This window comes from Miscanthus floridulus, chromosome 14 (genome assembly GCF_019320115.1).
Source record: "Miscanthus floridulus cultivar M001 chromosome 14, ASM1932011v1, whole genome shotgun sequence".
Taxonomy (NCBI): domain Eukaryota; kingdom Viridiplantae; phylum Streptophyta; class Magnoliopsida; order Poales; family Poaceae; genus Miscanthus; species Miscanthus floridulus.
Window position 1 is genome coordinate 92,542,210 of NC_089593.1, and position 72,089 is coordinate 92,614,298.

Genomic DNA, 72,089 nt, shown 5'->3' on the forward strand with positions numbered 1-72,089 from the left:
AAAAATAAAATTCATATTTTTAACAAAATAATTTTATGCCTTTTATTTAATTTACTATGTATTTAATAAAAACTATTGCATTTTTATTGTATTTAACAAGACTATTGCTTAAAACAGGCGGGAAACGAAACTGCAGGCCACCTTTACTCCCGGTGGGAAGCCCACCCGGGAGTAAAGGTGGGCTGCAGTTTCATGGCCCGCCCAAAAAAAGCCTTTACTCCCGGTGCGTGTTACCAACCGGGAGTAAAGGTATACCTTTACTCCCGGTTGGTAACACGCACCGGGAGTAAAGGCACCTTTACTCCCGGTTGGTAATACGCACCGGGAGTAAAGGGTTTTTACTCCCGGTTGGTGGCTGGCACCGGGAGTAATTCTCCTCTGCTATATAACCTCCAGCGCCTGGCAGATCGATCTGCTCGTCTTCTTCCTCGTCGAACACCGCCGCCCTCTTCTTCCTCGCGCCGCGTCCGTTCGCCTTCCGTGACACCGGCGCCGCCGTCTTCTTCCTCGTGCGGCCTCCACCGCGCGCGCCCGTGCCCCTCCTCCGCGCTTGCCCGTGGCCCTCCACCGCGCCCTCCTCCGCGCCCGAGGCCCTTCCACCGCGCGTTGCCCCACCGCGCCGGCCCGAGGCCCTCCAGTACGTACACTGCCGAGCTTCGAGGTGATATATTCGTCGATCTCTTTGTACATTCGTCCGAGCCCTCCACTGCCGAGTTATAGATCACGTCGAAAACTACAACTTTGGTGTAAGCCATGTGTCAACGGTCGAGGTCGATTGAAAATTCCAAATTTTGAATCACAAAATCTATAGAAACTAAAAATGAATATTTGGAACTCTAAATGATTTTAAATAAAAACATATCTTAAGGCAAGTTTTGAATATTTGGAACTCTAAATGACAAGTATAATTAAGGATCACCAATGAAATTACTTTAGAAATTAATTAGATCGATGTAAATCCATGGCTTGTATAATAAACACGCTATATATTATTTGGAAACAACGCTACGAACCATCCGCTAATGATCCAGCCCATCAACCGCCATATATTCATCACTATATGATATGCCATTATTTCAAGATGCAGTTTCAATAGAAGAATTTTTTCTATCTTCATAGATCAATGTTTGTTAACGAAATTTTATCCAAATATATTCATGTAGGGTCTTTTTTTTTGAAGGATTTGTTGTAGGATATATAATGGTCAAATAGGAACTCAATTTTGATACCCAGTTTATAAACTAAGCGTTTTTTAGTTTATCAAAAATATCACATGTTTCTTCATTTGTGAACTTTGAATATACAGATATAATATATTAATGTTGCTAAAGTAATATGAGCATTACATATTTTTTTCCGGGAAGACTATCTTCAAACTTTATATCATAGCATCAGAGATCGCCTGTAGAAGAAGAAAATAAATTCTTATCATTTCGGAAATAGTAATGGTTATATGAGCAATAAGACACATATACTTACATTTCATAATGACTTATACTTATATTATTAACATAGAATTTTCTCATATGATGAATGACTACATGGTTGATCACATGGTACATAGGATCACAACATCACGCACCGACACCGCCCCGGCCCGCCTCACGTCGTCGTCGTCGTCAGCACGCCGGCCCGCCTCACGTCATCGTCGTCAGCACACCGGCCACCGCGCCGACACGTATATATACGTCATTTGTATTCATATGCATTTCGTCCATGCGTTTCTATGTATACGGCGGAGCACCGCCGCCCTCGTTCACCCATGTGTACAGACATATATACGGCGGAGTGGAGCACCGCCACTCTTGTCACACCGCCCTTTCTCGTGCCCTAATTCGCCCTAGTACCGACGTAGTTCGTCCTAGTGTGGCGAATTGCGTCCGTGATCGAGGGGCAAGATTTAATAATGCATATTGTTTGTAGATTTTACGCATGTAATAAGCAAAGATTTGACGTACTATATATTGGTTTTGTTTTTTGAAGCTAGATGGCCGACCCGAGAAATATGGATGAGGAGGAGTTGATGATGAATTTGATCAACACTGGCACTCAAGTTGCCGGCGATGATGGTGCTAAAAATAACGTGCAAGAGGATGTAGATGACGGGAGTCAGTACTTAGCTCTTGAACAAAATGAGCAACAACATATTGGCCAAGTATATATTTTTTATTATTAGCTATATATATATTATCATATGTCTTATGTGTGCTCATGACATTAAAAATAATGTTTATGTTTTGTAGCCCTCTGGATCGACATCAACAACTACAACGAAGAGTAAAAATGTTCGAGGTCCCAAAAAGCCATTGGAGGGTCGCTTCATCATCTCGGAGTTCAATGTGGATACAGGAGAACCGGGGGGGCCGAATAAAATGAAATTTGTGCACCACTGTGGTTACCTTGTACGGGACCGGCTCCCGATTAGTACCCGTGAATGGAAGAAGAAGACCAATGCTCCTCATATCAGTTTTGTCTCCGATCGTGACAAGGCGTTAATTTGGAATGATGTCTTGGTACATTTCACGCTCCAAACAGATGATTATGATGATATAATAGATGGTGATGAATTTCATCAACTATGCCACCTGACCTCTCTGGACAAAGTTATCATTAGCTGCTATTGCCTGTAAGTAATAATTCTTTCGATCTATTATTAAACTCATCATATGTGTGTATATGCATATAAATTATCCTAACAAGTACTATATATATGCAGATTTACAATGACAGAGCTCAGAAAGGAAGGCTGCAATGAAATTGGTTTTGTTGATCCCCATATAGTATTCAAAGACCCAATTACTCCAATGACTAATTGGAAGTCTGAGTCAGAGAGTAACCTCATGAACTTCTTAGTGAACCAACGCCACAAGAAGGATATACTCTTTCCCTATAACTTCAAGTGAGTGTTAATCATGTCGATCATAGCCTTAATGGCTCATATGTTGATTCTAGTTAATTAATGAGTGTTATGCGTTATATCCTATAAACACATGCAGCAATCACTGGATATTGATGGACATCGATCTGGTGAAAAGTCACTTGATAATCTATGACTCGATGAGAAAACCACAACAAGACTACCAAGATATGATAGATATTATCCAGAGGTAATTTCGGGATCTCTAGCAACTATATATACACACAAACATGATGATTAACTATATCTGATGACGTGGCAAATTTTTTATTGGGCAGTGTTTGGAAAACCTTTATTGAGAAGCAACACATGGAAAAATGCAAAGCGCCACTGAATGTAATCCCATTGAAAGTAAGTCCCCTGAATCGCATCATCTTTATTAATTAAACATATAGCTTTCACCGGATCACCAGATTGGATGACAAATCTTTTTCTCGTAAAGTGGTGTCTGAGGCAGGAACAGGGGAACAACTACTGTGGTTACTATGTTTGCAAGTTTATCAAGGTGCTCTCCCAAAGAACTCCTACAGAGAGACTCAAAGTACGTTAAAAATACACTATATATTCATTTAATTATTATTATTGATTGTGTTACTATGTCTTTATATATATATATGTACATATATTAATTTATTTTCCTTTAATTCAAACCTGTAGACTCGATGGTTGGAGGAAAAGGTCATACGGCAAGACCAAATCAAAGCAATTCAAGAGTCTATAGCCAGATTTTTTAATGAGCAGGTCATCGATTCCAAGGGCGAGTTCTACTTCGACCCAACACTGCCATTGAAGCCAAGCTAGAGGATGAGAAGAAACTTGTTATGTCACAACAACTATAATGCAATCTTTTGTAATATATGCACATGAAATAATATAATGTAAAATACACATATGCATGCATGCATGTAAATATATATATATGATGCATGCATATATATATATATATATATATATATATATATATATATATATATATATATATATATATATATATATATATATATATATATATATATATTTCTATGCTTGAATTGTGTGATTTAATACGTTCATTGTGCTTGAACCGAAACATACTATATGCGCGTATAAATGTATAATTAGCAGCGTACAATACGACTTCGAAAACCTATTTTGAAAAGAAAACAAAAAATGAAAAGAATAGAAAAAAGAAAAAATCCTTTAGTCCCGGTTCGTATTACCAACCGGGACTAAAGGTGCCGGCCATCGTGGCATGTCAGGAGGCACCTTTAGTCCCGGTTGGTGTTACCCACCGGGACAGACCTTTAGTCCCGGTTCCTGACCCGGGACTAAAGGACCCCCTTTAGTCCCGGATGCTTGCTCCCGGGTGGGGAACCGGGACTAGAGGGGGTTCCCCACCGGGAGTAAAGCTCTGTTCTCTACCAGTGAGAAAAATAGAAGGTACCTAATTGAAGGTACAGGAGATATCGAATATGTGGAGATAGTACCAAACTAGGTGGGGCAGTACCAAATAGATCTATTTTTATTTTATATTTTATTTTCGAATAAGGGTGAATCAGTCATTTTATAGTATGAATACATGTATTTCTTTTTCTTTTTTTTTGCGGAAAGTATACATGTATTTCTGGTTTTATTTTCTATGGGAAAAATGGACTTATGACGTCGTCGTTTTATAACATAAGAAGGCAAAACAGAGCACAGCTCGGCCACACGCGATGTCGTGCGGGCGTCGCATGCGTTCGCGCGTGCACTGGGAGGGAGCACAGCTCGTCCACGACGCGCCTAGCCAGGCTCGGACACGGCGTTGCCTGGGCTAGAAGGCGTCGGCGCCTGCATGAGGAGCGAGGCGAGCTGGGCGGCGCCGCTGGCGCGACAGCGGCGGCCCCGGGTCGTAGCACGCGGTACGCGTCGCGGAGCCACGATGTCTCGTCTAGCCAGACCGCGCTCCCAGGGAGATGGAGCGACGTGACGAGGCGGGCCACACCCGCGTGCTTGGCGTGGAGCAGCGCCAGCGCGGACCGCAGCGTCGGCAGCGACCGGAACGCCGACGAGAACAACACCGCTGCCAGGCTCCTGGCCCGGAAGTCGAAGGCGCACACGTGCCGCTCCGGGTACCGGTGCACGCCGAAGAAGGTGGCGCCGCGGCGGCACGTGAACCCCGTCAGGCCCACGCTCTTCCGGCAGTTAGCAAGAAGCTGAGCACCTCGACGGTAGCTGGCGAGGACACCGGATGCTCAAGATCGATGGAAAAGTGCAACTGAGCGGCGGGGTCAGAAGCGCCATATTTAGGCCCCGTTTGGTACCGTTCCGTGGTGCTTCGGCTCTCTCACTGTTCATGCTGTAGCGTGTCGGAAGAAGCAAGAAGTTCGAGCTTCACCGGCTCCGTGAACAGTAACCGCGCTACAGTGAGAGGGCAAAGCGGCGGGAGGAAAACAGCTACGATGCTACAGTACTGCTACAGTGTTATTATGCTCCTGAAATTTCGCATTATTTTTTTGAGTATCTTAACGTTATCAAATGAAAAAACTCAAAACTATAATGTTGTAGATCTCATCGAGAGCTACAATTTTTATATAAATTTTATCTTCATCCGACATCATATCAAAGAGTTATGATTTTTCAAAGATTCAATCTTGTCGTACAGCTCCAGGTACTCTCACGCTTTGGGAGTGGCGTGTCAAGGTATTCCACGTCAAAAACGCTATCTAACGTGGCAGATGTTGCCACACCAATGCATCTAGCGCGACAATGTTATTTGGTCGTGCTAGTGGCACTGGCGCGACCAAAAAGGTCAGATCTGCAAAAAAAAAATTAGAGGTGATTATTATTAAAATATTGAATAAAAAAGCATTAAAAAATAAAAAAAACTCCCCTATTGGACTACTTCTCCGCCATGAATAACTTTTCTTTTTGAGGAAAAAGTGGGGCTCAGGAGCCCGTACGTACTGAAAATTTATTAAACGCAACCTAGAGGGTTACAGAGAAGATAAACTTCGTTGGGTGGAAAATATACATGGGTGTGCTTGTCTTCAGCTTTTTAATTATTTGCTTGATGCGTTCAACCACCATTGATGTTTTATCTGGGTTGACTTCAGGTCAGCACAAGTTCTCAAATTATATTTCAGTTTTGACACCAATTTAAATTAGTAAAGTTCATATGTATACATCTAATTAATACAAAGAGTGGTCACATGAAAATTAATCTGACTATTGCATTATTAGCATAGATTTACCAAACAATGTTATTAAATTATTCAATCCTCTCGGAATAACTAACTAGTTAACTATATTTGGTACAAAATGTTCTAGCTTTACATGAAAATGTTCTAAGATACATGTAAAATGTTCTATGATCCATACACTACTGGAAACCGGCACTTTGCCAAGTGTCTGCGGCACTCGGCAAAGCCCGAAATACACTCGGCAAAGGATTTGCCGAGTGCCGCACTCGGCAAAGGGCACTCGACAAAGAAGCCTTTGCTGAGTGCTTTTTGTCGGGCACTCGGCAAAGCCTTTGCCGAGTGCCGGAAAAGCACTCGGCAAAGATTTACACTCGGCAAAATGAAAATGCCAAAAAAACCCAAAAATAATAGCAAAAAAAATTTTCGGGGAAGGCCGCCACCGGCCAGCGCCACCGGCCATAGAAGTCGCTGCATTTTTTACGCAAAATTCGCGACTAACGCGGCCGGTGGGATTCGAACTCACGACCTCTCCCTCGCGTGTCTGCTGCTCTACCACTACCACTGCACTACACTGTCACTTGTGTCTAAATTCCGTTATCTATCCTCATATATTATACTAAACCGAGAGTAAATTACTTGTTTGAGGCCCTAAACAAATTCAAATCAAAAAGTGGTCAACTATAAAGTTTCATAACTTTTCGAGATCTACAATTTTCATTTAGGAAGTTTTTCCATCCGAGGTCGTTTGAAAAATTTGAATTTTAAATTTGAGAGATTCAAACGTAGTTTTGCATGATAAGATGATTTCAAATCAAAAAGTTGTCAACTACATAGTTTCATAACTTTTGGAGATCTGCAATTTTCGTTTAGGAAGTTTTTCCATCCGAGGTCTTTTGAAAAATTCAAATTTTAAAATTTTCAAATTCAATCGCCGTTTTTGCATGACAAGATGATTTCAAATCAAAATGTTGCCAACTACAAAATTTCATAACTTCTCAAGATCTACAAAGTTTATTTTGGTCATTTGTTCATCCGACATAGTGGTAATAACATTATTCACAAATCTTATATATCCCTCTTCTACTTTCATGAAACTAATATGAGACACATGAGAGAGATGTAGATTTTATGAACAACGTTATTGTCGTTTTGTCAAATGAAGAAATGACCAAAATAAACTTTGTAGATCTTGAGAAGTTATGCGACTTTGTAGTTGAAAAGTTTTTCTTTTGAATTCATTTCGGGCCTCAAAAATTGCTTTGAAAAAATAATTTGCCGAGGGTAAAAAAAAATGCACACGGCAAGTTTTTCATTTGAATTCATTTCGGGCCTCAAAAATTGCTTTGAAAAAATAATTTGCCGAGGGTCAAAAAAATGCACACGGCAAAATGCCTCTTTGCCGAGTGCCAAAAAAAGGCACTCGGCAAAGACGCATTTTGCCGAGTGCCAAAAAATGGCACTCGGAAAAATGCCTCTTTGCCGAGTGCCAAAAAAAGACACTCGGCAAAGACGCATTTTGCCGAGTGCCGAAAAATGGCACTCGGCAAAATACATCTTTGCCGTGTGCCAAAAAAACACTCGGCAAAGCCATCTTTGTCAAGTGCCGAAAAAAACACTCGGTAAAGCCGTCTTTGCCGAGTGCCCGATAAAATACACTCGGCAAATCTTCCGGCACTCGGCAAAGTGCCGGTTTCCGGTAGTGATACTGGGAACATAATATTCCATTTCAGTGCACGTGGGCCCTATGGTCACTACTAGAGAACAGACTTTAGAACGATGTCCTAATTTGGCATTAGCCTCGGCATTTTTTGCCCCCGGGACTAAAGGTCTCTGCCCAACGGTCGTCCGCGGGGCAGGGATCTTTAGTCCCGGCTGGTATTACCAATCGGGACTAAAGGTTTACCTTTAGTCCCGGTTGGTAATACTAACCGGGACTAAAGCTTTTAGTCCCGGTTTGGGTGATGCCCCGGGAATAAAGATTAATCTTTAGTCCCGGTTTGGCCCCCTAACCGGGACTAATTATCCCGGCCTATAATTCTGCTCATTTCTTCCTCCCCGAGCCCAGCCATTCCATTCAAACTCACTGCCTCTATTCTTCAGCTTGCTGTTGTTCTTGCTCTCTCCCCCTCCATTGGTGTTGCTCTTCGATTTTGGAGGTAACAAACTTAATCCTCTTATGTTTTATCAGTAGCTTATCTCATTTTGCGATGTAGATGCATGTGTAACTTTATATGTTGGACTTTATTATGATTTTATATGTCATTTTTAGCTCAAAATCACATGATGATTTGCATATATGTTTGATAAACAAAAGTTAAATTAGTTCATCAAAATCACGCCTCGCTCGTCCTCGCTGGAGCACGCGCCATCCTCGTCCCCGGTGGCTTACGTGATCTTAGAATTAATTTTTCCATGAAATGAAAAACTTAGAAAATTGTAGAAAATCCGTACTAGTTGAACTTGCGGACCGTGTTCAGCTTGGCAAGCATGTTCTCTGCCGAGCGGTAACGGACGTCAAGGAGGAGCTTTGATTCTACGAGGGAGAGCGGCAACGGTCGTGGAAGACCGTGTTCCCTTTCTCGTAGAATCGGAGCTCTTCCTTGGCCAAGTACGGTGCCGTCCGGTGGAGAAATGTTCGTCGAGATGATCACGTAAGCAAGGTCAACTAGTACGGATGGTTATTTATTGAAACATGTTTTTGAGCTATAATTTGATGGATATTTGATAACTTTATACCTACAAATGTCATCTACAAATGTTACTATCCTCGGCAACCTAAACGCCCGCAAGCTCGCCGATATCGAGCAGGTCACTTAGAATTATTTTTTCCATGAAATGAAATACTTAGAAATCATGCCTTTTATTTTTTAGAATTAAATTTTCCATGAAATGAAAAACTTAGAAAATTGTTAGAAAATTGTAGAAAATCCGTACTAGTTAAACTTGCGGACCGTGTTCAGGTCGGCGAGCATGTTCTCTGCCGAGCGGTAATGGACGTCAAGGAGGAGCTTTGATTCTACGAGGGAGAGCGGCAACAGTCGTGGAAGGCCGTGTTCCCTTTCTCGTAGAATCGGAGCTCTTCCTTGGCCAAGTACGGTGCCGTCCGGTGGAGAAATGCTCACCGAGATGATCACGTAAGCAAGGTCAACTAGTACGGATGGTTATTTATTGAAACATGTTTTTGAGCTATAATTTGATGGATATTTGATAACTTCAGACCTACAAATGTCATCTACAAATGTTACTATCCTCGGCAACCTAAACGTCCGCGAGCTCACCGATATCGAACAGGTCACTTAGAATTATTTTTTCCATGAAATGAACTACATAGAAATCATGCCTTTTATTTTTTAGAATTAAATTTTCCATGAAATGAAAAACTTAGTAAATAGTTAGAAAATTATAGAAAATCCGTACTAGTTGAACTTGCGGACCGTGTTCAGCTCGGCCAACATGTTCTCTGCCGAGCGGTAACGGACGTCAAGGAGGAACTTTGATTCTATGAGGGAGAGCGACAACGGTCGTGGAAGACCGTGTTCCCTTTCTTGTAGAATCGGAGCTCTTCCTTAGCCAAGTACGGTGCCGTCCGATGGAGAAATGCTGGCCGAGATGATCACGTAAGCAAGGTCAACTAGTACGGATGGTTATTTCTTGAAACATGTGAAATCCGTACTAGTTTTGTTTAAATATATCATTTTAGAAAATATGAAATTTACACTAGTTTGCAAAAATAAGTATAGAAAGTAGATGACAACTGGTACCGGATCCTCGACCTCTCGTTCGGTTGCGAAACGACTGAGGCCAGAACTCCCTCTCATTATCTGCGGCAAGTGTAAGCAGAAGATTGTGATGGAGTACCGAGTCAAGAGACAGGGACCCAACAAGGGTCGTGTTTTCTACAAGTGCCCGGATCACGATGTGAGTTTCTTACGCATTTTATAATTATGGCTAATTGACCTGCTTTTCTTGAATATTTTTGACTAAATATTTTTTGGCTTTAATTTCAGTGGGAGGGCAATGGATGCGATGGTTGGTACTGGGAGGAAGATTATGCTACATACGTGCAGAATTTGGGTGCGCTTGAGGTAGCGGTTGCTGATGATGAGACAGTGAGCCAACAGGAGAAGCTTATTGATATTCAACAGAAGAATGATTTGTCTGTTTTAGTTGCGTACGATCACGAAATAATTATGTTACTGAAGTGCATTGTAGTTTTAGTTTGTTTAGTGATAGTTGGGATTGCTTACGTTGTAGCCAGGCTTAGTTAATTAATCAACCGTGTGTGTGTCATCTATGTTGTGTAATAAAATACTTAATTATGTTCAAGGTTTTCATAATTTATCGTGTAATGCAGATTATGTCACGCCATTGGATGTATAATGCCGATCGCCGCTCCCAAGACTTTATTGAGGGCGTGCACTATTTCTTAGGTGTGGCCAAGGCAAATAAGCGGGATGGTTTCATGTGCTGTCCATGTGCCATATGTAAGAATTTAAAGGAATATTCAAGCTCAATGAGTCTTCATTCACATTTGCTTAAGTCAGGTTTCATGTCAAACTATATATGTTGGACTAAGCATGGAGAAAGCGGGGTCATGATGGAAGAAGGTGAAGGAGAAGATTTAGACATTGATGACATTATTGCTCAGTATGCTGCCTTTGATGATACTACAATGGGGAGAGATGAAGAAGAGGTAGTGGCAGAAGATGATCTCGGTGATGCTCTTGGCGATGCCATTTGTGATGCACAACAAGAATGCGAAAGTGAAAAAGAGAAAGTTAAGTTTGAGCGCATGCTTGAGGATCATAGGAAGTTGCTATACCCGACGGCCGAAGAGGGGCAAAAAAGTTGGGTACAACACTGGAATTGCTACAGTGGAAGGCAAAGAATGGTATATCCGACAAGGCATTTAGGAATTTATTGAACCTCATAAAGAAGATGCTTCCGAAGCCAAATGAATTGCCCACCACTACGTACGAAGCAAAAAAGGTTGTCTGCCCTTTGGGATTAAAAATCCAGAAGATACATGCTTGTCCTAATGACTGCATCCTCTACCATGGCAATGAATACGAGAATTTGGATGAATGCCCGGTATGTAAAGCAGCGCGGTATAAGATCAGGCGCGATGATCCTGGTGACGTCGAGGGTGAACAACGTCCTAGAAAGAAAATCCCTGCCAAGGTTATGTGGTATGCTCCTATAATACCACGCTTAAAACGTTTGTTTAGAAATAAAGACCATGCAAAGTTGTTGCGGTGGCATAAAGAAGACCATAAGGTAGACAATATGCTGAGACACCTAGCTGATGGGTCCCAGTGGAGAGCGATAGACAGGGAATTTCCAGAGTTTGCAAATGAGGCTAGAAACTTAAGGTTTGCCTTAAGTACAGATGGTATGAATCCTTTTGGGGAGCAGAGCACTAGTCATAGCACTTGGCCAGTTACTCTATGTATCTACAACCTTCCTCCATGGTTATGCATGAAGCGGAAGTTCATTATGATGCCGATCCTCATCCAAGGTCCGAGGCAATCTGGCAACGACATTGATGTCTATCTGAAGCCATTAGTTGAAGAACTTCTAGTTTTATGGAACAAACCAGGTGTACGTGTCTGGGATGAGTACAAACAAGAACACTTTGACCTACGAGCAATGTTGTTCGTAATAATCAATGATTGACCTGCTTTAAGTAATCTTTTAGGTCAGACAAACAAAGGATATAATGCATGCACACATTGTTTTGATGACCTTGATAGTATATATTTGAAAAGATGTCGAAAGGTCATGTACCTTGGCCATCGTCGATTCCTTCCTTTGAATCACCAAGTAAGAAAGAAAGGTAAGCATTTTAAAGGTAAGCCAGGCCACCGGAAGAAGCCTCATAACCGAACCGGAGAAGATGTACTCGCAATGGTCAAGGATATGAAAGTAGTATTTAGAAAGGGACAAGGCAGCGAATCTGTTCCCAAAGATGCTAAGGGACACGTACCCATGTGGAAGAAGAAGTCCATCTTTTGGGAGCTACCCTATTGGCAAGTCCTAGAGGTCCGCAACGCAATCGACGTGATGCACCTGATAAAGAATCTTTGTGTGAACCTGTTAGGATTCATGGGTGTGTACGGGAAGCCAAAGGATTCACTTGAAGCATGCCAGGACTTGCAGGGCATGAAAGACTGAGACAACCTTCATCCAGAGAAGACAGATGATGGACGTCATTACTTAAGTCCTGCTAGCTACACGCTTAGCAAAGAAGAGAGGGACAGCATGTTCGAATGTCTAAGCAGCATCAAGGTCCCATTGGGATTCTCCTCCAATATAAAGGGTATAATAAATGTGCCAGAGAAGAAATTCCTAAACTTAAAGTCCCACGACTGCCATGTGCTTATGACGCAATTGCTTCCAGTTGCTTTAAGAGGAATTCTACCTCCATATGTACGTCTAGCCACCGTGAAGCTATGTGCATTCCTCAATGCAATTTCTCAGAAGGCAATCAATCCAGTGGAACTAGCTACTCTACAGAATGATGTGGTTCAATGTCTTGTCAGCTTTGAGTTGGTGTTCCCTCCATCCTTCTTTAATATCATGACACACCTCCTAGTTCATTTGGTGAGGGAGATTAGTATTCTTGGACCTGTGTTCTTACATAACATGTTCCCCTTCGAGAGGTTTATGGGAGTCTTGAAGAAATATGTAAAAGTCCGTTCTAAGCCTGAAGGAAGCATCACCCAGGGCTATGGAACAGAGGAGGTCATTGAGTTCTATGTTGACTTTATTCCTGACCTTGCCCCGATTGGCGTTCCCGAATCGCGACACGAGGGGAGACTTAGTGGTAAAGGAACTTTAGGGAAGAAAACATATATTGGCATGGAAGACGATTATTTCAATAAAGCATACTACACAGTTCTTCAGAACTCATCATTGGTGCATCCATACATCGAGATACATAAGGAGTTCTTACGATCCAAGTTTCCAGGGAAGACTGAAGAACTGTGTATATGAGAATCAAGGATTTGTGACTAGTGTTTGATAAAACTTTCTCAAATGGAAAAATGAGTTATGTAACAATTGTAGATCTTGCTGAGATGATCAAACTTGGTATTCAGAGATTTTTCATCTGAGGTCATTTAGTGTCTCATTTGAGCAAGTTTGACCAAGTCAAATTTGGTCAAATGAAAAAACAACACTTTGACTCTAGTATTCTGAACTCTAAATGACTTCAAATTGAAAAGTTTTGAGTACCAAGTTTGTTAAAATCATCAAGATCTACAATTGTTGTTTTGGTCAACTTTCCATTTGAGATAGTTTGGACGGTTCAAATTTGTGATTTTTAAATTTTGACGCCTACAAACTAGTTTTCGGAACCCTAGATTGTCTCCAATTGAAAAGTTTTGAATACCAAGTTTGTTCATCTCATCAAGATATACAATCCTTATATAGGCCATTTTTCATTTGAGAAAGTTTGAACAAAATGTAGTTCAAATTTCACAAGTGTGTGACATAGTTTTAGAAAGTCTATGTGAGAATCAAGGATTTGTGACTACTGTTTGATAAAACTTTCTCAAATGGAAAAATGAGCTATGTAACAATTGTAGATCTTGCTGATATTATCAAACTTGGTATTCAGAGATTTTTCATCTGAGGTCATTTAGTGTCTCATTTGAGCAAGTTTGACCAAGTCAAATTTGGTCAAATGAAAAAACAACACTTTGACTCTAGTATTCTGAACTCTAAATGACTTCAAATTGAAAAGTTTTGAGTACCAAGTTTGTTAAAATCATCAAGATCTACAATTGTTGTTTTGGTCAACTTTCCATTTGAGAAAGTTTGGATGGTTCAAATTTGTGATTTTTAAATTTCGACGCCTACAAACTAGTTTTCGGAACCCTAGATTGTCTCCAATTGAAAAGTTTTGAATACCAAGTTTGTTCATCTAATCAAGATATACAATCCTTATATAGGCCATTTTTTCATTTGAGAAAGTTTGAATAAAATGTAGTTCAAATTTCACAAGTGTGTGACATAGTTTTAGAAAGTCTATATGAGAATCAATGATTTGTGACTAGTGTTTGATAAAACTTTCTCAAATGGAAAAATGAGCTATGTAACAATTGTAGATCTTTCTGAGATGATACAACTTGGTATTCAGAGATTTTTCATCTGAGGTCATTTAGTGTCTCATTTGAGCAAGTTTGACCAAGTTAAATTTGGTCAAATGAAAAAACAACACTTTGACTCTAGTATTCTGAACTCTAAATGACTTCAAATTGAAAAATTTTGAGTACCAAGTTTGTTAAAATCATCAAGATCTACAATTGTTGTTTTGGTCAACTTTCCATTTGAGATAGTTTGGACGGTTCAAATTTGTGATTTTTAAATTTCGACGCCTACAAACTAGTTTTCGGAACTCTAGATTGTCTCCAATTGAAAAGTTTTGAATACCAAGTTTGTTCATCTCATCAAGATATACAATCCTTATATAGGCCATTTTTTCATTTGAGAAAGTTTGAACAAAATGTAGTTCAAATTTCACAAGTGTGTGACATAGTTTTAGAAAGTCTATATGAGAATCAAGGATTTGTGACTACTGTTTGATAAAATTTTCTCAAATGGAAAAATGAGCTATGTAACAATTGTAGATCTTGCTGAGATGATCAAACTTGGTATTCAGAGATTTTTCATCTGAGGTCATTTAGTGTCTCATTTGAGCAGCTCATCAAGATCTACAATCCTTAATGAAAAAAACAACACTTTGGCGGGCTGCAAAAAATTTCAGGCCTTCAGTCCCGGCCCAGGCCAGGAACCGGGACTAAAGGGTGGGCGGAATTGCCTGCCCAAAAATACCTTTAGTCCCGGCTGGTAACACCAACCAGGACTAAAGATCCTTTAGTCCCGGCTGGTAAGCCGAGCCGGGACTAAAGGGTTGGACCTTTAGTCCCGGTTTGGCTTACCAGCCGGGACTAAAGGATCTTTAGTCCCGGTTGGTGTTACCAGCCGGGACTAAAGGGTCCCGGCCTATATATATCGACCGGTTCATCTTCTACTTTTCGATCTAGAATCGATCTCATCGTCTCTGCAGCACCCGCGCGCGCCGCCGTCGTCGTCTACCCCCGCCCGGCCTCGATCGTCGTCTCTGCTGCGCCCGCGCCACCGTCGTCGTCGAGCCCCGCCCGGCGGCCGTCGATTCTCCACCGTACGTCGTCCTCGCGCGGCTCTGCTCGGCCCTGTGGCCGGCCAGCACGCCCAGCCGCCATGCATGCATGGCCATGCATGCATCCATAGCCTGTTTTATTTAGATAGTTTTTTAGATAGTTTTTAGATAGTTTTTTAGGTAGTGTTTGATATATATGTTAGATTTAAATGTATTAAAATTTAATTAGTAGTTTGTTCTTAGTTTTTAGATAGTTTTTGATATATGTTAATTAGATTTAAATGTATTAAAATTTAATTATTACTTTATTTAGATAGTTTTTTAGATAGTTTTTATTATAGTTTTTGATATATTTAGTAATTATTATTCTATCTCTCTCTTTATATGTGTTAGATTTAATTTTGATTTAGTAAAATTCTATCTATGTATATATGTTAGGTTTAATTAGATTTAGTAATTAATTCTATCTAGAGATTCTATATGTATACATATATATATGTACTTAATTATTTCTATGTGTATATATACATGTACTTAATTTTTTCCATGTGTTGAGAGAGAGAGAGAAAATTGTATCTAGAGAGACATTCTATGTGTTATCACATGCAAATCTAGAGATATATACATATGCACTTATTCTATGTGTTGAGAGAGAGAGAGAGAGAGAAAATTGTATCATTCTATATGTATATATACATGTACTTATTTCCATGTTTTTTTGGATCGAAAGTGTTTTTTATTCGATTCCAAAGCCTATACCTTATTATTGTTTATCCTTATGAAATATTATGTGTTATTATATTTAATTGGATTTAGTAATTCTATATGTGTTATCACATGTACTTATGTTATGTGACATAGTAATTCTATATATCTATGTGTTATCTTGAAGATACAAATGGCTGCTCCAGATGATAACTTGAATGATGACATAATGACGAATATTATCAACGCCGGCACCAATGTGGATGACACGAGTCAGTACTTTGCTGATTATGATGATATCCTGAATATGCCGGTGGTTGAAGATCAACAAATTGTCGCGCAAGAAAATACTGGTGAGGTATATTCGATTATCTATCATCTCTTATAGATGCATGCGGACGTATATTTGTTGTTAATTGTTGTGTTTCTACTCATGTAGCCGGTCTCTGGATCTACATCAACCACCGGCAAGAGTAGGAAAGTTCGAGGGCCAAAAAAGCCATTAGAGGGCCGTTTCATAATATCAGAATTCGACACCGACATCGGCAAACCATTGGGACCACATGCTCAGACATATGTCAATCAATGTGGGTTCATTGTAAGGGATAGGATCCCAGTTAGTGCTCGTGAATGGAAGCAGAAGATATCCGCTCCTAATGTTAGTTTTGTATCTGATCGTGACAAGAACCTAGCTTGGAGAGATATCACTCAGCATTTCATATTACAAGCAGATGATGCTTTGAAGGAGCTAGTGAGGGATTGGACAATGAAGAAGATGGCAACATTGTTCCAGAGTTGGAAGAAGACATTGTATAAAAAGTTTATCTTGAAGAATGAAACGCCGAATTTCAATGCTAAGGCGTTTGTCAAGTTGGAGTCCTATTGGGATGACTTCATACAATACAAGACATCTCAAGAGAGTGAGGAACGTGTGATGAGGAATCAGCAGAATGCCCGATAGAAGCAATACCATCATCGCATGGGATCAAGTGGTTATAGGAGTGCTATTCCCAAGTGGCAGAACCTAGAAGCAGAGATTACTGCCAAGGGAATCATACCTGAAACAATAGAGAAGAACTGGCCTCAGCGCGCGAAGAATTGGTTCTACGATCATGGGGAAGCCTAGACCCAGACACTGGCAAGCTAATTTTTGGCCAAAAAATTGAGAGAGCAACACAGAGACTAGCTCGTGCTAGGGAAGAAGCTGATAGTGGTGTTTTCAAGCCCAACAGAGAAAATGATGAATTGACATATGCCCTAGAGAATCCCGAACACGGTGGTCGAACAAGAGGCTATGGGGCGGTTCCGTGGCTACAAGCATTCCCAACAGACAGGGATACCTACAGAAGCCGCCAGAGAAAGAAGGATGAGGAGGCAGACCGAATCTGTGTATTGGAGCAATTTGTTAATGAGTCACGACAAGCATTGCTTGAATCACGTGAACGAGAAAAATCTCTTGAGGCAAGAATGCAGGAGGAGATCAAGAGGCAAGTGCAGCTAGCAATGAGTCAAATGCAATCGACGCCGGGAGTCACCATTAGCCCCGTTGGTCAGATGAAAAGCAGTTGTGCTTCCACGGAGCTGCCAGTTATTCAAGGTGATGCTGGGTTGCGCTTCCCTATTGATGACATTACCGAGCCTCTAACAACATGTGAGCTGCACATTCCAGATGGTAATAATGCATCAATCATGGTGGCTGTCGGGGTTGTATCTCCAATAGACCGAACGAAGACACCAAGAATCTATGGGTCAGTTATTCAACCTGGATATGCTAGCGTCTCGGTCGATAGAGTGCTCAAAGGTTACAGCAATGTTCCTCTTGACATTGAAGGCGGTGATGGGGAGAAGATACTAGGAGAAGCAGAGAAGACATTTATTCAATGTCGCAAACGCTTCATCATCATTCCTGGGGCACCATCGCTTCCCCTACCTCACCCTAGGTACGAATGATAGTGAATGAAATATTATTTTTCCATTAATTTTATATTGGCTTCAAAAATAATTGACCACAATTTGTTTTTGTAGCAGGGTCTCCCCTCAGCCTAGCCCAATCATTCATTCCCCATCTTATCACAGCGTCGCGGGGGGCGAGACGACTTCATCCCCATGGCGATCTCCAACTCCTACACCGGCCCCATCGCCTCGACAACGATCTCCAACTCCTACACCGGCCCCACCGCCTCCACAACGATCTCCAACGCCTCCACGCCGGACTCCAACACCGGCCTCATCGCCTCCATGCTGGTCTCCAACACCGCCCCAACCACCTCCACAGCGACGCACTACAAAGATGTCTAAGGTCCCGGCGGCAAAGAAGACCCCAAAAAAAAGAGTTATTTCTCAAGAAATACTTTTTGAAAAGACTGATGAGCAAATAGCAGCTGAAGAAGGCAAAAAAGTGAAAGCTTTTTTTATAGATATCCAAAAGCAGAGACAAGCGAAGCTTAAGGAGAAGTCGTACTTTTACATACCACGAGATCAGCTAAGGCAGAAGGTCGAAGCTCACAAGAAAAAGATGCTTCAAGTTCGTAAGCCACCGCCACTATCAGACTATGACCACTCCCTCGTGAAGTCACATGATGCACATAAGAAAAGGAAAAGAGCATCAGGGAAGGATGTCCCACAGCTCGGACAACAGAAGCAACCAATGCAAAATCTTGTTGTTGCTAATCAATATGGTTCCAACATAGAAGTCTATCGACCAGACAACTCTGGAGAAGTGTCGGTTCAAGACCTTAATGATTTTTTTGAACAAACTGGTTTAACCTTGGATCAAGTGACGGGCAAAGCTCCAATCCAGAACCTGGAAGTTGATACCTGGAAGACTTATAAATTTTGCAAAAGTCTGTACAACCCTGCGGCTCTGAATGAATTGGGTACGCAAATGTACTTGCTCAACAAGTGGTACATGCAGGCGTGTGGCAGGGGTGAGCAGTGGATCTTTGTCAGATTTAGAGACCATCATTACTTCAGTGGAGATGACATCTTACATATTAGTTTCGAAGAATTACATCAACTATTCCACTTGGACGCTCTGGACAAATCAATCATTAGCTCCTTTTGTTTGTAAGTGATTCTTACTTTTATTTAATAAACTCACTTCCATGCGTACGTGTATATAATTATCCTCACATGTAACTTATACTTATATACAGATTCCAGATGTCAGAGCTCCAAAGAATACAAGACACCAGTGTTGGCTTCATTGATCCTTATATCGTATTCAAAACCGATATTATTGTCAAGGACCATTGGGTATCTGAAGCACAGACGAATATCATGAAGTTCTTCGTGAAGCAGCACGACAAGACAACAATACTTTTCCCGTACAACTTTGAGTAAGTGTTAATAATAATGTAGTCTACACATTTTATGTAATATCAATACAACTAATATGCATGTACGTGTGTGTATAAACCAATGCAGGTTTCACTAGATACTCATTGTCATTGAGTTAAACTCAAGTCAGTTAGTAATCTTGGACTTATTGAGAAAAGAGCGAGCACAATACCAAGATATGATAGACATTATCCAGGGGTAATTTCGATCTCTCGCGCACAACTATTATTGAATAGACTTTGCCATAATTTATTAACGATTGTACATTATTGGTCGCACAGGGTTTGGAAAGAGTTTATTCGGCAACACCGCAAGGATTGCAAGGCACCACTTAATGTAGTTGAAATACCAGTAAGTAGTACTATATATACTTCCCCACGTGTTTAATTACTATATCGTACTTCAATTTACGTGTGAGATGATGAGAATAATCTTCTTCTCGTACAGTGGTGTTTGTGGCAGGAACCAGGTAATAACTTGTGTGTATACTACGTTTGTGAATTTATCACTGCATACATAAGAAGAACTCCTGAAGATGTCCTCAGAGTACGTATATATCAATTTTTTATTTATTTTTAAATGAATATATATATATGTATTAATATTTTTCCTTTTATTTCAAATGCAAGACTGAATGGTTGAAACGAAGGGTCATGCAAAAAGACCATCTGAAAGCAGTTCAAGAGTCAATAGCAGGATATCTTCTAGAAAAAGTGCTAAATCCTAATGGCGAGTTCTACTTTGATCTAAGGAACTAATGATGTAAATTAAATGTTTATTGATATCGTTATTTTCGAGAACAAGATTATGAAAGTGTTGTATATATACATATATATCTATAATATATATTGTTTTATACTTTATTCGAATATAATAATGCTCGAGATGAGAATTTGATGTAATTATATGCGTGCGTGTATTTATATTAGTAGCGTAGAATACGTACATAAAAACATATTATATATTAAACAAATATGTGTAACTGAACTGAAAACAAATTAAACAAAAAAAAAAGAAAAAGAAAATGAACCTTTAGTCCCGGTTGGGGTTACCAACCAGGACTAAAGGGTGCGGCCACGTTTGCTCGGCTGGAGGGCCTTTAGTCCCGGTTGGTAACACAAATCGGGACTAAAGGTCCCTCTTTAGTCCCGGCTCGATGACCCGGGACTGAAGGTTCCACCTTTAGTCCCGGGATCGTTGTCCCGGCGCGGTAACCGGGACTAAAGGCCGTTATCGCCCGGGACAAAGTCCATTCTGTAGTAGTGGGTGTGTCTGTCCTTCACTTCTATGGTTCACAACCTGAAGGCCTTAAAAGGATCTCTTGCACGCCCTTGCTGTCGTCGAGCATTTTCTTATCTTTGTGGTTCACAGATTGTGTCCAGGTTGAACTCCTAGTTAGAAATTTCTTTAGCCCCGTCGACTCCACATTTTTTTGAGTGCACATGTGTCAATTCTATCAATTAGCAGCGCAGGCACACTTGTAAAGAGGCAAGGGGGGAAAGCCGCTATTTTATCCCACCGCTGTCTTCAATTTGTTTCCCTGAAAACTGGACTTTGACGGAAAGAAAATGTGCTTCACTTTTGGTCATGCCACTCATCTAGTTTGCTACCAAAGTTTTTTGTACCTAATGTTGAAACCCTCAGATACGACATCCCCCTCCCCTAATGCCTCCTTTCATCACCTCCACAAAGATAAGTTTGTTTTTCATGTGGACCATGAAGAGAGCCTTTAAAGGTATCAGGCCAAAGCTTGGGGGTGCAAACTGCGAGGCAGGAGGCAGCTTATATGTCCTCTACATGTGATAAGAAGAACAAGCCATCAGCAACCCCAATGATCTAAACTGCGCCTCATTCAGGAGATGGATGAAGTGGAGAAGATTGGGGCCGTAATCAACCTGCATGAGAGAAGAAGAACAAACCATTGATGACCCCAGTGACCTAAATTGCGCATGAGATCATTCAGGAGATGGATGAAGCGAAGCAGATTGGGGCTGCAATCAACAGACCACGAATGGACAAAAGACTAATGTGGCCTCCAGTCTGCTAGGAATATATATAGTTGGTAGAACATGGGCATCAATTGTAAAATAGGACACTTTTCACATCGCCTATAAATACAAGTTTTGAAACCGTTGTAAGAGAGAAATATAATTTTGTTCACGTGCTCATTGATTTCATGTTTACTTTTTCTACTTTTCTGCCACTAGTACACAAATCTTTTTTATAGTCGGTGTCAATTTCTTACAGAAATGGTCGACATAACAACTGCCTCTAACTTGGGCTGAGAGCCATGTAGCTAGCAAACTGCCCCTACAAATCCATATTCAGGGACAGTTCTATTAAGAACACTGCACCTAAAGGAACATCTATTTCCATGGACGGTTGCATTGAAACTCACACCATTAAACATACTCCCTCCGTATAGGAAAAAATGACGTTTAGGACAGTATTTAGCATACCAAGGAGTGATTAATTAGGGTAGAGTTTTCCCTGTTTGCCCCTATTAAATACTGCTTCACGTGCGTTCCATACGAGAAAGTTTCCTAGATCAACCGGTTAGCGTATCGAGGTGTGAGGCTGGTGAGCCGAGTTTGATTCCTGGCGCCCACAGTTTTGCTTCATTTTGCATGGCAATGGGTGATTTTTGCATGGCACTGTTTCTGCCATGGAGATGCATGGCGCGCGTACTATTCGCTAATTTCGGCTGGGAGCGAGGAGGAGGTTGCATGGCGCCTTTGTGCACCCTCTCGTTTTCAATTTTTTCGGCCTGGAGCGCATTTGTGCTTGCTCGGCGCGTTTGTGCCTGCTCGTTTTTCAATTTTTTCGGCCTGGCGCTCATTTGGAATAAGAAGACCGACGTTTGGGTTACCTGACGTTTGGAATAAGCGGCGAGGGCGAGCGGTGGCGAGCTCGAGCGGTGGCGAGCTGGATCCATGGCGAGCGAGCGAGGCGAGCTGCGACGATGGCTTAATAAAACGCGAGTGGAGAACAGCGAGGGCGATAGGCGAGCGGCCACGGCGCGGATGGGAATCGAGGAGAATTGGCTGCGGCGTGGACCGGTCCTGTCATCAATGCGCGGTGCATGCATCGAAGGGGCACCGGCATTAGCGTCCAGATTAGTGTCGTTGGGGCCAGAACGTCGTTCTTTACAATCTTGCGTATAGGGGCCAGGACGTCGTTTTTTTCCTATACGGAGGGAGTATGATTTTTGGAGGTGGTTCTCTTAACTCACCCACCCTAACAATGGACTGGATTTTTAGTGGTGGTCACAGGTATACACTACGGGATTCAGGCGCTTTGCCGAGTGCCTAATGCACTCGGCAAAGGCTACTTTGCCCTCGGCAAAGCCTTTGCCGAGGGCAGCACTCGGCAAAGCGCCTCCGGTAAAAAATCCGTCGGCAAAGAATTCTTTGCCGAGCGCCTTTTATCGGGCACTCGGCAAAGTCTTTGCCGAGTGCAATCTCGGCATTCGGCAAAGAAAAGTGCCCGTCACGGCACTGGTTCTGTTAGCACATGCTTTGCCGAGTGTCATCTCAGAGGCGCTCGGCAAAGATTTTTTAATTTTTTTTTCAAAATTTCTTTGCCGAGTGCCCTACAGGGGAGGCACTCGGCAAAGATTTTTTTTAATAATTTCTTTGCCGAGTGCCCTGCCAGGTCGGCGCTCGGCAAATATTTTTTTTTCGTAATTTCTTTGCCGAGTGCCCTGGCCCTAGCACTCGGCAAAGCTGGGAATTCCCAGCTTTGCCGAGTGCCAGGGTCAGGGCACTCGGCAAAGAGGCTAATTTTTTTTTGATTCTATATTCACAAACACATCATATAAGAGATATATATAACATCTGTGACATCACAAACACAATATAGCGCATATATATCATATCCATCTCATCACAAAGGCAATACCACATATATGAAGAAAAAAGCGGAGCTAGGACTCGGGCTGCCCGTGCTGCAGCCCTAGTCTTGGACAAGAAAAAAAGCAGTAGAGCTACTTAATAAAAGATGAAGAAGTTACAAGATTACAAAAGATTATAATTAATCTAGCTGAATCAGCCCTGGTCTAAGACAATTTCTGGGTCCACCACTGGCGGTCATGTTATGTCCGCTTCTCAAGATGCACGAAAAAAGTTAGTCTGCGCATGCAGTGAAAAATTTAGTGTATGCGCAGTAGTTCGCGTGCCTTCCATAGTTCCACTTCCATGCACATAGGACCAACATTCTCGTTGGTCTCTTCCCAACCAGAACATACTTATCTTGTATTATCATCTCTTTGACTCTCCAACTTCCTCTCCCCTGTTTCTCCCTCTCACTTGTTCATTATCTGAGCGGATGCTTCTCATCGTGGCGGTGGCAATGGCGCGGCCGCAGCACAGACGGCTATGGCCCGACCAAATCCCACAAGCGGCCCTAGCTTGCGGCAAGGCATGACAGTGATGGCGCAACTATTGTGACGGCGATAATGACGGTGTGACCACGGTGACCATGACGATGCGACCATATGGTGACGACATGGCCCAATGCTGCAACACGCAGCATGCAAGCCAAGGAGCACAGCTGGCTACCTAGTGTGTCCTGTGCACCAGTGCAGAGCAGATGTGCTAGCGTTGTTGCGCGGCTAGGTGTGGTACAGGGCGGCAGCGTCGGCGAGCTTTTTTCCTGCCGAAAAACTATTTTCAAGGCTAGCTGCCCAAGTCGTCCGACTCTATATAGGTGTGTTTACAGGTGCAGTAATTTGCACAACACAACCGCCTCTAGAGGTTCATTTTTAGTATGAGTTGACTTATTAACATAGTCATCCCTAGAAATGTTTTTTATAGTCAGACGCTGCGCCTCTATAAATTAATTATTTTTACAATTGGTGGTAATATCGGTTTTTAGAACGGTTCCTAGATATTAATTTTGACTGTGTCTAAAAATAACTTTTGGAGTAGTGTGCTGAGGATCCTCGGCATTGCCCAAGGGTTTAAGCATGGGAGGTATAACACGACAGTAGCCGTGGGACAATTTCGAAGCTGACCTTTATTATATAATATCTTCATTTGTTACTAGATCTAATCCAATCAGTTGTACTGATCTAATCCAGTTTTTTGTCTCTTTGTAACTGGCTGTTTTTTTAATAAATTTCTGTAGGGGCTGCGGCCCCTCCAGTTTCCTCAAAAAAAAAAAAAAACTGATCTAATCCAGCAGGTCATTAGGTTTCATTTGTTCCGTTCAGATTTTTGTTTAGTTTGTGGGTTTTCTTTGACTGGTCATTTGATTATGTGGACAACATGGAACACAGTCATATTGACAACCTATTTTTAATTTTTTAGATAATGAAAGAAATGTCAGTCTTCATCCTCCAAAAAGAGGAATCAGACCCACTTATTACATGTTAACTAACATATCCTATCTTCAATGTAGTGATGCTTTATTTTATCACCTTTTTATGACTATTCCAGTCCCTAGAAGATAGTTTCACAAATTTCAGATCTCAAAGTCATTGAACTTGTACCGAAACTATGAAAAGAAGATTCATCATCCCTACTAAATTATTTGGATGTTTATTCGCTATTTGATAGATCCATTGGTTTGTACTGTGAACAGATAAGCCTGTGAAGGATTCTTTTTTTGTTTGTTTGTTTTTTTCCTGTGATGCATTAAGACTCTACTGTCAACCGATAGGCACAGGGTGAAGCTTGCAGCACTTGGTGCACCATGGATCTTGGTCGTCCTTGCAAGTTCTCCAAGCAGCTCTCTTGCTTCCATCCATTGGGACGACCCCAAAGATTCTGTGGCTTCTTCCTACAAGAATAGAGAGTCTGACGATCTTCAGGTCAAGCTGGCTGGCAGTCTTCTGCTCAATGTCATCCTGTGGTGTATAGTATGGTGAACTCATACCAGTGCCGTGCAATTTCTCTTTTCTCGATGCCACCCATTCACATAATAAGAGACAGAGGTCGGGGCAGCCTTGGCCATGTCATCTGTGGTTTTGTTTGGGAGCTGGAGAAGACGGAGGTGTGTGTGGGTGGGGATCTTGGATTGAAATGAATTGGAAGAGGAGGACAAGGGCACCCTGTTTTATGCTTCACGCACATTCAGTTGGGACGGTCATGTGCACGGTCAGAGCTAAATGGTGGCCCTAGTGGACCGTGGACCACCTTGTAGTTTTGGCCCAAACTCCATTACAGCTTGTAATTTTGGCCGCGGACTCTGCTGGCCTGTGGGCTGTCCGCCTGTGTCACAACGCAAAGTCGCAAGAATTGATCGAACCTGACGCTCCTCACTCCGAAGTCGATGATCGGCAGTTCATTTCGCAGCAACTTGCAAGTACTGCTATTGCTATGCTATGGGGCTACTGCAGTACCGCACGGGCACGGCAAATCCCAGTTCGCTCTGCAAGACCACAGACTGCACAAACACTAGCACAGTCAGTGTTAATCGGAAATAACTACAGAGGCGATGCAAAATGCCTGACTTTCCAATTCGGTCAAAAAAAAAAAAAACGATGCGGAGATGCGAGATCCACGCTGATGGAGGAGGATTCATGCGGTAGAAGCCCAGCGCATGTCTGTTTGATTGAGGTCTATCCACGTATATCTTTGACAAAATTAACTACGACATGTCATCAACGGACAACATAAAAGTTCAATTAGGGCCTGTTTGGCACAGTTTCACCAACAGATTAATGAGTTGTTTTATTGCCAAACACTCTTTTTCAAAACAGCTTCATGGGTGAAGTTTCTTTATCTTTATGCTCTCACAAAGCAACGGAGATAGGTGAAGCTGAAAAAATAGCTTTTCACAACTCTCCCCCTTATTTCCCTCTCTAGTCATGTTCATGTATGAAGTTGTTCAAGATTAGCTTATATATTTGGCTCAAATATTCATGAAAATCACAATATTTTGTTATACGGTCTGATTAACAACCAATAGTACTGACTCTCAACATAATATATATAGTCAGGTGACCAGACACAGCATAACCCAAGCTGCCCCTCCTGCTACGTACTGTTGCTAGGATGCTGCTGAAACTTTCTGTTCCTTCCTTGTTCACCTTAGCTACTCATATGGCATTACGTTTTCAGTTGGCATGACTGCAACAACAGTGCTCACCACAAGCATGACAGCCTCCTATCCATCCCTGCAATCAGAACCTCTGCACTGCATGCTACACTCAACAGCAGTGCTCACTACAATGGCATGTCTGAACCGCACCGCAAGTGAACTCAAAAGATAGCTACAACAGCATTCATTTCTCGACGCCACTCATTTCCATTGCCTTGCATTGAATTTTGGACTTGCTATTGTAGCTTACAGTTTCTTTCTTGCTTGAAATGTTGCACTGATATATTGATTGTCAAGAAGAGAGACTAGTGCGTGCCTATATGGTGACCAATAGGATTGATATGCCGAATATTTATAGGCATGTGATTGATCAGGACGTGTTATGAAGGGATCGGAGTAAATTTGTTGAAATCTCCTTTGTAAACTAGTCCAAATAGGATATATGCAGTAGTTTTTCACTTTATAATCAGGTAAACTGACACTAGTACAAAACAGATTTTCAGACGAAGTGAATTTTATTTTCAAAGACGGATGAATTTGGCAACCACGTCTATGAACTCATCAACAAGGCCAGTTGCTGAAAGCCATGTTAATTTGCAAATCAATTTAGAAAATTGATCATTTTTAGAGACGTACAGGACGGTCTTAAAAGGCTGACATTTACTATACCTATACCTAGATAGGAGGAACCCACTACAGATTTCTCTACAATTTCGTGAAGACACGTCATCAGTGGGTCCCACAAGTCCCACAACCATAAGTCCATATGCAAGCCACAACTATACAAAATCTCTTGCAAGATGTTTCCAAAATGGCCTCGGAGGTGGTTGGGCCAGTTGCCCGCCTCCGTTATTCGGTGGCCGGCAGCCGGCCCAGCAACCGCCTCGATTAATGCTTAACCGAGGCGGGCAACCTGACGCAACCGCCTCGGTTAATATCGATTAACCGAGGCGGGCATTATAACGCAACCGCCTCGGTTAATCGCCTCGGTTAACACATAGTAACCGAGGCGGGCGCTTAAGGCAGCCGTCTCCGTAGATCGATTTACGGAGGCGGACGATTTAAGATGTCCGCCTCAGTTAATGATTGCAACAAAAAAATAATTCATAACTTTTTGATATGAACTCGGATGAAGACAAACTTTATATCAAAATTGTAGCTCTCAACGAGATGTACAACTTTGTAGTTGAAAAGAAGTTTTTTATTTGAAACTGTTTAGGGTCCTAAAATATTATTGTAAGTGCACAGATTTTTAAATTTAAAATTTAAATTTATCGAACCATGTCAGATGTTCACATGGTCATCATCAAAGTACAAACTCCTTCAGCCACCCAGACTACGTCCATGGTCGGATTGAAGATGTGCAAGCAAGAGGGAGGCAAAAAAAAAAAAAAAAAAAAAACCTGGCCAGTCCACACCAATTGCTCTGCTCCTCACCATGCGATGCTGCTATCGAAGTCTCTGCTCTCCTCCAACCATTGCTGGATTGGATCAGCGATGGCCCAAAATTGGAGCGGCCTGGTGACACCAACCGGGAGGGAGAGAAGATGAAGATTGTGCTGGCGCGTCGAGCTGTCTGACTTTAGAACAATGCCTGCAGGCGACCAGGCGTGCTGTGCCGTCGGTGGAAATGACTACGTGCTGTGCCGTCGGTTGAAGAGCAGGGGATTAAAGGAGAGATTTTTTTTGTAAAATAAAAATTTTGGCAGGGAGGAGACAGCATGTCAATAGTTAGATTTATTTCTCTCTCTCTCTCTCTCTTTGATTGCGCGTATTTTTCTCTTGCAAAAAACGTGTGAACATGTACAGATGACTCCCAGCCAGCAACATGCTGATACGGTCATCATTGCCTCAGGGACAAGTACTAACATATGTTTATTACCAAGTATCGGAGCTTTGAACTCCCTTATTGCCTGTATCCATGCAAACAACTGAAAAAAAAAACAAACTAACTGCCGTATTTAAGTGTGTTTCAAAATTAATTTCTTTATATTACACGCTAGAGTCTAAAGCCTACGCACCGGTTATTCCTTCCGTGTGCTGATTCAGTTTAGCATGTAGGCATGGATTCTAAAAAAGAATCATAATGTTTTGTTTTACGCCTTAGCTAGGATAAATCAGGAGACAACAGGACGAGCAACTAAAATACTTTTGAATCAGAAGCATTCAACAGCGCACAGTAGGTAGTAATATACAGCCTGTTCGGCTGGGATTATTCCATCGTAAACGATCGTAAATTTCCAGCTAGAAAAATATTTTTCTCTCACATCAAACCAGCCAGCAGTACTTCTTCACGATCCAGCAACGAACAAGCCCAACCAAACCAACAGGCTGATAGCGTGTGGACGATTTAAAAATATAATTTACATCTGAGCAGGTACAGGTATTTGGTAGCATGTACACACCGCTTGTTTGGCCTCATGTGTTTCACAAGTTGATGCAGCACTACCTACCGTCTCCACTCAGGACACGCTGCTTCATTGTGCTTACACGTTGTATGCTGTAGACGGCAAAGAGGTGAACTCACATCAGTGCCATGTAAGCTCTGTTTCCTCGGTGCCACTGAGACGAAGGTCGAGGCATGGAGCCGCGACGAAGTCATCGGAATTAGCAGGACTGTACCACCAGAGACACAGAGAAGATAGTTGACAGAGGGACCTTGGTTTGCTGGTTTGGATTTGCCAAGAGTGTAAACTGGGAGAGGAGGATGAGGGCGTGCACTCTGCTTTATGCTCCTGCTCAGACACGGCAAGCTGGGCCAGATTGACCAGCACATTGGCTTGAGGGGAGAGGCACAAGTGGGCCAGATTATGAGCCCGATATGGTATCTGGCCAGCCCAAGTGGGAGGAATTAAGGCAGCTGAAAATAAGACAGAGTTTGCTAAAAAAAAGCTGAAAACAAGACAGATCTTTGAAGGTTTGGACGGGAAGAAGGATCTAAGTTTAAGACAAGTAAAGCATGTGATCTTTCTTGTTGACCTATACACCTTTAATCATTTAATTCATGTTGCATGTGTCTACCTTGACTGCCACTAAAGATTTCCTAGTGCTTTGTTACCTTTTGCCTTGTTACCTATAGGTTATTGCATTGGGTAGTATTATGCTAGTGCTCAAACTAAAGCCAAGATCTTGTAACTTGACTAATGGTATATGCAATGAACATTAAAAGATGTTTTTTAGCAACTTGGAAACAGGGGGCTAGAGTGTTTAGCTACTTTTCTAAATGCTTCAGAATCCTCTCCCTAAGGACTTATCTATAAGTAATCATCCGGAACTTACAGTACAACTATGAGGGCTACATGGCGCTGGCTTTAGCTCAGTATGAGGATCTTTTCTAGCTTGTTAGAGGTTACCTTTATTGGCGTAAGAATGGCTTGTTGAATCAGGTACATGACATCATCTACTCTTATGTGTATAGGCGTGATGGAATTGTGCCATTCGACATGGGGTCTTATATCTGTTTGCCGAGTGAATCTAATGGTCCTAACTTGTTAGACGAAGCATTGAAAGGCTTTATAGTGAACCCTGCCGACCTTCCTTGAAAGTGGGTCAAGAGATTAGGTACCTCGGGTGAAAGGGTAAATGACGACTCACAGTGAAAGTGTACAACCTCTGCACAGTGTAAAATTGGTATATTAGCCGTGCTCACGGTCATGAGCGGCATTGGAACATTTACGGCATAGATAATGAACATTGATGATTCTGATGATAAAGATGCTCACTAATAAATACTCTTTATGTTATTCATTATTCATGTTTATCTGATCATGTGTTTATATGGGCTTGTGATAAACTTGTTGCTACTCCTATGATAAAATTGTGACAATTAAAAGCTAATTACAGTTAACCAGTGTCATACTTTTGAGCCTCATGAACCCCATGTTATATTTGTTGAGTACGACATGTACTTACGCTTGCTTTATTTTTCACATATTTGGAAAAAAATCCCGGATGGGTACCAAATTGTTAGAGTTTGAAGGAATTAGGCTTGTGATCAACCAGTCAGAGTCTTTACCTGAAGATCGGAGTTGGTTGTATTCTTTATACTAATACGCGATATAATAAGTAATGTCTTATGATATTACCCTTATTTGTAGCTATATGTGAGATTTGACTTCCTAGGCTCACATATGGTGTGTATATGGTTTTGTTCTTAAAACTGGGTGCTACATTCGCGCGAAAAATCGCGTGACTTGTGTCTTGCAACTTCGTATTAATTTTTTTTCCTATTTTTAATGCATTTTTTGGCTTTCTACATTACTACCGGTTTCACATCAGTGTCAGTTTATAAGAACCGACAGTGATGTCAACCCCCATCACTGCCAGTATGCTACTGTCGGTTCAAAATCCGGCAGTGAAGGGGGTTTTTGAACCGACAGTGATGTTAATATCCGGAGCAGTGATATTTAATGTCCATAAAACTATATGAACTTTTCATTGAGATTGGTCTTATCATCGTATCCTTCCTGAAGGTGCCATTTATGATCTTGAAATTGTCGATCCACCTAACACGTACCGTTGCTCGTACCTTCCATACCGGAAAACCTTGTGGACCGTGGTCCCAGATAGGGAGACATTTGTTTAACCTCCTGTACTATCAACGCACACAAGGTTCTTCGCAAGCATTTATATTGTGCTTGCATTATTTGATTTTATTGAATTTGAAATGATGTCTCCAGTCTTCCCGATCCGTGAAGGTTATCGTATAAGCAGGATGAGCGCAGAGGTTGGTAAATGTCACGCGTGACTCCTTGGGCCCATCCTATCTTTGTATGACAAGTGAGGGCTACAACTTTTGTTTTATGACACCGATAATTTCCAGAATTTCGTCGGATAATAAACCTAGATTAACATATACTATTATATCAACTAATGTGACCAACTAGTTTCTACACGGAATAATGACAACACATACTAGCTCTTGAATCCATTTGATTGCCTTGAGTTGAATGGACCTATCTAATGTAGTAGCAGCATTGATTATTATATCCGACAAGACAACAGTGAACCGTCAGTTTCCTTTCCTTGCTCCGCTTTTCCTTATATTTCCTCCCTTGTTGTTCTACTAAGCCGAGCATGTACTTCACGCAGTAGCAGCACAAGCGCACACAGGCACATCAGCAACTGGCCGGGAATACAAGATACAAGCAGGCAGCAGTGCGCAAACAGCTGACTGACAGCGGAGCTGGGACGAACTGGTGGCACTGCAGCAGCAGACGAACCAGTGGCAGCGCAGCAGCAGCGCGGACAGGAATCTGGCAAGGCAGCGATGGATTAGAACTCGGTGTCCAGCATGGAGAAGCAAAGGAAGGAGAAATAACGGTGGCGGCGCTGAATAGGAGTCGGATGGAGGAGGAGTACGTGAATAGGTAAGGGAAACCTAGATGAAATCTGATGGCCCAGATTTATTCGGCTCGATACGGTTCATCCAAATGGAAAAGGGGAATATTGTTAATCAAATGAAATCGTCTCGACAAGCTCCACGAAATCAGGGATGTACTTTGAGCATACATACAGATTACGGTTGGAAAAGTAAAAGTTTTCTCTCATTGATCCATCTGGTCAACCTACTAATTTCATAAAATTCAAAGATATTTTTTAGGGGAAATTCGACTTCCATCAATTAGACAAATCTCAATCTGCAGCAAGAATACAATGGATATGCGCCGGAATAGAGGCCAGGACATGGTCCTCGTCCGGATCACACACGCTTCCCAGAATAGATAACTCATGAGTGACCCTATTACACGAACGGGGACGCTGCTGAACACGCCACGAAATAAAATTGAAACTTAACAAACTACGAAGCTCCTCCACTAGATTAGTTACTGCACTGAGATCGAAGGCATCAGATTATACTGCATGAACAACTTCCACCGCATCTGTCTCAATGATCACATGTCCGACCCTAGCGTCAGCCGCAGCCTGGACACCTTGAATACCAGCGATCAGCTCACCGTGAAGAGCATTCAACAGCGATTCTACTCTACATTGGCGCGCTGAAACAACATCACCATCGGCATCGCGCAGTACGCAGCCCCAGCCACCGTTTCCCGTCACAGCATCGAAGGCGGCATCACAGTTAACTTTGATGTACTCAGGTCCAGGCTTCTCCCATTTGCTCACTGGTCTGCGGCCTGTCCTCTCATTCTGGGTAGCCTGCTTCTTCCATTCTGTCATACGAACGTTGATACTATGCGAGAGCCAGAAAGCACCACGGCTTGTTTCTCCTTCTCTAATTCTGTTGCGCTCAGACCAACACATCCAGAGAGCATAACAACATTTTAATTTGGTCTCTTCCTTCAAGTTCATCACCGCCACCAACACGTCTCTTGCCGATGTCTTCGACAGTAACATCTCCCTCTCTCGGCTCAGCCCAAGATGGCTCCATAGCTCCTCCATGATCTTGCACTTGAAAAATAAATGTGCCCCATACTCATCAAAACGGTAGCAAACCACACATCTTGTGTCACATTCATTCACTCTCTCCTCTACCTCAGTATATATAAAGCTTACCTACATCCTTTTACTATACTCGCTCTCATGGGCCAAGAAGTTGCAGCCTAGGCTAGAATCAGACAGGCCCAGCCCAGCAATGTAATGAAAGCAGTGAACAGAAAAGAGCAGTCACATTTTACGAAGCCTAGGCTAAATATTTCTGATTAGCATAATTTAGCAAGGCAAGAGCAAGTGATAGTGTCATACACTATATAGCAGTCGTCGCATACAGATGATATCCAAGCATGAAGTGTAGGACATACGTACACGAGTCATTGTCACAAGGAAAATTTAACCTTTATTCATTTGGAAGCAGTACTAGATTAAAGTAAACATTATTATTGCACCAATGTGGAAACGAGAAAAAAAACAAGTTGAAAGCAAATTCAAAGGTGTATAAAGATAACAACATATTATATATGGACTCCGTGGCATAATATGTTGTTATATTAGCAGCTCCATGGGATGAAGCCAACCTCTCCTCCGGCCACGTTGTAGACCACCTCCGTGGTGGCCAGCGTATACGACCCAATCACGGCAGAGAAGGAATTGCCGGCGTCAAAGGAGGAGAAGGCGAGACAGGCCATGGTGAACGGAGCGGCGTCGGTGTCGTCGTAGTACAGCATCTGGTCTGCGTGGATCACCAGGATGTCGCCGTTGCTGAACTTGAACTGAACGTTCGGTATGACGAGGTCATTCAGATCGGTGAAGTTGAAGCACGTGTCGAAGCCGTGGATACCCGGCGACGAGAAGTTGTACTGCGACATCTGCTTCTGGAAGGAGTTACTCAGCGCCGTGTACGCGTCCGGCGCCAGCATGGTGAAGGTGGTCCCCACGTCCAGGTTGGTGCCGTTGTTGCCGAAGGTCCCCACCGGAATCGGGAGGTCCTCGTCACCGAGGCTCATCCCGACGAGGTCGATGAAGTACAAGCTCGCCAGCTCCGGGTCGCCGTTGCTCACCAGCGGGGCGTGCACTGTGACGTTGTCGTCTTTGACAGTGGCGTTGACGCCGAGGGAGAGGAAGCCCTGGGAGCTCGAGGATTTCGGCAGGCAGTAGGAGAAGGCGGCGGACGGGGCCTGCCCCGACGACGACAGCTGCGACGGCAGTGAGTTGCGGTTGCGGCTGAGGTCGAGGGTCCCGGCCACCGGCTGACCACCAGGTTTACTCCTGTTTAGGCAGACGAATTTGAAGTTGTCGATGGCCGTGGACGGCCCCAGCGTGAGCACATCCTCCGCAAACGTGCCGTTGATGACCGAGTATATGCCATCGAGCGGGCAGAACGAGCCGCCGGAGCAGTTGGTAGGACAGTCCGGCGAGCCGCAGAGGACATTGGCGAACGTCGAGGACTGTGACGTGTCGAACGCCGGATCACAGTCGTTGGAACCTGAGGCGCAGGGCTTGCACCGGAGCAAGGACACGCCGATGCTCCTGGTGTCGAGGAACACCGGGAACTGCTGCTTCGGCGTGCCATAGTTAACGAGCACGATGTAGTCCAGCGCGCCCCTCGGGTCCGACGAGCCATTGGTAGGGATTATGGTCGCCGCCGGCGATGGGGCCAGCACGGTCGCTGCCGGCGATGGGGCCAGCGCAGCCGCTGCCGGCGCTGGGGGGAGCGCAGCCACCAGAGACGACTGTGAGGAGAAACGGCGCCAGATGAGGGAGGCATCACGACGCAAGACATCCGCCGCCGTCAGGGACGGCAGCCCGTGGAACTGCGAGCATGGGCTCTGCCGGTGCACAACGGGTAGCTTGTTGTTTCCTAGGCCTGTAAAAGTTCAATATATATAACAATATATAAGAGTATATCTAAGAGTATTTTTTAAGCGCACTTTCCAAATCATCATTTGGAGGGCTACTTTTATATCTTTTGAACCTCCTATAATTTTTTTATATGTTGTGCACCCTATATATATAGAGCTAATTCTGCTCTTCGTCTTTGGCTAGCAAAATTAGAATTTTGATTGTTTCTCCATCCGAGATCGTTTGAATGTTTTCGAATTTTAAATGTGAAAAATTCAAACATAATTCAACGGAGTATGTTTTGTTAGTAAAAAATAAAACCATTAAATATATACGCTCTATCTATGTACCAGTTGCGAGGGACGAGCAGGTGGTTGCAGTAGACACCGTGGAGGCCTGCTGGGAGTTGCCAGGTGTCCTGGAAAAAATTTGTCTGGACCCTTGCTTGTAGCTTGCATGGGAGGAGGCGCCATGTGGAGCAGGAAGCAGAAGCACAAGCAGGCAGAAGAAGGAAAGAGAAGCAACGGAGGAAGTCATTGTGCTAGTACTATACTGCTACGTACATATGCATATGAGTCGTAGCGAGTGCACGTATAAATACGGAGGAGGGCGACGGCTCACCTCACAAATTCGCCTCAGGACCCACGCGACGAAATTTGTAACCTCGGAAAGCACGCCAAGGATGATTATTGGAAAAATCACGACTTGCAAATCACGACTTATTCCCCAATGCAAGCAAAGGATTGTTACTGGAAATCAAGACTTGCAGCTTGCTGGCATGCTACTTCCCCGATGAAATGCAATTGTAAAGCAGCGATGGAGCTACAGAATGCGGCCAATGCAACAAACAAAATATCACAAATTGGCCGGCTGGCCGTGTAGGACAATGTCAAACGCGCCAGATGTTGGCCGTTGTGTTCTATGTGCGTGAGTTGCATAATTTGGTGTTGTTTAGTTCCCGGGTAATTAATGTGGAATTAATTACACGCCAAATTAACAGGTTCATATCAATATACATGGGAATGTAGGTGTTTTGAGGTTGAGTAAAAACAATTTTACCCCACAAGAAAAAAAAAACAATTTAAACGAACGTAAGAACTTTGTGAATTCCGAATTTATATATTCAACTTAGCGAAATCGACCGAGGCATAAACTAGACCGACAAAAATGGTGGGTGGATACCTCGGTCCCATGTCACCCTTCGTAAAAGTGGCAACACGGGCTGCGATCCAAATATCCCAGCCACCACCGCACCTCGCTTGCCCTTGCCTTGTCGCCACAGAGCTCACAAGGATGACTGGGATGGCGATATCTTGACAGGCCTGAATCTGCGCACGGACGTTCTGGCTTGTCCGAATTTTTTTTTAATTTTAACATTTTTTTTGTAAACTAATTTTGAATCTAACACTGTTGATTTTTTTTTTCAAAACTAACACTTTTGGCCGTGCCTATTGCCATGGCGCGGCGAAATGCCTGTGCCGCGCCATGCATAGTGGCGCAGTGGGTGGCTGACGTGGCGACGACCGGAAAGGCTGACCGGCTGACGTGGCAGGGCCTGCAGCGCCACCGATCTTGGCGCGGCAGAGCCGAATAAAAGCCCCGCGGTCAGTCCCGCCTGCTCGCGCCCGTCGCCGCGGCAGTGCCAGCCCACCTGCCCGCGGCCACCTCCCTCCCTCCTCGGCCTTGTTCAAGGTAATGACGCACTTTTTTTTGTTTGAATGGTGGATAGAAATATTATGAATGGGAGTTAAGGTTAGGAGGAAAATTATGTTTGGGAAGTATGGGCTACGGTGTGGAGGAAGATATTAGTTTGATTTTGTCAATGTTAAGGTTAATTATTTAGTTAGAAGTATGTTTACCATGTGTATTTTTTTTGCTATAAGTGTTCGTTATATTATTTTAGTTGCAATGTAAATGATTATATTTTACAATAATTTGCGTTGTTTTGATTGATGTTTAATTTGAATCGTTTTATTAGATGGAAGACATGTTTCGGGACCAGTTGTGGCAAAAACGGGGTCGTCCAAGAGAATTGTACCCCGACGAGTCTAGCAAAGATGCCCCATCCCTCCTGAACTCCCTGTCCCTAACTGTGACTGTGGTTATCCGACCGACGTGTTTCAATCGACACATCCGGACACAGCGGCTCGTTGCTTCTATACATGTAGTCGTTTTAATGTAAGTAATTGTTTTTGTATGTTTTTTTCTTCATTTGTATTACTAGGTTACTAATATTTTGTTGGAATTTTATTGTGTAGGCCCATGAGAGGTGCTTTTTCTTTCAGTGGATCGACGGTGCAGACAAGTTTGACCCCAGGGACCTCCTTTTGGACGATTAGTGGAGAGGGGGACATCCACGAGAGCACTTCGAGCGGTGGGTTCCACCTCCCCCTAACCCCCCTTCAATGATGGCTAAGGAGAAGCACTTAGCCGCAGTTAGACGACTCGAGGAACCTCCTCTATGCAATTGCGGAGATCGAGCTATGATAAACCCTGAGAATACGTTGATGTCTGTGTGTCCAAACAAGCATGAAGTAAGTGCAAAGTGTATGTGTTGAAATGTTGAGCTATATATGTTCATGTACTAATGTCACCTTATTTAGGTGTAATCAATGGCGAAGTGTCATTTCAAGGAGTGGTTGTATGGTCCAAAGAACCAATGGCCAGAAGAACCTCCAAAGGCAAAGCAAAAGAAGAAAGAAAGATTAATTTACAAAGCACCTCCAGTCAAGTGCGAATGTGGTGTTAAATCCAACTACGATCTAGTCCCTTCAGAGCTTGGAATAGGCCATTATTGTGGCCATATGGTTGACTATGATGAGGTTGGTTATTTTTGTGGTAACCATGAAATAATTTTGTTAGACATATATGATATTATTTTTGTGGTATTTTGTTTCTTTTGCTAAGACATATATGATATAATTTTTTGTTTGAACAGAGCACTAGGAAATGCAGGTGGGAATGTTATGATGGTCAAGCTAAGTTCTTGGATGAACTGAAGGGGAAGCAAGTAATTGCACGGAAGAGGAGATATGAACCTAACTACGTCAACCTATTCGTTAAACATCACAAAGACAAGATGCGTGAGTTTGCTAGAGAGCGCGGTATTTGTAACCCGATCGATGTTGGGCTTGACAAATGGAGATTAGAGAGACAGATGACGTTAGAGGAGGAGAGGGCAAGGAAGGAGGCAAGGGAGGAGACAAGAGTACAGATGTAGGTCTTGAACGAGCATGTTGTTGCATTATGTGCCAGTGAGTGCTTGAAAGCCTTTTTTCGTTGCCTGATTTTAAATGTAATATAATCACGTTGCTAACTGATTGCATTTTATACATGAAGGGATTGGATGCAGTGAGAAACATGCTGCAAAGGTCGCTCATCCAAGGTACAAGGAAAAAAAGTTAGATGAGCACAGAAAACGAGCTGGTCGCACCGTTGAATCACCGATTGTGTTGTCTGATGAGGGGGACGAGGATGAGGACGACACTGTCAGACTCAACGAGCTCATCGCTCTAGTAGAGGTGGGCTTGCAGGTGGAGGAGGCTGAGGACGACACTGGCAGACTGAGCGAGCTCATCGCTCTAGCAGAGGCGGGCTTACAGGCGGAGGAGGAAGAGAACGCGTTCTTGTCTCAGGCCGCAGATGAAGCGGAGGACGCGTACTACAGGCGAAAGGCAGATCAGGGCAATGCAGGTGAGCCTAGCCACAACAATAGGGTTGTGGTTGAGGATTGGTACTCGGACGACGAGTTGCTTACTCATTATGTTTCTGACCGAGGGTTTTTTATTGCGTCGTCTATTAGTTCCATGCTTTATTAATGATCAATGTAGCTATGTACTAGAAATTTCATTGTATTGTCTTATTTTCCATTTGAACTATTGATGTATTGTACCCATGTATCATGTACTCGGATTACCCACGGTCGATCTTAAGTGATCCCATCCATTTGTATCATGCGTTGAGAATTTCTAAAACGAACATAATCGAGTGAAATTATTTCGAATATGATTCAGCACTGGTTCTACCGCACCATAGCCCACAGCACGGCAGTGACGTGCCATGACTTACGGCGCGGTAGCACCTAGATGCGGACAGAAACCGACCAACCTCAATTGCAGCTGAACGAGAGCTGATGTCGGTGCTGTAAACAACTACAAGTGCTGTCGTGACCGTGTGCAAGTTAAAACGAATATGAAGTAGATAAATGGAGGACAAGTTGCCACATAACATTTTTATCGGTTCAGAGGACGACAATATTCGTTCGACATAAGTACAACATAACGAACTAAGTCTCATGAAGGTAAGGATCCCTCGAATGCCTCTTCGAAACCTCGTCGTCCAGTGGAAGAAGGGGGTCGTCCTACACCTCAAGAAGGGGGTACATCTGGTGCAGCGTGGGAGGGGCCATCCTGTTACAAATTGATATACAAAGGGTTAGAGTATTCAAATTAACATTATGTAGCATTGCAAAATTTGAACTACGTGTTATGCAATACGAACACAATATGAAAGCACCTGTTGCCCTCGTCTTCTATGCCTGCTAGCCTTGTGACTAGATTCTTTGCAAATGGAGTAAAGATTCCTGCCACGGATCTCGTTGAAGTCTCTCCCTCCATACATGTCTTAGCCGTACCCTCTCATAGCGTCCATGTCCCCCTTGAGTCACTTCTTCCTCCTACCCTTCCCTACCTTCATTAGATCCGGATGCGACACGTAGTCATAACCATTATAAGGTGGCCACTATGTCGGGTCAAGGTATGGCTCAAAGCTCATCTCCCAAATACTAACGGTGTTCGAACAGAGATACAAGGGTGACATATATGGCAGATCCTCATAGTTGTACCCGCGAACCCTACAGGCCGTGATCATATGAGAGCAAGGGGCATGCATGATCTGAGGGACGTTGCAACTGCACTCTACCTTTTCAAGATCAACTCAGTAGTTTCATCCACCATAATGTTCGCCACCCAACCTTGTGCCACCCTTGCCCCGTACACTGAAGATATGGCGGCGGGGTCCATATGGCTCGGCGGTGTGCTGCTTGGCCAATTCCTCGACCTCCTTCAAATGTTTAGCTCCGGCCTTTCCAAAATGCCCCTGCTCAGCTATATTCCTCTACGCAAGTTCCCACCTCTTGACAAAATATTCGTTGCACTTATGAAAGGAGAACTCAACAATTCCAGACACAGGCAACGATCGAACTCCGGTGAATACATGGTTGAAGGACTCCGAGGAGTTAGTGGTCATGATGCCATACCTGAAACCCCCCTTGTCATATGCTAACGCCCACTGAGCCTTCTGTTCCATCTGCGCCTCTAACCAGGCCTTTCCCACTTCATTTACCATCTTGTCTAGTTCTCTCTTTGTCTCCTTGAACTGGTGCTCTGTACATACACAACATAGACCTTTACCTTGCCACATACCTCCTGCTTCCACTAATGCCACCAGAAATTAGCGGCAAAGTGTTTCATGCACCATCTATGCACTAGAGGCGGGAACCCATCTATATGCTCAGCTGCAACATTAAGAAGCTCTGCGTGATGGTCCGAGATCAAACATATAGTGCGAGATGGGCCAAGCACTTGTACATGTAGAAGCCGCATGAACGATGACCACGATTCAATGTTCTCTCCCTCTGCCAAAGCAAAAGCCATGGGTACTATCTGGTCCTTAGGATCAATAGTAGCAGCCATCATCAAGGTGCCCCTATACTTTCCTATCAGGAAAGTTCCATCAACAAGTACAATTGGCCGACAAAACTGGAATGCACATTCCGTTTGCGCAAATGACCAGAACACACGATAGAGGACATGCCTCAATGGGTCCCGAAAACACATCCCTCTGGTGTCCACAAACCATTTCAAGCCAGGGTTGTAGTAATGCATTGCACATTAGATGCGGGGCACCCTGTTGTATGCTTCCTCCCAACTACCCCATCGAATCGCTAGGGCAATTTGCTTAGCACGCCAAGCCTTTCCATACTTCACATCATACTTAATGAATCCAGATATGGACTGTTGTAAAGAAGACACCGAAATGTCGTTATTGTCATCAACGAGCCCCAATATACGACGGGCAAGGTAACGTGCAGTGAGCTGCTGATGATTTCCTTCCAACTATTCGATAAGGAAGTATGGGGTTCGACAACTTTACTTATCCTCCACTTGCCATCACTCTATCTCTTTCATGCATTTAACCTCCACATACAACCGTTTTTGCATATCACGTGGTACCTCAACTCCTGGTCCGAATGAGTGACGGTGTACGGCCTATGGTGATACACAACATGGTCCTGAAGAAAGAGCTTCATCGCTGACATTGTATTGAATATCATCCCCTTCCTAAGGGTTTCTTTCTCATGGTCATACAATGATTTCCTACACATCTGGAGATCGGTGTCACAAACTGTCATATCGGTCATGCTGACATCCCTATAGTTCAGAATGCCCCTAAAAGGTATGTTCATCGACCTTAGTTGCTCAAGCTTAGTCGCTGTGTAAGGTGGACACTAGTAGAGAATAGACCTTTGATCCTCGGCCAAAATGGGCTCTAGTCCCGGGATTTTTTGCGCCCGGGACTAGAGATACCTTTAGTCCCGGTTGGTGGATCCAACCGGGACTAAAGGTCCCTGCCCAACGGCTACTGCGCCAGACAGAGGTGGCAGGGACCTTTAGTCCCGGTTGGAGCCACCAACCAGGACTAAAGGTATACTTTTACTCCCGGTTGGTGGCTCCAACCGGGAGTAAAGGTCTACTCCCAGGCCGTGGCTGCGCCCGGGGTTGGAAAGTTACCTTTAGTCTCGGTTGGATCCATCAACCGGGACTAAATGTTCTCCCTTTATAAATCAGCCGCCTCCTCCTTCCTCCCCGAGCCCGAGCTCAGCACATTTTGAAGCTCACTGCAGTAGTGTTCTTGCTTCCTCCCTCCCTCCATTGTTCCTCCATCCATTCTTCGATTCCTCCGTCGATTTCTTCGATTCCTCCGTCGATTCTTCAGTTGTAAAGGTTACCAATCTCATACTCTCATTTTTTACTATTTTCTTATGCCATTTTGTTCACTATATATATTTATGGTTCTTTATTGTGGTTTTTTTTTCATTTGTAAGCAATTTGAGCTCAAAATCACTTCAAGCTTGCATATTTACATGAAAGAAGGTTAAAGTATATATAAATATAAAGTTAGAAAATAGTTAGAAAATTATAGCAAATCCTTACTAGTTGAACTTGCGGACCGTGTTCAGGTCGGCGAGGATGTTCTCTGCCGAGCGGTAACGGACGTCAAGGAGGAGCTTTGATTCTACGAGGGAGAGCGACAACGGTCGTGGAAGACCGTGTTCCCTTCCTCGTAGAATCGGAGCTCTTCCTTGACCAAGTACGGTGCCGTCCGGTGGAGAAATGCTCGCCGAGCTGATCACGTAAGCAAGGTCAACTAGTACAGATGGTTATTTATTCACATGTCCCGATATCGTCGCAGTAGTCTGTCAATCACCGTACCTAAACGTAGTATATATAAATAAAAACTTAGAAAATAGTTAGAAAATTATAGAAAATCCGTACTAGTTGAACTTGCGGACCGTGTTCAGCTCGGCAAGCATGTTCTCTGTCGAGCGGTAACAGACATTAAGGAGGAGCTTTGATTCTACGAGGGAGAGCGACAACGGTCGTGGGAGACCGTGTTCCCTTCCTCGTAGAATCGGAGCTCTTCCTTGACCAAGTACGGTGCCGTCCGGTGGAGAAATGCTCGCCGAGATGATCACGTAAGCAAGTTCAACTAGTACGGATGGTTATTTATTCACATGTCCCGATATCGTCGCAGTAGTCTGTCAATCACCGTACTTTTTATTTTAACTTTTTATGAAATGAAAAACTTAGAAAATAGTTAGAAAATTATAGAAAATCCGTACTAGTTGAACTAGTGGACCGTGTTCATTTCAGCGAGCATGTTCTCTGCCGAGCGGTAACGGACGTCAAGGAGGAGCTAGATAATTTTATAGTTTGTTAATTTTATTTGTTTATAAAAGGAGAAATTTATAGTGTATTAAAAAATGAGTATAGAGAGTAGATGGCAACTGCTTCCGGGTCCTCGGCCTCTCATGGGTTTCCAAAGCGACTTAGGCCGGGCCTTCCTCTCATTCCATGCGGCAAGTGTCGTGATGAGACGAAGATTGTGATGGAGTACCGAGTGAAGAAGGAGGGTCCCAACAAGGATCGTATCTTCTACAAGTGTCCGGATCGCAATGTGAGTTATTTTATCGTATTTAATGATTATGGTTAGTTTATACCTATTTTCATGATGGTTGTGATTAAAGTTCTAATTTTTTGTTTTAATTTTAGTGGGATGGCAGTGGACGATGTTCAGGCTTCTACTGGGAGGAAGAGTATGTTGAACTCGTGCAAAAATATCTTGCACAACAGGCAGATACGGCGGATAATGAGGCAGTGATCCAGCCGAAGAAGCCCAAAGATGTTGCACAATCGGGGGATCTGTCTGTTTTAGTTGAGATTGGTCGCGAAATCCTTGTGCTCCTGAAATGTATTTTAGCTTTAGTTCTTTTAGTGGTAGTTGGGATTGTCTACATTGTAGCGATGCTTTCATAAATTTGTATCTTTTGTGGTGGCACGCATGTTGTATAAATAATTAATTATGATCTAGGTTTTAATATGATATTTATGTCATGTAATGCAGATGAGCCGTCATTGGATGTATAATGCTGATCGCCGCTCCCAAGAGTTCATTGACGGCGTGCATTCTTTGTTATGTGCGGCCGAGGCAAACAAACGCGACGGTTTCATGTGCTGCCCATGTGCCATATGTAAGAATACGATGGAATATCCTTGCTCAAGGACTCTTCATTCACACTTGTTCAAGTCGGGTTTCATGCCAAACTATATTTGTTGGACAAAGCACGGAGAAACCGGTGTTGTAATGGAAGAAGGTGAAGAAGAACAATGGGACGACAATGATATTATTCCTGATGGTGCATGCTTCAATGATACTGCAATGGGAGAAGCTGAAGAAGAGGTAGCCGTAGAAGATGAGCCGGCTGATGATCTTTGTCAGGTCATTCGTGATGGACAAAGAGAATGTGAAAGTGAAAAGGAGAAGATCAAGTTCGAGCGGATGCTAGAAGATCACAAGAAATTGTTGTACCCAACTTGTGATGCAGGGCAGAAAAAGTTGGGAACCACACTAGAATTGCTGCAATGGAAGGCAAAGAATGGTGTATCTGACAAGGGATTTGGAGAGTTACTAAAAATCCAAAAAAAGATGCTTCTGAAGTACAATGAATTGCCCGCCACTACCTACGAAGCAAAACAAGTTGTCTGTCCTATGGGGCTAGAAATAGAGAAGATACATGCATGTCCTAATGACTGCATCCTATACCGTGGCAAAGAGTACGAGAAATTGGATGCATGCCCGGTATGCCATGCGTCGCGGTATAAGATCAGGCGAGATGACCCTGGTGATGTTGAGGGCGAACGTCCGCGTAAGAAAATCCCTGCCAAGGTTATGTGGTATGCTCCTATAATACCACGCTTGAAATGTCTATTCAGAAACAAAGAACATGCAAAATTGTTATGATGGCATAAAGAAGACCGTAAGGTAGACAATATGTTGAGACACCCTGCTGATGGGTCCCAGTGGAGAGCAATCGACAGAGAATTCCCGGAGTTTGCAAATGACGCAAGAAACTTAAGTTTTGCTTTAAGTACAGATGGTATCAATCCTTTTGGAGAGCAGAACAGTAGTCATAGCACTTGGCCTGTTACTCTAAGTATCTACAACATTCCTCCTTGGTTATGCATGAAGCGGAAGTTCATTATGATGCCTGTGCTCATCCAAGGCCCGAAGCAACCTGGCAATGACATCGATGTGTACCTGAGACCACTTATTGATGAACTTCTCATTTTGTGGAATAAAGATGGTGTACGTGTGTGGGATGAGTACAAACAGGAACACTTTGATCTGCGAGCATTGTTGTTCGTAACAATCAATGATTGGCCTGCTCTAAGTAATCTTTCAGGATAGTCAAACAAGGGATATAATGCATGCACACACTGCTTCGGTGATATTAGAGGTGTATTCTAGAAAAAATGTCGAAAGGTCGTGTACCTTGGCCATCGTCGATTTCTTCCTGCAAATCACCCCGTAAGAAAGAAAGGCAAGCATTTTAAAGGGAAGGCAGACCACCTGACCAAGCCTCGCAACCGAACCGGTGAGGATGTACTCGATATGGTCAATGATGTGAAAGTCGTCTTTGGAAAAGGACATGGAAGCCAACCTATTCCGAAATACGCTAACGGTCACGCACCCATGTGGAAGAAAAAGTCCATATTTTGGGACCTACCCTATTGGCAAGTCCTGGAGGTCCGTAGCTCGATCGACGTGATGCACCTGACGAAGAATCTTTGTGTGAACCTGCTAGGCTTTATGGGTGTGTATGGAAAGCCTAAGGACACATTTGAAGCACGACAGGACCTGCGTTGTTTGAGAGAAAGAGACAACCTGCATCCAGAGAAGACAGATGATGGACGCCATTACTTACGTCCTGCTAGCTACACTCTAAGCAAAGAGGAGAAGGAAATCATGTTTGAATGCTTAAACAACATCAAGGTACCATCTGGATTCTCCTCGAATATAAAGGGTATTATAAATGTGCCAGAGAAGAAATTCTGTAACTTAAAGTCCCATGACTGTCACGTTCTCATGACGCAATTACTTCCAGTTGCATTAAGAGGAATTCTACCTCCAAATGTACATCTAGCCACCGTGAAGCTATGTGCATTCCTCAATGCAATTTCTCAGAAGGCAATTGATCCAACTGATCTAGCTAAACTACAGAATGATGTGGTTCAATGTCTCGTCAGCTTTGAGTTGGTGTTCCCTCCTTCCTTCTTTGATATTATGACACACCTCCTAGTTCACCTAGTCAAGGAGATTTTCACTCTCGGTCCTGTGTTCCTACACAACATGTTCCCCTTAGAGAGATTCATGGGAGTCCTGAAGAAATATGTTCACAACCGTGCTCGCCCAGAAGGAAGCATCGCCAAGGGCTATGGAACAGAAGAGGTCATTGAGTTCTGTGTTGACTTTATTCCCGACCTTGACTCGATTGGTGTTCCTGAATCGAGACATGAGGGGAGACTAAGCGGAAAGGGGACACTAGGGAGGAAAACATATATTGGTACGGATGATGATTATTTCAATAAAGCGCACTACACAGTTCTACAGAACTCCTCTTTGGTAGATCCGTATATTGAGACACACAAGGATCTCTTACAATCCGAGTTTCCAGGGAAGACTGAAGCTTGGATTACGCATAAGCACATGGAAACTTTCGGCGGTTGGTTGCGAAAAAAATGTCAAGGTGATGAGAGCATCCATGAGCAACTGTATTTATTGGCTATGCAACCATCATGGCATATCGTCACATACAAAGGGTACGAGATAAATGGGAACATATTCTACATAGTAGCCCAAGATAAAAGGAGTACCAACCAAAACAGTGGTGTCCGCATAGATGCCACAGACCCGAATGGGAATAAGCAGACATATTATGGACGCATAGATGAAATATGGGAACTAGAATATGCACCTACTTTGAAGATCCCATTGTTCAAGTGCCAATGGGTCAAGGTGACCGGAGGCGGGGTAACAGTAGACAACGAGTATGGAATGACAACAGTAGACCTTAGTAATATTGGGTACAAAGACGAACCATTCGTCCTTGCCAAGGATGTGAATCAGGTGTTCTATGTCAATGATATGTCTACCAAACCAAAAAGAGGGAAAAACGATAATGACTCAACCAAAGAGCCAAAGCGCCACATAGTTCTTTCAGGGAAAAGAGTCATCGTGGGAATTGAGGACAAGTCGGACATGTCAGAAGAATATGAAAAGGATGACCGAATTTCGCCCTTCAAAGTGAACAAAGACCCTAGCATCTTGGTAAATGATGAGGACACTCCATGGTTACGAAGTGATCATAACCAAGGGACATACGTAAAGAAGAAGTTCACTGCTGTGCCCACTTGGTGATATAGTGATTTAATATAGTGTGTGTTTGAGATATTATGTAATAATTGTGAATTCAGATGTTTATTATGTCATGTTTCAAATTAAATCAATGTTTGATTTGGTGGGATTTCTCTCTCAAAAAGGTAAATTAGGATACTGAGTGATGAAAAATTAAAATATTAACGTTAAAATGATGTGAAAACAAATTTCCTATCCAAAACCAATAGTTTTAATAATTTTAATTAAACACTACATTTTTGCATTAACGAAATAATAAATATTAGTTACATTATGTTTTATAATTTTAACAAAAAATAAAAAAAGTTAGGTTATAGATTTTTCCTATGTGCAATAAACAAAAAGAAAATTCATATTTTTAACAAAATAATTTTATGCCTTTTATTTAATTTACTATGTATCTAACAAAAACTATTGCATTTCTATTGTATTTAACAAGACTATTGCTTAAAACAGGCGGGAAACAAAACTACAGGCCACCTTTACTCCCGGGTGGGAAGCCCACCCGGGAGTAAAGGTGGGCTGCAGTTTCGTGGCCCGCCAAAAAAATCCTTTACTCCCGGTTGGTAATACGCACCGGGAGTAAAGGGTTTTTACTCCCGGTTGGTGGCTGGCACCGGGAGTAATTCTCTCTGGTATATAACCTCCAGCGCCTGGCGCAGATCGATCCACTCGTCTTCTTCCTCGTCGAACCCCGCCACCCTCTTCTTCCTCGCGCCACGTCCGTTCGCCTTCCGTGACACCGGCGCCGCCCTCTTCTTCCTCGTGCGGCCTCCACCACGCGCGCCCGTGCCCCTCCTCCGCGCGCGCCCGTGGCCCTCCACCGTGGCCTCCTCCGCGCCCGTGGCCCTCCACCGCGCCCTCCTCCGCGCCGAGGCCCTCCACCGCGCGTGTTGCCCCACCGCGCCCGAGGCCCTCCACTACCGAGCTTGAGGTGATATGTTCGTCGATCTCTTTGTACATTCGCCCGAGCCCTCCACTACCGAGTTATAGATCACGTCGAAAACTACAACTTTGGTGTAAGCCATGTCAACGCTCGAGGTCGATTGAAAATTCCAAATTTTGAATCACAAAATCTAGGAACTGAAAATGAATATTTGGAACTCTAAATGATTTTAAATAAAAAACATATCTTAACGCAAGTTTTGAATATTTGAATATTATATGGATAAATTAGCAAGTTTAATTAGAGTGTCAAAAACTGCATTTTATGGTACTAAAATACATTTTAAGATCACTGGGACCTGAACTCATGATAAGTTTAATTAAGGACCACCAATGAAATTACTTTAGAAATTAATTAGATCGATGTAAATCCATGGCTTGTATAATAAACACGCTATATATTATTTGGAAACAACGCTACGAACCATCCGCTAATGAACTTTCGTACAAACTCCTCAGGATGGCAACCATTGTCGTTGTCACTAAAGCTGAAAATGATCCAGCCCATCAACCGCCATATATTCATCACTATATGATATTGTCGTTGTAGGATATATAATGGTCAAATAGGAACTCAATTTTGATACCCAGTTTGTAAACTAAGCGTTTTTTAGTTTATAAAAAATATCACATGTGATGATGTAAGCAGTTTTGGTTGGACTTGCATGCATGGCTACAGACAAATGAAGGAAAACTTCAACGTTTCTTCATTTGTGAACTTTGAATATACAGATATAATATATTAATGTTGCTAAAGTAATATGAGCATTACATATTTTTTCCGGGAAGACTATCTTCAAACTTTATATCATAGCATCAGAGATCGCCTATAGAAGAAGAAAATAAATTCTTATCATTTCGGAAATAGTAATGGTTATATTAGCAATAAGACACATATACTTACATTTCATAATGACTTATACTTACATTATTAACATAGAATTTTCTCATATGATGAATGACTACATGGTTCACATGGTACATAGGATCACAACATCACGCACCGACACCGCCCCGGCCCGCCTCACGTCGTCGTCGTCGTCAGCACGCCGGCCCGCCTCACGTCGTCGTCGTCAGCACACCGGCCACCGCGCCGATACGTATATATACGTCATTTGTATTCATATGCATGTATATATATATGTCGCGGAGCACCGCCGCCATCGTTCGTCCATGCGTTTCTATGTATACGGCAGAGCACCGCCGTCCTCGTTCACCCATGTGTACAGACATATATACGGCGGAGTGGAGCACCGCCACTCTTGTCACACCGCCCTTTCTCGTGGCCTAGTTGATCAACATTCGTATTATCGTTATCGTTAATGCTAAACAATCACACCAGGGCGAACCGTGCTGTTGATGTCACCGACATGGTTCGCCCTAGTCACCGACGCAATTTGCCCTCGGCCGTTTATGTACAGCCCTAATTCGCCCTAGTACCAACGTAGTTCGTCCTAGTGTGGCGAATTGCGTCCGTGACCGAGGGGCAAGATTTAATAATGCATATTGTTCGTAGATTTTACGCATGTAAGCAAAGATTTGACGTACTATATATTGGTTTTGTTTTTTGAAGCTAGATGGCTGACCCGAGAAACATGGATGAGGAGGAGTTGATGATGAATTTGATCAACACTGGCACTCAAGTTGCCGGCGATGATGGTGCTAAAAATAACATGCAAGAGGATGTAGATGGCAGGAGTCAGTACTTAGCTCTTGAACAAAATGAGCAACAACATATTGGCCAAGTATATATTTTTTATTATTAGCTATATATATTATCATATGTCTTATGTGTGCTCATGACATTAAAAATAATGTTTATGTTTTGTAGCCCTCTGGATCAACATCAACAACTACAACGAAGAGTAAAAATGTTCGAGGTCCCAAAAAGCCATTGGAGGGTCGCTTCATCATCTCAGAGTTCAATGTGGATACAGGAGAACCGGGGGGGCCGAATAAAATGAAATTTGTGCACCACTGTGGTTACCTTGTACGGGACCGGCTCCCGATTAGTACCCGTGAATGGAAGAAGAAGACCAATGCTCCTCATATCAGTTTTGTCTCCGATCGTGACAAGGCGTTAATTTGGAATGATGTCTTGGTACATTTCACGCTCCAAACAGATGGTTATGATGATATAATAGATGGTGATGAATTGAAGGAGCGAGTTAGGGATTGGGCAATGAAGAAGATGGCCACCCAGTTTCAGACTTGGAAGAAACACCTATACACGATGTATGTCAAGAAGAACATAGCACCAGATTGTACTGTCCCAGGCCCGATCTCAAAGCAGAGGCCCTATTGGGATGAGTTTGTACAGTACAAGACTTCGGAAGAGGGTGTGAGTCGGGTGATAAAGAACCAACGTAATGCCCAACAGAAGACATACCACCATACCTTGGGATCAGGTGGCTACCCGACTGCCATTAAGAAGTGGAACAAAATAGAAGCAGACCTTCTTGCCAAGGGTATCAGACTAGAATCACTCGAGTGGGGAGAACGTGCAAAGAATTGGTTTTTCGCTCATGGGGGAACACTAGACCAGGAGACAGGGAAGTGCGTTTATGGCGCAAGACTGCAAGAAGCAGCAGAAAGATTGTTTTATGCTCAGAGAGCTACTGCTAGTGGTGCGTTCAGGCCCAATAGAGAGAAGGATGAGCTGACATACGCCATCGGGACTATTGAACATGGTGGCCGAACTAGAGGCAAAGGAAGTGTCTCGTGGGAGCATGGATTCCCTTAGGACAGACCATCCTACAGAAGTCGCCAGAGAAAGAAGGAAGAAGAGGCACAACGGCTCCAGAGGTTGGAGGAAGCGGTGCGTGAAGCATAGGAGCGGGAAAAAAACCTTGAAGCGAGAATGCAGGAGGAAATCAGAAGGCAAGTGCAAATAGCAGTGAGTGCAAGCAAGCAGGCATCAGAGCCAGGAATCAACATTAGCCAATCTGTTCAGTTGAAAAGCAGCTGTGCTTCCACGGAGATACCAAATCAAGGGGACACAGGACTGTGCTTCCCTGTGGATGAAGTCACTGAACCTTGTACAACGTGTGAGCTACACATTCCGAAGGAGAATTCCACAATCAAGGTGGCTATCGGTCTTGTTAATCCTATCGACCGAACCAAGACACCAAGGATTCATGGGAATATAATCCAAGAAGGATATGCTACCATCTCGGTAGATAAAGCTGAAAAAGGTTTTAGTGATTTGCCTCTTGACATTCCTGGAGGTGATGGCGAGAAGACTCTAGGAGAAGTGGAGAAGACATTCATTCTATGGCGCAAGCGCTACATCATCATTCCAGGGATGTCGGCTCCACCTCCTCCTGAACTACCTCACCATAGGTACGTGCGGATGAAAACACTACATCATTAATTTGTATTGGCTTAAATAATTAACAATCTGCTCATAATAATATGTCATTCCTTTTTTTGTAGCAGATCCTCCCCCAACCTAAATCCAATTGTTCAATCGCCAGATCATCATAGTGCTCTGTACGATGACATTGTGTTGGAAGACGAGGCTGCATCCACACCATCTCCAAGGAGGTCTCCAACGCCGCAGCCGCCACCTCCAAGGAGGTCTCCAACGCCGCTGCCAACACCTCCAAGGAGGTCTCCAACGCCTCCCCCACCCCCGCCTACCAAGAAGCCTAGCAAGAGGCCAGCCCCTCAAACAAAGAACCAGTCCCCGCCTACAAAGAAAGCCACCATGAAACCAAGGGCTATTCCCAAAATAATATCTGAAGAGAAGGAAGAAGGAACTGATGCATATAAAAAAGACATGTCTAGATTCTATGACAAACTTAAAATGAATCAAGAAGCAAGGAGAAACCCGGAGAAACCGTACTTCTTCGTAGCTCCAGATATTCTAAGAAAAAAGGTGACTTCTTACCAGCAACAACAGCGGGAATCTCGTAAGCCATCCAAATCAACGTTATCAGACTATGACCGCACTCTCACCAAGTCAATTGAGGCGGCACAGAAAAAGAAGCGGGCAGGGAAAGGAGTTGCCCAACTCGGACAACAAGCGCACCAATCAATCCTTCCGCTAGTTGTTGGTAATGAATATGGTTCGAATTTAGGATTAATGCATCAGGCAAACATACCTCCGGATGTCGATTTAGATCACCTTGGTGAATTTCTTGATGAGACTGGTCTCGACCTTTACCAGATGTTTGGTGATGGAAACATTGAGAGTGCGGCAGAGGTTGATATTTGGAAGAAAAAATTTGTACTAGGCCAGAGTCTATACAACCCTCAAGCCTTATCTGATCTGGGGACGCAAATGTACCTGCTAAACAAGTGGTACATGCAGGCGTCTACCAGTGGAGACTTCTGCGTTGGTGTCAGAATTAGAGACGAACATTAGTTCCGTGGCGATGATGTTATGTATGTTGACTTTGTAGAATTTCATCAACTATGCCACCTGACCTCTCTGGACAAAGTTATCATTAGCTGCTATTGCCTGTAAGTAATAATTCTTTCGATCTATTATTAAACTCATCATATGTGTGTATATGCATATAAATTATCCTAACAAGTACTATGTATATGCAGATTTACAATGACAGAGCTCAGAAAGGAAGGCTACAATGAAATTGGTTTTGTTGATCCCCATATAGTATTCAAAGACTCAATTACTCCAAAGACTAATTGGAAGTCTGAGTCAGAGAGTAACCTCATGAACTTCTTAGTGAACCAACGCCACAAGAAGGATATACTCTTTCCCTATAACTTCAAGTGAGTGTTAATCATGTCGATCATATCCTTAATGGCTCATATGTTGATTCTAGTTAATTAATGAGTGTTATGCGTTATATCCTATAAACACATGCAACAATCACTGGATATTGATGGACATCGATCTGGTGAAAAGTCACTTGATAATCTATGACTCGATGAGAAAACCACAACAAGACTACCAAGATATGATAGATATTATCCAGAGGTAATTTCAGGATCTCTAGCAACTATATATACATACAAACATGATGATTAACTATATCTGATGACGTGGCAAATTTTTTATTGGGCAGTATTTGGAAAACCTTTATTGAGAAGCAACACATAGAAAAATGCAAAGCGCCACTAAATGTAATCCCTTTGAAAGTAAGTCCCATGAATCGCATCATCTTTATTAATTAAACATATAGCTTTCACCGGATCACCAGATTGGATGACAAATCTTTTTCTCGTAAAGTGGTGTCTGAGGCAGGAACAGGGGAACAACTACTGTGGTTACTATGTTTGCAAGTTTATCAAGGTGGTCTCCCAAAGAACTCCTACAGAGAGACTCAAAGTACGTTAAAAATACACTATATATTCATTTAATTATTATTATTGATTGTGTTACTATGTCTTTATATATATATATGTACATATATTAATTTATTTTCCTTTAATTCAAACCTGTAGACTCGATGGTTGGAGGAAAATGTCATACGGCAAGACCAAATCAAAGCAATTCAAGAGTCTATAGCCGGATTTTTTAATGAGCAGGTCATCGATTCCAAGGGCGAGTTCTACTTCGACCCAACACTGCCATTAAAGCCAAGCTAGAGGATGAGAGGAAACTTGTTATGTCACAACAACTATAATGCAATCTTTTGTAATATATGCACATGAAATAATATAATGTAAAATACACATATGCATGCATGCATGTAAATATATATATATGATGCATGCATGCATATATATATATATATATATATATATATATATATATATATATATATATATATATTTCTATGCTTGAATTGTGTGATTTAATACGTTCATTGTGCTTGAACCGAAACATACTATATGCGCGTATAAATGTATAATTAGCAGCGTACAATACGACTTCGAAAACCTATTTTGAAAAGAAAACAAAAAAATGAAAAGAAAAGAAAAAAGAAAAAAACCTTTAGTCCCGGTTCGTATTACCAACTGGGACTAAAGGTGCCGGCCATCGTGGCATGTCAGGAGGCACCTTTAGTCCCGGTTGGTGTTACCCACTGGGACTAAAGGTCCTCCTTTAGTCCCGGTTCCTGACCCGGGACTAAAGGACCCCCCCTTTAGTCCCGGATGCTTGCTCCCGGGTGGGGAACCGGGACTAGAGGGGGTTCCCCACCGGGAGTAAAGCTCGGTTCTCTACCAGTGTAGATAAATGAACTAACGTCTACAACATCATATTGAGTTCACTAAATTCGCCATGGGATTTATATATCTTAAGAATACATATATTTGAATGATTATAGATGTTAATATTTTCTAAGAACATTATTGTCAAAATTAGAGCAGTTTGATTTATGGCAAAACTAAATTGAGCTACAGTGTGGAACAGAGAGAGAAAATGATATTCCCCCCACACCTCACTTTGCCTTTTCCCTGTTCACATATGACTTCATTTCCTACCCACATTTTGAAACTGCATCATGAAATATATTTTAAGAGTCGGCTCGTTGCGTGAACCATATTTACACAAGTGCCTCCTCCTCCTCTTACGAGCCGCTTTTGAAAATTATTCCATTTTCACCAAAAAAAAGTGTTATATTTTATTGAAGTTGATTTAAACAATAAACTTTTAGGAAGGGATATATCATGCCCATCTCCTTATCTATAGAAAATTTTATAAAATGTTTGCACAATTTTTTACTATACTAAAAGTGAAGGGTGATTATGACATATTTCAATTGTACTGTTGTACCGGTAAAATGTTTGAGACAAAGAGCGTGCGTGAAAGAGGAATGCTGTTGAACTGCCGGAGGATAACTGGATGCCCGTCTCAGGTCTCAGCACCTTGAGCGTGTGGCAGGTAAAAAAAAAAAACCTCTGCTTTCAGAACTCTCAACGTGCCTTTTGTAATTTTCTCTTGTGTTTATTGGCAGGTAACACGGAGATTGGTATATATAGGGTGCCGATATTAAATAGACTAGGTATTACCAACAGCTGGTAAGATACATCTGGATCTGACGCGGACGAGAGACATTACCAATTGCTTAAACCCCTGTTGCACGAACGCAAAAACAAGTGCTGTCAAAGCTGGCAGGGGCATGTCGATGTCACTTTTGTTGCTTTGCTTTTGCTGTATTACAGAAGACTCCTTCAGTCCCACGATACGAGTCGTTTTGGGATCGAACGCAGAACCCAAGGCATGAGGTAAAAGACCACAGCACCCTAATCATTGCTCATCGCGAAACGTCCTCTGTTGAGGGACGGGGGAGTAGTTATGAACACGGTGATGAACAAGTCCAGCACCAGCACAAAGCATTCTTAGGCTGTGTTTAATTCGCGAATTTAGGGAATTTGGTTACTGTAGCACCTTTTGTTTTTATTTGATAATTAGTGTTCAATCATGGACTAATTAGATTCAAAACGTTCGTCTCGCAATTTCCAACTAAACTGTGCAATTAGTTTTTTTTCGTCTACATTTAATGCTCTATGCACGTATCGCAAAATTCGATGTGATGACTACTGTAGCACTTTTTGAGAAACTTTTTGGGAACTAAACAATCACTTAAACGCATCAGCTGGAGTGACAAATAATGTTCCTTAACCTGAAGAGACGCAGCAGCGGAGGGAGCGTTGGTGAGTGTGTGGTGATAGCAGAGCAGAGCTGGTAGATTTGGAGGATGACGAGAGAGACATTATTTATTACCCATTGCTTAGGCTGTGTTTAGTTCGTGAAATTTGAGAATTTGGTTACTGTAGTACTTTTGTTTTTATTTGGCAATTAGTGTTCAATCATGAACTAATTAGGCTCAAAGCGTTCGTCTCGCGATTTCCAATCAAACTGTGCAATTAGTTTTTTTTCGTCTACATTTAATGTTCTATGTATGTATTGTAAGATTCGATGTGATGACCACTGTAACATTTTTTTTGGAACTAAACACAGCCTTAATGTGAAGGCCGCTTCTCATAGGACCCACACGCTCAAAACTTTTGTGGTCGCATCTTGGAAGTTTCTCCTGAAATTAGCGTATCTCTAATGTTCCATAAACAGAGTCTGTACACGAAACTAAGAGAGCCAATGGTCAAAGTACATAGCGACTCGTATCGTAAGTTATTACCAGCTTGCATTTGCCCTTCAAGTGCCGCCGCCGCTCACATCATCCTCCGGTCCATCATCCATGTTGAAACTAGCGGTTTCAGACAACGTGGGAAAACAGAGGCCTCCGCCCGCTAGGCGTCGTCCTCGGGCGGAGACTCAGGATAGGCACAACAGGTGAGCGTGTAGGACGCTGGCACGGAAAGCTAGAGTTTCATTAATTCATCCACCACCCTCCCTGCACGGTTACAAGTTGTGGGGGATATACCCTGGGTACCACAAGATGGTACATGGGCCGCACCATCCGAGGTGGCCCGGCCCGTAAGATCGAGGCGTGCACAACAAGATTACAAGTTGTACTAGATATTGTAATAGTACCAAATATGATACTTTACTTGTAACCCTCCTCCTCCAGACTATATAAGGAGAGGCAGGGGCCCCCCTCAGGGGGACAACAGATCTCACCCTAGATCAATATAAATAACAGAGCACAGGACGTAGGGTTTTACGCCACACTGGCGGCCTGAACCTGTATAAATCTTGTGTCTTGTGCCTCTGTAACTATCTGGTTCCTGATTACACGCACCGTCTACCGATAATCTACCACCACGGGCACCCCCCTCGGTGGACTGCCGACCATATTTCGTCGACAGTGGCGCGCCAGGTAGGGGTCCCCTTTTAGGGGTTGTGCGTGCTGATCTTCCGGCGAATCAGATGGGATCCTCTTTATCAACACCACACGTGGTGACTTCAGCTGCCGCAGTGATCTGTCCCAGTCAAGATCGATCCCGGCGTTCAGCCTCCGCCGAGCTCCGACCACCAGACCACCAGACCACGTCCCGAGCGGCTCTGCTGAGCTCTGACCACCAGACCACCAGACCACGTCCCGAGCGGCTCCGCCGAGCTCCGACCACCAGACCACCAGACCACCAGATCACCAGACCATGTCCCAAGCGACTCCGCCAAGCTTCGACCACCTCGACCACCAGACCACGTCGCAATGATGATCGCCACGAAGAACGGCGCTATGACAACCGCGACCACCGTCACGACAGGTCGGAAAGCTCGAGGACCGAACAACTTCATCACCGCCGGCCAGATTTCTATCCAAAGATAAGTACACTTCTAATATTTATATTTAATATAATTTTCATTACGACGTTTCTCCACAACGTCCTTGTCATGATTATTCTTCAAATAACGTTTGTCCATGTATACAATCTTAAATATAACATACATCTATACTTAATGCAGATTCTCGACCAGTCATGTTGATGCTCGATGTCTCCAGAAAAGGCCCTGTCTCCGGCTCCTCCCTACACGTGCACGAGCGTCTGCCCTCTGCGTTATGGGTGGTCGGCAGCGGCTCCTTAGCGACGCTTTGTTCATCCTACACGTGCCGCGCCCCGTGTTATGGTTAACGGGCTAGCTAGGGCTGGAGACTCAGCTGCATACTAACTGGTCGGGCAATTTATATTAAGTATAAACACAAACTTCACATTAACACTGATGTTTACAAAGCACCAACTGTTTTATCACATCATGCTCATGACTGCTGAGCGTTATTTCTTCATCGCTGATTTTTTCTCCATAAATTATTATTTTGTACATCATGTACTACCATTCTACATATTTATATTGCAGGAATTTCGAGCTATGTTCGGGGACTTTGTCGCTCGCTTCTCGACCTACGCCCAGGGACTGCCTCGATCACTCTCCGACCACGGCTCGGGGACTTCGTCGCTCGCTCCTCGACCTGCGCTCGGAGACTGCCTCGATCACTCTCCGACCACGGCTCGGGGACTTTGCGTCTCGACTACATATGACTGGCAACTCGCATACAGTTGGGATATTTTTTCTCACTTAGATCTTGCTACAAGGCTCATACCTCGCCTTCCAGCAAGCTCGAGGACTACATCGGTACGATGCACCTGCCGGTGCATCTCGTATCGCCTGTACGACGATTGGATTCTCAACTTAACTGGGAATTCTTTTTAGACCCTGGCACCACGTGCCTACGTCACCTACTACCAGGCTCGGGGACTAAGTGGGCACACTTCACCTTGCGGGTGAATGTGTTTGTTTTTCGACTACTATGCCTCTGATGATCAAGGACGCTACGCTTCAAGACGCACTTACATTTCTTTTTAGAAATATAAGTGGGCACACTTCCCAGGACGGAAATATTTTTCTTTCTTTTTAAGAGCACCATACATTCTTCGGACAACCTACTTCTCCGGCGACAACGGTGGTCGGAGATGTCAAGAACTCAAGCCTCACTGTTCGGAGAAGGTTAAAATGGCGTGTTGCATCAGAATACATGGCGCTCGGGGACTAGCTGTTGGGGTTATACCCCCGGGTACCACAAGATGGTACATGGGCCGCAGCATCCGAGGTGGCCCGGCCCATAAGATCGAGGCGTGCACAGCAAGATTACAAGTTGTACTAGATATTGTAATAGTACCAAATATGATACTTTACTTGTAACCCTCCTCCTCCAGACTATATAAGGAGAGGCAGGGGCCCCCCTCAGGGGGACAACAGATCTCACCCCAGATCAATACAAATAACAGAGCATAGGACGTAGGGTTTTACGCCACACTGGCGGCCTGAACCTGTATAAATCTTGTGTCTTGTGCCTCTGTAACCATCTGGTTCTTGATTACACGCACCGTCTACCGATAATCTACCACCACGGGCACCCTCCTCGGTGGACTGCCGACCATATTTCGTCGACACAAGTGTTCTCTATTTATAGGGCTCAACTACTTCTTGACAAAATTTATTATAATGCCCCTCAACTGCTACAGTACATTCCTGGAATATTCCGCCACTAGTCTCTTGTTTGCGGGGCAATCCTGCCACACCGTCTTCAAGTAACGGGCCTCCATGAGCGGCTGGCCCACCGTGCCTTGGTCCTTGGCCCAAAGGCCTGGGTTCCCGATGCTTGTCTCCGTCTTTAGGGGCGCGTCGTTGCCTTGGCAGGTCTTCACCGGTCCGGTCGGAGACATCATCCGTAGGTCTCCGCTCGGCCGCGCGGGGGCCATGGTTCCTGACGCTGGCCTCCGTCTTCAGGGGCGCGCCGTTGCCTTGGTGGGTCTCCGCCGGTTCGGTTGGAGACATCATCTGTAGGTCTCCGCCCGGCCGCGCGGGGGCCATGCTGGCGCGCTCGCGCGGACCACGGGCGCCTGCGCTTGAGTACCTGCACACACTTAGGCAAGATTGTTTGTTTGATTAGTTCAGAGGTAGGGTGGCCTCCGCCCTCATCGCTGGAGACGCCCGTGAGCCAAAGCGGGGCGGCGTCCACCTGCTCGGTCGGAGATGTCTGTGCCTGGCCTGGGCAAAATCCGCGACAAGCTCGCTGAGCCTCGTGCAACGCCCTTCGAACATAGCCAGGAAAGTTCCTTTAGTCAGCGCCAGGTCTCCGCCCTAAGACGGTCGAAGACGCCTTGGCAACACCTCGCTGTTGAAGGCCTTCACCACCCGCCGAAGCCGTGTTACAACAGTTCCCCCCTTTTGAGACCATGGTTTGCCTGAGCGTGCCGTGAGCTCAAAACGCCTTGACCAAAGGCATCCGTGGGGGTGGAGGCCACACGCATTGGCGTCTTCGAGCGAGGCTCCGCTACTTCCCCCCTGGCTCGCTCTGGCGTGTCCGCTGGTCTCGTTGAGAGTAGCTGTTGGGCAGCAAATCTAGCCGTTGTCCTACGGTGCGGCCGTTTATGCCATGTCAGTTTCCGTTGTATACCTTGCGACTTTTTCAGAGATGACCGTTGTGTGGCAGGCGAATTCTCCAGAGATGACCGTTGTATGGCGAGAGCCGGACCGCCTGCCCGCGGCCTATATAAGGGTGTTGTTGGTGGTGGGGTCCCCCCCCCCCCGCATTGCTCGTTCGCTTTCGTTGCCTCTGAGAAATCGCTCTCTGCTCTCTTCTCTTTCGTCTTTTGCTGCCCTCGCGCATTCCGTCTTTCTGCCTGCGTCTCACGCTTAGGCTGCTGTCGTGGTGGCTTTCTTTTCCGCCTCCGCCCAAACTCGCCGGCCCGCCTTTTTCGGACCCTATCGCCACCTTCTCGGTGTTAGGGCCATCGGCTGGGGTGCGTGTTTTGAGGAGTGCATGCTTGCCTCTGCCTCCGCGTTGGAGTTTGAAAATCTAGTGGAGGAGGATTTGGGGAGTGTCTCTGCGTCCGTCGGAGACCTGATCGCTGCAGATTCTAGAGATATGGCGATTAAGTCTTGGGATTTCGGCCCCTCCTCCATTACTGAAGAGGCAATCACGGAGATGTTGAAGGAATCGTGTTTTCCTTCTTTGAGGGTAAAAATCCCTACGCCTGGCCAGACTGTTCCGAAATCAGAGCAGGGATATGCGGTGGTCTTTCGAGACTTCTTCACCTGTGGCCTCCGCCTTCCTTACATCCCTTTCCTTCGCCAGGTGTTGGAGACCTTCAATGTCCAGCTCCATCATCTGAGTCCTACTGCCTTCCTCACGCTTAGCCAATTCTGCTGGGCGTGCGTTTCTTATGGTGCCGAGCCGGATGTGGACACCTTCTGTGCATACTATGAGCTGCAGAAGCAGCGGAAGAAGAAGAAGGAGGTGCGAGAGGGTAGGGAGGTGGAGGTGACCTACCAGTACGGTAGTTGCACCTTTATGTCTGAGAGGAACTAAGGCGTGGACCGCCTGGAGATCTCTTTTTGCCAGAAGGGCAAGTGGTACCACGGTTGGCTTGAGCAATGGTTCTACGTGAAGACCTATGGGGTCCGTAGCACTACCGAGGATGGTGTGGAGGTCTCAGAGTATCCATTGACTTCAAGGATGGAGGAGATGGCGTCGCACACGCGCGTGGATCCACCGGAGGAGGTGTCTCCGACGAGGGAGGCTTGTGATCAGGCTTTTGCGGCAGCGTGCTGCTACTCCGGTGGCCGCGACCTGGTGGAGGAGATTATGGCCTCCAACTACTGGCCCCTGGGCAAAAACAACCCAGCCTTTCGGCTGGAACAGGTGAAGGTTCCCGTTTTTGGGCCGGAGGCCGGGATTCCGTTCCCCCGCTTCGGTCAGTCTTTGGGGGAGGGGGTGATGGAGGACAGTTTTGTCTCCGAGGTTGAGGAAGTCGCCGTAGGGTTGGTTGGCAAGATTTTCGAGCGTGAGTACACGTCTCGGATGGCCGTGGCAGGCACCATGCCGTGGCTCAATCGAGTTTTTGAGGAGGTCGGGATCGTCTACCGGGAGCGCGAGGTTCCCGCCGAGGTCCTAGCTTCGATTGAGAAGAAGAAGAAGAAGGCCTTCGCGAAGAATGTTACGGCGGAGGCCGAGTCTAAGAAGAGGAAAGGCGCCGTTGTCGCTTGGGTGCCTGCAAAAAAGAAGAAGAGCGGTGCTCCATTGATCATGTCGGCCATGTCTTCTGCCGGTAGTGCGGGCGTTGCCTATGCCGGCAGTGAAGACGTTCAGAGTTCCTCCGTCCTGTCAGTGGACGTGCGGGTTGTGAGCGGAGAGGATCGCGGCTCTCCTATAGCTCCAGTGTGCCCTGTGAGCGGCGCTGTGAGCGGTGCTGGGCGTCCAAAAGCCAGCGCTGCTCTGGCGCGCTCCTCGCATGTTGCTATGAGTGTCGGCGAACAGCCGGAAGGTAGCACCGTCGAGCCTATGCCCGACATTCTTGGCGGGCTGTGTTCAAGCTCTGAAGAGGTCACGGAGGCCGTCTTGTGGCACGCTCCTTTGCCTCTTGCCGTTGTTGCACCTTCGCCCATGCCGGTAGCCGACGTCGGGCAGCTAGAGGCCGTGCTTGCCGAGCAGGCCCCGACGGCTCGGTCTTCTTCGAGTCCTCTGCCTGTCAGGCCACTAGCTGAGGAGATCCGGCCCTTTGGGCCTTCGCCGCATGATATGGCGGAAACTTCTGCCTAGGGGGCGCGGCAAGCTGCCCAGCCTGGGCTTTTTATGAGTAAGTCTGTTTGGTGCACATTTTTGTGTTTACTGTCTTCGCCCGATTCATTTGTTTACGTATTGTACCAAGTGCTAATACTATGTACCTATTGCTTTGTAGGTGATGTCATGGCTGGACTCCTCACGCTGGAGGAGCGAGCGGCCGCTGTCGGCGTTAGGTTTGGTCTAGGGCAGCCAGGGCTGATGGCACTGGGTCCGAGTGAGTATAGAATGTTTTTATTTTACTCATCATGGCCTGTTGTTATTGCCTATTTCTGACCTGCCCTCTGACCTGATCTATTGTTGTTGTTCTTTTTTTTCCATAGGCTCCTCCGACACTTCTATGTCAGGTTGGGAAGAGTGCTATCTTGGTGTTCTTGGAGACGTCGGAGGTGGTGTTTGGCTATTGGTGTGTTTATCTTGAGATTTGCTTTTCTCACCTTATTGTTTTGTGTTTGTTTGTTCTTCTTTGAACAGATCGCGTTAAACAGCGTCTGAGGGACATGGATTTCTTCCAACTTCTCCATGTTCATCTAGAACACCAGAGCCTGGTGCGTCTTCAGCGGTTTGCCCCCCCTTTTTTGTGAATGTTCGTCTTTAGACTTGTTTTTGATTCTGTTGCTGATTTGCCTTGGTCTTCTTCTTTCTGGTCGTAGGGGTATCACACGGCCATTGTTATGGAGGAGCGCTGCACTCGCAAGGTCTCCAACTAAGATACTGCGATTGAAGCGCTCAAGGCGGAGATCAAGCACCTGGAAGGGGAAAAAGGGGGTCTATCCAACTCCCTTGCGGCTCTCCACCTTTCTCTGGCAGAGAAGGAACGAGAAATGGATGGTTTGAGGGCCGATCTCGCCAAGGCCCAAGATGCAGAAGTTTTGTCCGCCGAGCAGGCCCGCAGGGCGAACGAGCTGGCCGAGGGTCTCCGGCGAGAGCTTGCCTCTGAGAAGGAATCCACAGCTGTGGTGGGGGAGCAGCTGTCTTTGAAGATGAGGCGTTTGGACTCGGTCAAGGGGGTCCTTGCTACAACCATTGGCCACTACCGGGCCACCATCGCCGAGTTCGGAGGTGAAACCTCCGCTCCTCCGGAGGAAGACAGCGTGTACGCCCTCGCCTCCTAGCTAAAGCGTCACCTTGCGAAGCTCCCCGGTCTGATCAATGGCTGCACGGACTACGGGGCGCTGGCGGGAGTAGCGAATTATGCCAAGCTTTTGGCGCACGGTGGGTGTACGCATACCAAAAGTATTCTGGAGGGAGCGCTGCCTGGTCCAGAGGAGCTCGGTGAGACTTCTCTTGGTTTGCGAAAAACCTTGAGAAATTTCATTGGGCACTTTTGGGCTCCATTTAGGAGATCTGCTGCCCGGAAACTGGCGGAGGAAAAGAGGGCGAAGGTATTTATAGTCTTTGTAGCCGCCCCCTTTTTTCTTGTTTTTTGTGAGGCTGCGAAGGCTTTTGTTGCTTGTGCCCCTGATACTTTAGCCTGTGCTGCAGGATGCGCAGAAGAGTGTTGTGGGCAGGCCTCCGTTAGTTCCGCGCTCGGCGGCCGCGGTCGGTACCTCCGCCGCTGCTGGCGCTCCTGTGGGATCTACGATCGGCGGTGGTAGTGGTTGGAGACCACAGGCGCCGTGCCCGCCCACAGTTGATGCGGGCTCCGTTCTAGGGACTTCTGCTACGGCTGATGCGCCGAAGGTCTAGGCTCTTTGTAGCACTTAGTTGTTTTGGAATGTATATTGTAGTCCAGTTGGACTCTTGTGAATAAAGTTTTTTTTGTTCTGAATGGTTTTGTGGGAAATTTTAACCTTGCGTAGGTTCCGAATTGGGAGCCTGCGCAAGATGTTGCGCCTTTGACTCTCTACAATGACGATATTTAGGTGAGCGAAGAGCTTTGGGAGTATTGGCATTCGGCCTTTCCCCACAGCGGTGCGCGCGACGTGTTTGAGTCAGTTAAGTTTGACATAGACGACAAGCGCGCTAGGTTTACCCGCGCGCTTGCTTGGCGCGGGCCTCCGCCACAATAGTTAGGATTTTATTGTAAGTTTGTGTCCTGTAAGAATGCTACTTGTCGTTTTATGGAATACAAAACAGGTTCACTTTCTTGATTATTTGTGCGGGGGCTTTAGTCTATTTTTTTGGTTTACATATCTCGTCTAGTCCCGAGTTTGCACACCATTGTTCTTTGCTTGGGCGAACATGCGCGATACAGAGGTGGTGGCTAGGACCTCCGCCCCATGTTTTCTCCTTCTCTGTGCTTGCTTGATGGCCGGGGCTGAAGTGTTGGGGGTTTCTTGGCTGGCGGAGGCGTACTTGAAGTTCGCCTGGCGAGGCTTTCTGAATCGGTGTTTGATCTGACGGGTGGTTTGGCATAGCTTGTGCAGACGGCGGAGACTTTTGGTATTTCTTTGGCAGAGTGTTTTAGCTGTCTGGTGTTATGGGTCTCCGACACTGCACACCCGTGGGACATGGTTGATTTTTGGAGATGGCAGGTTAGGTCTCCGGCGCCAAGGGGATGTTACGAGATTTTGTGCGATATCCCCCTTCTTCCGTAGGCCTTTGCTGTTCATCACCGTGCCGTAGGTCCTATCTCTTTTCCTACTGCCTCCGACTGTTTACTGTTGCCTCCGATTTTATGAGTTTTCGTACAATATCTACGGTCAACTTGGATATCTAAGGAGACCCCTGCCTCCATGGCTGTTGCTATGGCTTTTGCTTGTGCTCTGCCTTGTCCCCCCGCTGCGCCCTTGCGCCCTATGCTGACTGGGTTTTTAAGGGGATGGGGGGAATCCGTTTTTATAGTGGGGTAGTGGATTTTGGGTGTTAACATTTTGGTACGTTGTTAGTTGGAACGTATCTTGGCTTTAATATCCTGTATCTTGCTTGAATTATTCGTTCCTCTTGAGATCTTTTGAAGTAAAGAGGCCTGGCGCCATAGTGGTGGCAGTGTTTTGTCAGACATTTTCTGTTTTTGCTGTTTTCAATGGCGGGGACCTTCTTCCTGGTTCCAGTGCCATAAATTTGTTGCCCCTGATGCTAGGGGTGTTTTTTGTTAAGGTCGGAGGCCTGTTTGGCCAATTTTTTTTTTGACCTTGCCGCCTGAATTTGTTCAGGTCTTCTTCGAGGGTCGGAGGCCTTTTTGGCCTAGTTTTTTTTGACCTTGCTGCCTGACTTTGTTTAGGTCTTCGTCAAGGGTCGGAGGCCTGTTTGGGCAATTTTTTTGACCTTGCTGCCTGACTTTGTTCAGGTCTTCGTCAAGGGTCGGAGGCCTGTTTAGCCAAAAAAAAATTTGACCTTGCTACCTGACTTTGTTTAGGTCTTCGTCAAGGGTCGGAGGTCTGTTTTGGCTGTTTTTCTGCCTTGATGCCTGACTTTGGACAGGTCTTTGTCAAGGTCGAAGGCCTGTTTTGGCTGTTTTTTCTACCTTGATGCCTGACTTTGAACAGGTCTTTGTCAAGGTCGAAGGCCTGTTTGGCCATAGAGGTTGTTTTAAATTGCCCATGCCTATGGCTGGTGCTTTGAAAGGACCTGTACTTTTTGTTCACCGAATATTGCGGCGCTAGAGCTGGCCGCTTTCGGTTTTGGGTTTTTCGAGCGTTCTTTTGGGGAATTACCTCTTTATACTTGTAGAGGATTTTTACATTGAGCCTGCCTCATTAAAAACCTCACCTCCGCTTGGAGTTCCCCTGTGAGGAAAAGAGTGCAGACTCTTTTACAATTTTTTTTATTGAAGTAAAAAAAACTTAAAGGTAAATAAATGGAGGGGCCTCCGCTTATATTTTGTGGAGGTTGCCCTTTGGTACATTGCCTAGATGTAGTATCTATGGAGGTTGTCAATATTCCAGGTGTGGGTTGTCGTGACACCTTCGCTGTCGGTCAAGTGGAAAGAGCCAGGTCGGCCTGCTGCCGTTGCTGTGTATGGGCCTTCCCATTTCGGTTGCAACTTGCCGACAAGTTGTGTGTTGGGTTTTCTTCTGAGTACGAGGTCTCCGTGTTTTATGTCTTTCCTTACCACCTGGGAGTCTCTCCACTTTTTGGTTTGGGACTGATATTTTGCAATGTTTTCGACTGCTTCTAGTCTTATTGCTTCTATTGTTTCTTTTGCATATTCTTCATCTTGCAACATCAGCTGACTCGTTGTGCGGAGGCTTTCATGCTTGATTTCTTCTAGCATCATGGTCTCTTCTCCATAAAGCAGTTTGAATGGTGTGAATCCTGTTGTTCTTGAGATAGATGTATTGTGTGACCAAATCACTCTAGGTAATTTATCTACCCATTTTCCTTTGCGTAGGCCCAGCAATGTTTTTGATATTGTTGAAAACACTATTCTGTTTGCTCTTTCCACAGCACCATTGGACTCTGGGTGGTATACGGAGGCGAAGGCTAGTTTTGTCCCAATGCTTTTGCAGAATTCTTTGAAGTTCTCTGAATCGAATTGTTTTCCATTGTCTACTGTCAGAATCCTCGGTACACCGAATCTGCAAATGATGTTTTGCTAGAAGAATTTTCGGACGGTTTTTGAGGTTATCTTTGCCAGCGGCTTTACTTCTATCCATCTTGTAAAATATTCTACTGCCACTATTGTGAATCTGTTTCCTCCTTGGGATGGTGGTAATGGTCCGACCAGGTCCATACCCCATCTTTGTAGCGGCCATGTCGGAGGTATAAGCTGGGTCTCCGACGATGGTTTTGACTGCCCTGGAGAGAATGTTTGGCATGCTTGGCATGTTCTGACTGTCTGCTCTGCGTCTTGTATGTGTGTTGGCCAATAGAAGCCTTGCCTTATTGCCTTTGCTGATAATGCTCTAGAGCCAATGTGTGACCCGCAAATTCCTGAGTGTATTTCTTGAAGCAACTCTATGCCTTCGCTCTGCGATATGCATTTGAGGAGAGGCTGGACTACTCCTTTCTTGTACAGTACACCATCTATGATTGTGTAATTTCTTGCCCTGGCCTATATTCTTGCTGCTTTTGCTTTATCTTCTTTGGCGGTTTTGCCTTCTAAGAATTCTGTTATCGCCTTTCTCCAATCTTCATTTTGCATGTGTAGTATGGGCTTAGGTGTCTTAGATGTCTCCGCAGTAGCCGGAGACTTCAGGATCTGGTAAAAAGTGTTTGGTGGCAGTGGTAGGTTGTTTGCCGCCGCTTTAGCTAGTTCATCTGCCTCTACGTTTTCTGATCTTGGGATGTACTTTAGGGTGAACCCTTTGAATCTCCGCTCCAAATTTCTGACAATGGATAGGTATTTGATGAGTTCTGGCTCTCTTGCTGTGTATTCTTTCTCTACTTGGCCAGTAACCACTTGAGAATCCATTTTGACAGTCAATGTTTTGGCCCCTAGGGCCTTTGCTTTACTAAGCGCTAGGATCAGGCCTTCATATTCTGCTATGTTGTTTGTTGATTTGAACTCTAGCCTTGCTGCGTATTTTAGTCTAACGCCAGAGGGTGCCGTTAGGATGGCGGAGGCTCCTGCTCTGGCGTGGCCCAGGCTCCATCCATGAATGCTATCCAGCCTTGAGTGGTTGGTTATACTTTGGGTGCTGTCGAAGGTGTCCAATCTGCTACAAAATCGGCTAGTGCTTGTGATTTGATTACTGTTCTAGGGACATAGGAGATACCAAACTGTGATAGCTCTGTAGTCCATTTGCCTATTCTATCGGAGGCTTCTTTGTTTCTGAGCAAGTCTTGCAGTGGCAGCGATGTTGGAACTGAGATTTCATGGGCTTGGAAATAGTGCTTTAGCTTTCTTGATGCCGTCAGTACTGCGTATGCAATTTTTTCTACCTCAGTGTAATTTAGCTTGGCTCCGGACAATGCTTCTGATATGAAATAAACTGGCTTTTGGGTTTTGCCTAATTCCTTTTCTTGCTCGTGGACTAAGACTACGCTAACTGCATGGTCGGAGACCGCCACATATAGCAATAGGTGGCTGTCTGATTTTGGGATGGCGACTACCAGTGAGTTTGCCAGATGCTCTTTCAAGTTATGAAATGCCTCCGACTGCTTGGACCCCCACTCGAAGTTGTCTCCACCCCTCAGGGCTTGGAAGAAGGGTACGCTGCGTTCTGCTGCCTTTGAGATGAATCTGTTGAGCGTTGCTATTCTTCCTGTCAGCTTTTGCACTTCTTTCTTGTTTTTGGGTTCTGCCATTGTCATTATTGCTCTGGTTTTGTCTGGGTTCGCTTTGATGCCTTTGCTACTTATGATGTATCCGAGCATCTTCCCTTTTGTAACTCCAAATATACATTTTTTGGGTTGAGGCGGAGGCCAGCTGCCCTTAGGTTGGCAAAGGTCTCCTGTAAGTCGGAGACATGATCATCCTTGTTCTTGCTCATGACCTCTATGTCATCGACGTAGGCTATGATGTTTCTATCTAGCTGTGAGCCCAAAACCTCCTTTGTCGTTCTGGCAAAGGTTGCTCCGGCATTTTTGAGGCCCTCCGGCATTCTGGTGTAGCAGTATGTCTCGAATGGAGTGGTGAAACTTGTCTTGTCTTCGTCTTCTTTTTTCATCCAGATTTGGTGATACCCAGAGAAATAGTCGAGGAGAGAAAACCTCTGGCATCTGGCTGCCTTGTCGATGGAGGCATCTATTCTTGGTAATGGGAAAGGGTCTTTTTTGCAAGTTTTGTTCAGATCTGTGAAATCTATGCACATTCTCATTTTGCCATTCTTCTTTGGTACCGGTACTACATTTGCGAGCCATTCTGAATACTTGACTTCCCTAATGACTTTTGCATCTAGCAATCTTTGCACCTCCGCCTTTGCTGCCAGGATTCTGTCCTATGACATTTTTCTCTGCTTCTGCTTTTTTGGCCTCATGTTTTCATTGATATCTAGTTCGTGCTGTATGATGTCCCTGCTGACTCCCTAGAGGTCGGACGCTGACCAGGCGAATATGTCTTTGTTTTTTACTAGAGTTTCCATGAGCTTTTGCTCCTCTGCTTTGCTCAATTCTGAGCTGATTGTTACTTTTCTGTCTGATAACTCCTTTTCTAGAGGGATCATCTTTGTTTCTTCTTGATCTGCCATATCTATTTTTCCACTGGGCATATCCAGAGGCTCTAGTTCTTTGTCTGCCGACTCGACTGCATTGATGTTTCTTTGGGCTCTGTAGATTGCTTTTTCTATGTTTCTTGCTTCTTTCTGGCTACCTCGGACTGTGATAATACCATGGAGTGCTGGTATTTTCATGCACAGGTAAGCCATTTGCAGGGCTGTGTTGAATTTGGTTGTGAATCCTCTGCCCAAGATAGCATTGTATGGGTAATACAGATCGACGACGTCGAAGGTTATGTATTCAGTTCTAGCATTTGCTTGGGTTCCAAACGACACTGGTAGTGATATCTTTCCTAGTGCTTGTATCTGCTTTCCCCCGAATCCTATCAAAGGGGATTCAGAGGGCTGTAGTTGATTCCTGCTAAGCTTCATTTAGTTGAAGGTATTTGCAAAGATGATGTCTGCTGAGCTGCCAGTGTCAATCAACACTCTGCTTATCTCCTATGCTGCTATGTTTGTTTTGATCACCATTGCGTCTATGTGAGGGTAGCTTTCTAGCTGGAGATCTTCTTCTGTGAAGGTGATTGGGACTCTGGACCAATCTGTGTATTTTGCTAGGCCCTAGACTACTACATTGTTTACCAGGTGGAGGTGATTCTTTTTCTGCTTTTTCGTTTGAAACTCCATTGATGATCCTCCGGCGATTGGCAGTATCATGCCTATTGTTGGCAGTGCTCCATGAGGGTTGACTTGGTTTTCTAGGTTTGGCTCATTTTTTGGTGTTGGGGGTTGGTTGTGAGGTGGTGGCGGAGGCAGTTGTTGCATTTGCTGCTGTTGCGGCGGATACTCGAACCTGCTTTGGTTTTGTGGTGGTTGGTTTGTTTCGAGGTAGGTTATGTGGGGAGTTTTTGGGTTTATGTAGGTCAGGCTTGCTCTGACCTATAGTTGCCCGCCGGAGGCTGCTGCGAGGGCGCTGACCGCCATACTGATAGGAATTCTAGGTAATAGGCGGAGGCCAATGTGGAGGGATGTATTTGGTTTGCGTTTAGCGCTGGGTACATCGGGCAGTACTGCTGGTGGCCAGTTGTGTACGTGTTGTTGACCTCTCTTGCGTTCTGCTGTGCCGGAGGTTGGGCGGTCTGCTTGTTCTTCATTCTTTCCTGTGTCTCCTTTATCTCCGGACAATCTTTGGTGCTGTGCCCTGTGCTTTCGCCATGAAAAACACAATATGGCCTACGTTGTTTCTGGTTGTGGTTTTTGTTCTAGTTTTTGCCTTGGTAACCTTGCCTACCTTGGTTCCTGGTCTGGGTCTCTGGCCCTGCTGGCCCTAGCAGTTGCCCTTGTTCGGGGTGAGGTTGACCCTCGATGCTGAGCACCTGCCCCTGGCCTAGTTTCTGATTTGATGCGTTCTGGTTTGCATAGCTCTTCTGTGAGTTTTTGCTTTTGTTTTGCTGTCTGTTTTGACCCTGCTCCTCCAGCCTTTTCCGGAGGTCATTGTCTGATCTGTAGTACTTCTCGAACTCGTCGTACAACTGTTGTATGGAAGTTGGTTTCTTTCTTGCTAGGTATGCTGTGAACGGCCCGATTCGGAGCCCTTTGATCGCTGCTTCAATGGCGATCTCTTCTGGGACGTCTGGTGCCTTTGCCTTTAGTTGCACGAATTTTCGAAAGTAGTCGTGTAGTGTCTCTCCCTGCATTTGTTTGCACTGGAACAGATCTGTGGATGTCAGCGACTGTGCTGCTAGCCCCTTGAAGTTTGCCAATATCTTGTCCTGGAGATTTTCCCAAGAATAGACTGTGCTTGGTTTGAGCATGGAATACCAAGCCAATGCGTCACCTTCCGCAGCAATAACAAATGACTTTGCTAGGACGGCGTCGTCTCCGCCGGCAGAGGCTACTGCTGCCTCGTAACTCATAATGAACTAATGGGGGTTTGTCTTTCCGTTGAACTTTGGTAGTGTGATTGGCTTGTACGCCGTTGGCCATGGCGATTGTTGTATGCCTTCAGAGAGTGGGGACTTGGGGTCGATAGGCCTCCGCATCGCCTGAGATGGCATCGTGGTTGGGCTGATCACTGGCAGAGGCATGTTTGCGGTTGGTGTTGCTACGGAGGCTGGGATCGCGTAGGTTGATGCTGGTACTGCATGCTGCATACTTAGCATCTCAGCATGTAGGACTGCCAACTGCTGCCTTATTTCTGCTGCTTGTGCTGACACTTGAGTAGCTTGCTGATTAGCTGCGAATGCTGCTGCCATTCTATCCCTCTCTTGTTGCGCTCTTTGCAACTGTGCTTGCAGCTGTTGCAGTTCTTGCTCGAGTGTTGTACCTGAGTTTGGTTGGGCCTCTAGATCTTGGATCTCTAGATGTTGGGGTTCTGGTTGTTGACCCTGGGCATCTGCTCTGGTGCCATCCTCCGCCGGCGAGGTTGCGTAGGTGCTACGAGTGGTGCGCCTAGGCCTTCCTCTCTGACCCGTGGTCGTTGCTACTCTGGTGGTGGTTTTTCTTTTCCCTGCCATCATTAGTTTGTCTTGGCCAAACCACGGTGGGCACCTTGTGGTCGTGGGTTCGAGCCCCACAGTGGGCGCCAATGTTGAAACTAGCGGTTTCAGACAACGTGGGGGAGACAGAGGCCTCCGCCCGCTAGGCGTCGCCCTCGGGCGGAGACTCGGGATAGGCACAACAGGTGAGCATGTAGGACGCTGGCACGGAAAGCTAGAGTTTCATTAATTCATCCACCACCCCCCTGCACGGTTACAAGTGTTCCCTATTTATAGGGCTCAACTACTTCTTGACAGAATTTATTACAATGCCCCTCAACTGCTACAGTACATTCCTGGAATATTCCGCCACTAGTCTCTTGTTTGCGGGGCAATCCTGCCACACCGTCTTCAAGTAACGGGCCTCCATGAGCGGCCGGCCCACCATGCCTCGGTCTTCGGCCCAAAGGCCTGGGTTCCCGACGCTGGCCTCCGTCTTCAGGGGCGCGTCGTTGCCTTGGCGGGTCTCCGCCGGTCTGGTCGGATACATCATCCGTAGGTCTCCGCCCGGCCACGCGGGGGCCATGGTTCCCGATGTTGGCCTCCGTCTTCAGGGGCGCGCCGTTGCCTTGGTGGGTCTCCGCCGGTCCGATCGGAGACATCATCCGTAGGTCTCCGCCCGGCCGCGCGGGGGCCATGCTGGCACGCTCGCGCAGACCACGGGCGCCTGCGCTTGAGTACCTGCACACACTTAGGCAAGATTGTTTGTTTGATTAGTTCAGAGGTAGGGCGGCCTCCGCCCTCATCGCCAGATTCGCCCGTGAGCCGAAGCGGGGTGGCGTCCGCCTGCTTGGTCGGAGATGTCTGTGCCTGGCCCGGGCGGAATCCGCGACAAGCTCACTGAGCCTCGTGCAGCGCCCTTCGAACATAGCCAGGAAAGTTCCTTTAGTCAGCGCTAGGTCTCCGCCCTAAGACGATCGAAGACGCCTTGGCGACACCTCGCTGTCGGAGGCCTTCGCCACCCGCCGAAGCCGTGTTACAACAATCCACTATACTGGAGTCGTCAAATCGAAACCATGAATCAGCAGGGCAGTCGATGTTGGCTACAGGTCGACCTGGTTGCATGTCTATGGCGTTCCTCAACGCGGACTCTGCA

At 44.8% G+C, this 72,089-nt stretch overlaps 1 protein-coding gene across 1 annotated transcript; it reads right to left on the reverse strand.

Moving 5' to 3' along the window:
• Positions 1-33,258: 33,258 nt before the first annotated feature.
• On the reverse strand, positions 33,259-35,086 carry LOC136504010 (aspartyl protease family protein At5g10770-like). Its single transcript, XM_066498906.1, has 2 exons — positions 34,900-35,086; positions 33,259-34,574 (listed from the first exon to the last, which is right to left on the reverse strand). Exons 1-2 carry the CDS (start codon positions 35,084-35,086, stop codon positions 33,259-33,261), a joined length of 1,503 nt encoding a protein of 500 aa, XP_066355003.1.
• Between the last annotated feature and the right edge of the window lie 37,003 nt (positions 35,087-72,089).

Excerpts from the sequence above, each read along its gene's own strand:
- LOC136504010 (XM_066498906.1), bottom strand. The coding sequence starts at position 35,086 with ATGACTTCCTCCGTTGCTTCTCTTTCCTTCTTCTGCCTGCTTGTGCTT. Across the intron at positions 34,575-34,899 it reads CTGCTCGTCCCTCGCAACTG|GCCTAGGAAACAACAAGCTA; the intron begins GTACATAGATAG and ends GAACTTTTACAG.